The sequence below is a fragment of the Cydia pomonella genome, chromosome 8, assembly GCF_033807575.1.
Source record: "Cydia pomonella isolate Wapato2018A chromosome 8, ilCydPomo1, whole genome shotgun sequence".
NCBI lineage: Eukaryota > Metazoa > Arthropoda > Insecta > Lepidoptera > Tortricidae > Cydia > Cydia pomonella.
This window is the reverse complement of record NC_084710.1, coordinates 16515847-16587935: the sequence shown is the minus strand read 5'-3', so window position 1 is coordinate 16587935 and position 72089 is coordinate 16515847. Positions and strand designations below refer to the sequence as shown.

At 36.3% G+C, this 72089-nt stretch overlaps 1 protein-coding gene and 1 long non-coding RNA gene across 2 annotated transcripts; one reads left to right on the top strand and one right to left on the bottom strand.

The window, feature by feature from the left end:
• The first annotated feature begins 15207 nt into the window (after positions 1 to 15207).
• On the top strand, positions 15208 to 22694 carry LOC133520704 (uncharacterized). Its single transcript, XR_009799792.1, has 3 exons — positions 15208 to 15645; positions 19078 to 19142; positions 22468 to 22694. It is a non-coding gene; the product is annotated as an uncharacterized LOC133520704 (long non-coding RNA).
• Positions 22695 to 37681: 14987 nt separating this feature from the next.
• On the bottom strand, positions 37682 to 67386 carry LOC133520703 (venom allergen 5-like). Its single transcript, XM_061855316.1, has 6 exons — positions 67306 to 67386; positions 41245 to 41636; positions 40422 to 40543; positions 39550 to 39810; positions 39093 to 39288; positions 37682 to 38274 (listed from the first exon to the last, which is right to left on the bottom strand). The coding sequence occupies exons 2-6, from the start codon at positions 41321 to 41323 to the stop codon at positions 37979 to 37981; spliced, it is 954 nt and encodes a 317-aa protein (XP_061711300.1). The 5' UTR covers positions 41324 to 41636; positions 67306 to 67386; the 3' UTR covers positions 37682 to 37978.
• Positions 67387 to 72089: the final 4703 nt, after the last annotated feature.

Sequence of the window (72089 nt, the reverse complement as noted above, 5' to 3'; positions counted from 1 at the left end):
AAAAATATATATATAGTCTGAGTAAAAGAGGTAAAATACACTCGTTATCTCATTTGTAGTGGTAATTATCAGGATAAAAACAACTGATCACAGATATACTAAGTAGTTTGTTTTGTTCCATTAACAGAGGTAATTCATTGCTAAAGTGGACTTAAATATGAGTTCCAGCTATGGAGTTTTCTCACTCATCCACGTCCCACTTAACCAAGTTATATTGTACCAATAAATATTATACGCCGTATTTATTTAGGTACAAGCATGCCTATGAGTTTAAATGATGAATCATCGGTTAAGCTTTATAATGCGGGATCTAGTGTCATGTAATCAATACGCTTAGGGCAAACTGCCAATTTCAATTTTGCAGTTTTTTTGTATATATTTTGTAAGTAAAACCTATACATTGAACCAAAAAGAACCTTGGGACACCCTGGGAACTCAAATGTCAAAGTGAAATTAAAATTATATAGCAAAGACATATGGATGTTTTTATACTACAAAGTACCTGTATGAGGCTAAATAAAAAAAAAAATATCAGACACGATTTTATTAAATTTAACCCATAAAAACGTGTCATATATTTTTGCGCGCTTCATTATTTTTTATTTATTTTATTTTTTATTTTAACAACAACAAAATTACACAGCATTACAGTATATACTAATGCACTGCGAAATTTAGGACAGAAAGTATATAAATGCATACACATCAGGTACAGAATACAATCTGGGACTAAGTAGGTAGATCATTAAATTGTGTTATACATAAAAATAGAATTACAAAACACAGGAGAACCTTAATAACTAACTGAGGACGGACGGTCATCCATTGCCTCACAATGGTTTTTGCATTGCTCACAAATTTGCCTCCAATTACTGGCAAAAAGATCGCAGTCTGGAGCCGACTGGAGAAGTGCGTTGATGTAGTGCAAAGCACGAACCAGTGGTGATTGCCTGTACGCCTTCGTGCGTGCTTTAGGAGCCGCAAGTAAGTCGCGATTACGAGGCCTAAAATTGAACTTTGCGACGGACAGAGAAGGGATGAGGAGGCGTACCAGCTGTGAGACCAGCTGAGGGCAGTCTGAATCTCCACGTAATATTCTGCACGCGCCGATCATAAGTGCATAATTACGCCTCACTTCTAAGGAGTTAAAACCCAGAGTTCCAAGTAAATATTTTGTCGGGTAAAGGAAAGGATAATACCCATAGACTTTTTTAAATAAAAATCTTAGAAAAGTCTTTTGGATTTTCTCCAGAAGCAAAGCGTAAGTGACCTCATGGGGGTTTATACCATACAAAAATCATATTGGTACCTAATTTTGAATATTTTATAATTACTTTATAGGCCGGTTAAATATTGCATTCCGACAACCATAAAGACAATTTTAAATATTATATTTAAAAAAACAACACAACTTAAATATAAGGTAAAATATAAGCTGAGGTCACTAGTTTCAATAAGAGCTGAATATCTAGGACACGATTGTTATTATTATCACTAAGAACTATTTCGAGAGACAAGACTTTCGACTGAAAAGTCAGCACTTCATCTATATAAATATAAATATTTGTTGACAATCTTACATACAGATCGACCTAGTACCAAACCAATGATACAATTCGTGCTTCGAATTTGACAGGTAAACGAAATGGTGCTGTACAGCTCCTTATTACATCTGTTTTAGATGTTAAACTCAGGGGCACGTTTTTTTATTGGACTTTCTCTATTACAATCAAATCTCTTTGCCCAAACTAGGCAAAGCTTGTACTTTGGGTACTAGGTGACTCTATGCATACGTATATACATACACATCAAGATAACATCCATGACTCAGGAACTAATATCTGTATTCATCACACAAATAAACGCCCTTACCGGGATTCTAACCCGGGACCATCGGCTCCATAAATAGGGTCACTTCCCACCAGGCCAGACCGGTCGTCGACATATTTAGGAGGACAAATATATACGCAGGATCGGAACATACACTTGCTAAAGTTATAATACCTATTACCCATTTTTTTGCATCGAGGGTTAAAATAGTCCAGCCTTGTGAACGAAAAAACAAATACTTATTATAAATATTGTATTCGGACACTAACAATGTGAGAATGAGAATAAAAGTGCGTAGCTTTAATTTTAAAGTGAAAAACATAGTTTAGCTATGATAATACTATTACTTATTCTGTGGTTTAGTGAACTGTCAAAGGATTTAGTTATTTGTACATGGAAATGGAAATACGGGTAGTTTTGTTTGTAGATAAAAATAAAAGACAAAATAATGTGTTTCTTTTCATATTTTTAAGCTAGGTATATACAGAGTGAATTTTCATTTTGGGTCAGTGAGGGCAGCTACCAGTACCCCTAGTGTAAATAAATTCGATTTCGAAACGTGACGTACGTTTGCGTTTAGTCTCATTTTGTATTGGATTTAGAAAGAGCGCGCCAAGCGGGACGTTTTGAAAGCTCAAAATCCTATACAAAATGAGACTTAACGCAAACGCGTTCGTCACGTTATGATGTCGATCAAATTTACACTAGGGGTACAGATCCTGTGCTGTTTTGCGAAAACGATCTTAGAAGACCTTCCCTCGATTTCAAATTAATGAAGATTGGCGTTTACAGATTTTGGAAAAAACATACAGTGTGCGATTTTTTATGAAAATGAAAACTGTTATCTTGTAAGTATGTATGAACGCCTTGTGTTTTCCAAAGTCTGTACACGCTAATCTTCATTAATTTGAAATCGAGGGAAGGTCTTCTAAGACCATTTTCGCGTGGCAGTACGGTATCTGGTAGCTGCCCTCACTCACCCAATGAGAATGTATGTCCAGTAGGTCATTTCTGAACTTCTTTAAAATGAGCAGTAGCCAAGATGACTATCGATAAATGCCAAACCAAAAGTAAAATATATATATATGACTGAACTGTGTCGCGCAGGAACGCTCCTTTTGTTCGAGCTTTACGCAGCTTGAATTCACTCCTCGCATCAGCGCCTGAATGTGATGTGTTTGCAAGTAGATGGATGTCAGTGCGTGATGAATGTCTGAGGTTCAGCGAGATGATGGATATTCGTCCCTCCTCTGTGTTATAAGTGTCACCTGTATTCTAATTAGTATTTTTATGTTTCATGTCAACTCTTTCCAATTATACATGTCTAGATTGTCTAGGTTCAATATGTAATTTCACAGTGCTTTAGTTTTAACTGTTATACTGTGTTAATTAAAATGAATAAATAAAATAAATAAAAATAAAAAAATATATACCGGGATTAGGGTGACAGATGCTACGCAAAGTGACATAATCATTTCCATGTATTATTTAAGATTAAATTGCAATTCGGCTAGTATATGTACCTATGTAGCCTTAAAAGGCTCCTGAAACGGGTTTTAGGTATGTGGGTAAAATATCTGTTCTAAATTATTTTATTTTATGGGTAAAGTATCTGTTCTAAATTACTTTTCCAAACAGTAAAAAAATGCAACAAAATAAGAAAAGTTCAATAGTATCAATAACAAAAAAAACAATCAAACGCGAAAAGCTGTCGAAATTATGTACACTTAACCCCCTACTTGCTGAAGCGACGCACGTATTAGCAAGCTGGGAACATAAATAACGAGCAACAATTTACCTACCTACTAGTCGCTCACAGATTTCACGAGTATTTAATACAGAGTGTATATGTTTCATGAAATGTATGATGGCTTTCACCAGTTTGACACTAATATATTGCTAGCGTGAGCGTAACTTTCTTTCTATGCATCTTGTTAGGGTCCTACTGGACGTAGAAATGATAATGCGGACTGTATAAAATAGGCTGGTTTATTCCGCCTTAATCACAAAGAATCCCGGCCAAACAATTATAAAAAACTAATACGGTATTCGTCCGTTGCCGGTGGAGTATGTGAAGCCGAGTGTGTGTCGCGCGGCGCCTGCGGCTTGCCGCGATCACGTCGCGCTCTGTCCGCCGCCCGCGCGTCTCCTCCCGTGCGTATGTCCAGTACTTAACACATCTCGCTCGTACTTGCATATTAGTGTGAGCTAGATTTATAGAAAGTAGTCAATTTGACAATGCTAAGGCAGTCCTGGTTTTTGAACTACGACTGAACGATACGGTACCTTTTAGTAAGTGAGAATGCATATTATTTTACTGCAGTAAGATCGCGTTCTTCTCTCACTCTCACTGAGCGTAAGGAAGTGCGTGCTCGGGAGCGCGAATGTCATGTTTTTTAATTATTTTTTTGTGTTTTAAAAATAAAAAAGTAATCGCTTTGACGGCCTGTCTGGCCTAGTGGATAGTGACCCTGCCAATGAAGCCGATGGTTCCGGGATCAAATCCTGGTAAGGGCATTTATTTGTGTGATGAGCACGAATTTGTTCCTGAGTCATGGGTGTTAATATCTATGTATCTAAGTATTAATATATTATATATATCATTGTCTAAGTACCCACAACACAAGCCTTATAGAGCTTACTGTGAGACTTAGTCAATTTATGTAGTAATGTCCTAGAATATTTATTTATGATTTATTTATTTAATCGCTGAGTTTCCTCTAGCAAAAAATTGTAAAATTTTTAAGATAATTATTTTTAAATATTTGCTTAAAACGACGTTTTTATTCCACCGATTTTTGACTCATAATCCTACATATTAAACTCTCGTGCTTTTTCATTATATTATCCGACTGAGTTAAGAAAGTAACTGATTGCTAATAATATGCAGGGAAACGGAGCCTTCTTAATTTGATAGAGTAATAAAGTTTTTTTAACCAACTATTGAGTTTCAAATGTTAGTTGAAAGAGGTTTTATCATACCAAACATAATTTATAGATTAAATTATCTCGTAAATGACATTAATGAATAAACATAACATTTTATGGATTTAATCTCATATATTAGCTTTTAAAAAAAAAATATTGGCTGTTTGTCGATTTCGTTCGCGCCTTTGCCTTGCGCACGCATTGAAATCGTGCGTAAAAAAAAAACGCGCCAGCCATTTTCTGTATTTGTCATAAAATTGGAATAGGTTTGCACATTTTTAGTTTATATATTGACGAAAATGACATTTTCAAGCATTGAAAATGACGAACACATACAATTGATGCTGCCAGTAATAATACTAATAGAGGCAAGAGCCGAGAACAATAGACTTTTACCATAAATATCGGGTGAAAAATAATTGGCGGCATATGAAACTTTTATTCAATGGAAAATCAGCAAAAACGTCCAGTTCTCTTGGAAAACGTGTTGGTAGCTTACTTCAATGAACTGGCGAATAAGTGCCTACAAGCCCCGCACGCTTTGGTGCAATTATTCGATGTTAAAACTGTAAGCCACCAATTTGAAAATTGTACTTTTACTGATTTGACAAAAAAATCGATTTTATAAGTTTTGTTTTTCCTCGCAAGTGTGTTGAAAAACGTCGCGTGTGCATTGGTCATTACCCACATCGGCTTTCTTATTGCGCGCTCGCTTACAGCTCGCGCGCACAATATCGCCTCGTGTGTAATGACCAACTTGGCACACTTGTATCATAATGTTTAGCTTTTGTGCAAAATTTATTATAATTTTTTAAAGTGCATTTTAGACCTATTTTTGTTATTTGTTTCTATCGAGCGAAAGTCAAAAACTCAGGATTCGATATGCTGAAGTGCCTAGAGAAAGGCCTCAATATTGCTAATTAAATTTGTGACAGCCGTATTGTGATCCAAAAACGGGATACGCCTTTTTTAAAACGGTTTTCTGAATCTACTGCACCTTAAAAAAAGGATTAAAAAAAGGGTTCATCATTTAAAAACAATATTTAATCAAGTAAACGCCTTCCAGACCCAATAATTACTCTTCCGAGTAAATTGCTTTTTAAATAAGATCTTTTTAAGCATAATTGCGGCAGGATATTCACCGGTTGAATTGAAATGTGTTATAAAAAGGTCAGGGATGCAGTTTTAAGCGTTTTGTGTTAAATATTTATTAAGAATGGAAATTACTTTTTCATCACACATGCTCGAAAAAGATCTTATTTTATAAAGCTGTACTGAAAGAAAAATGCATATATTATTCCTGCTAAAGTTATGGACAGTGAAAAAAAGCTATAAGGGGGCGTCCATAAATTACGTGAGGTGTTTTTTTCAATTTTCTGACCCTCCCTCCCCCCTTGGTGAGATGTCGTGAGATTTTATTCAACCCCCTCCCCCGTCCCCCAATCTTACGTGAGATTTTTCAGAATGTGGGTTTATTACGTAAACGCGTTGGATTGTTTATTGTAAAAAGAAAAAACAATTTGGTTCGTGCTTTTATTTACGACTAGTTTAAGCATGTACATACAATTTGGATTAAATGGACCAAAATAGTATAATTTTTTTTTGTTTCAATCAGAGAATAAATTGCGTGATATTTGTCGAGACCCCCCCTCTCCCCAACGTGAGATTAGATGAGATTTGACTCGACCCCCTCCCCCCTTTAATCATCTCACGTAATTTATGGACGCCCCCTAACTAGTTATAGCTTTTTAAAAAATTATGCTACTAAATCATACAAATTAAGTAGCGTAAATTAGTTTTACTTTTAAAATACTGACGTTTATTATTATATTTTTGTTTATCTTTAAAAAATGATTAATATAATAGCCGTTTAAAATATTTTACATACTTTTCAATCGTGGCTGAATGCCGAATAAGTATGTGCCTTCCATGCCTAATCTGTCAAGAAATGACAATATGGCGGACTAATGGTTGATATGTCACCGTATTTAAGAATTATTTCGCTTACAATTTAGTTTATTTTTCGCAAATGTGATGAAAAACATCGTGTGTAACTCCGGGGGTAAGATTATTGCAAACTCGGGTCTTTAATTTTCTCCCTCATTTCCAAAATTTCACTTACTCCCCTCGTTGAACAATGTACTATAAAAACTCGGCTCAGTATTTAAAAGTCATAGTTCCTGCATAGTTTCGTACCATCTATTTTCTAGTAGTTCAACCGAGACTAGTGATCGTACACTGATACGACCAATGGGAATAACCCATAAAAACAGTATAAATATAGTTCCTTTATAAGTAATTAATTAAACGTCGAATGCATTGTAGGTACAACAAAAGATAGAACACAAAGCGAAAAAGCAAAGTGAATTGCAAAGAGAATTGCAAAGGGTGATTCGATACAAAGCAAGCGCGCGTGTGTGTTTGGCAAAGGCTAGGATCGCATTGAACGGCGATCGACTGAGCGGCGTTAGGCATAGCGGGGCGAGGGCGCGCGGGTGCGCGTGCGCAGACCGGCCGCTCGGACAATAGGTGACGTACGGAGGTGGCGTGATCTGCGGTTGCCCAAGCTCATGAGCGGTAGCGATTTTGCTCGCGTGTCAGTCCGCTACAAGTTCTCCCCCGCTGAGACCGTAACTACGGTCGATAGTAGTCGGGAAATCTGACCACTCGTCCGCTCTTCGTCTTTTTCTCTGGAGCAGGTGGGATGACGGTGTCCTGGATTGGTGCTGGAACTGCTGGAACCTCTTCCCTCATGACGTAGGCTGGCTTCAGTCTGTCGAGTGTCACCGTGACCTCTTTTCCTGACACATCTATGTCGTACGTCTTGTCGCGACGTTTTATGACCCTGTGAGGACCGGTGTAGGCAGGCTGAAGAGGACGACGTGCTGGCCCTTGACGCAAGAACACGTGGCTGCTTGTCTGGAGATCCTTGGGCAGGTAAAACAGACGGTTGGAGTGCCAAGCTGTCGGTTGAGGAGCTAGCTTGCTCATGTAGCTTCGTAATCGACCCGCGAAGTCAGTGACGTCTACCGGCTCCTTGGATGGCGTGAAGAACTGCCCAGGCAAACGGAGTGGTTCACCGTAGACAAGTTCAGCTGCTGATGCCTGTAAGTCCTCCTTCCAGGCGCTGCGGATGCCCAGAAGAACCAAGGGAAGTGCCTCGCTCCAGTGCGTGCTGGTGTGGCATGCTATTGCAGCCTTGAGCTGCCGGTGCAGCCTCTCGACCATTCCGTTCGCCGCAGGATGATAAGCTGTGGTTGTGTGATGATCAGCGCCAGTTAGTTTTGCTATGGCCTTGAAGAGCTGTGACTCAAACTGCCGGCCGCGGTCTGTGGTTATGTGCTCGGGGCAACCAAAGCGGGCTACCCAGCCTGACACGAAGGCGGCAGCGCAGGTGTCAGCGGTGATGTCCGGGAGAGGGTACGCCTCAGGCCAACGGGTGAACCGGTCGATGGCAGTGAGGCAGTACCTGTAATTATGAGACACAGGTAAGGGACCGACGAGATCAAGGTGCACGTGCCTGAATCGTGCTGATGGTAACCTGAACTCCGCCAAAGGTGTGGATGTGTGCCTATGCACCTTGTTACGCTGGCATTGCGGACACGCCTTGGCCCATCGTCGACAGTCACTTCGCACCCCAGGCCACACGAACCTTTGCGTAACCAGACGTATTGTAGGCTTGACACCGGGGTGGCTGAGGTTATGCAGAGCAGTAAAGACGGTATGACGGAAACTGGGAGTGATGAATGGCCTTGGCTCACCAGTAGAGATGTCGCAATAGACGGGAGAGTTGGCATATTGTACCTTCTCGAGCTTCAGTGACGTAGCTGACCCATCTCGTAGCATGTTCTGCAACTCTGTGTCTGTCTCCTGCTCCTGAGCTAAGAGCTGATAGTCAAGAACTGGTGGGCTGTGTACCTCTTCAATGCGGGATAATGCATCAGCGACTGTGTTGTCTTTTCCCGCAATGTACCTGACATCTGTGCTGAACTGGCTGATGTAGTCTAGGTACCTGAACTGACGAGGTGAGCAGTTGTCTCGACGCGTTGTAAAGGCGAAGGTAAGAGGCTTATGGTCCGTATATATAGTGAACGTGCGAGCCTCTACCATGTGCCTGAAATAACGTATTGCCTCATATATCGCCAGAAGCTCGCGATCGTAGGGGCTATATTTCTTTTGGGAAGGGCTTAGCTTGCGTGAAAAGAAGGCCAAAGGTTCCCACGCGCCTTCCTTCCTTTGTTGCAGCACAGCTCCTATGGCTGCGTCGGAAGCATCTGTTTCGATGGCTAGCTCGGCTTTCACGTCTGGGTGAGCCAAGAGAGTGGCTTGAGCGAGACTGGCCTTACACTTTTCGAAGTACTCCCGAAACTCTGCAGTTGGCTCAATCGGATGTGAAGCTTTTTTTTTCGGGCCGGCGAGGAGTGAGTTGAGTGGTGCTTGTAATGATGCTGCCCCAGGAATGAACCGTCGGTAGAAGTTCATCATTCCCAAGAAGCGTCTCAACTCCTTGATTGTTTTTGGCAGCGGGTACTCGTTGACGGCGGTTACCTTGGAGTCCATCGGTCGAACTCCTGCTGCAGACACTGTGTAGCCCAAAAACGAGACCTCCTGACGCCCAAAAACACACTTAGCTGTGTTGATGAGGACGCCGTACTCCTGGAGGCGTTCGAAGAGTTGCCGTAGATGCTGTTCATGCTGTGCTTCCGACTCCGAATGAACCAGAATGTCGTCGATATACCCATAGCAGAAGTCCAGGTCTCTCAACACTTCGTCGATGAAGCGCTGAAAGGTTTGTGCAGCGTTCCTCAAACCGAAGGTCATGTATGGGAACTCAAAGAGCCCGAAAGGAGTAGTTATGGCAGTCTTCGGTATAGCCTCGGGATGCACTGGAATCTGATTGTAGGCCTTCACCAGATCGATCGTACTGAAGACTATCTTACCCGCCAGCTGGTAAGCGAAGTCCTGAATATGCCTGACTGGGTACCTGTCTGGAATGGTCCTAGCATTTAGTGCTCTGTAATCTCCACACGGTCTCCAGCCGTCGTTCTTCTTACGTGCTAGATGTAGGGGAGAAGACCAGGCACTTTCTGACCTGCGTGCCGTACCATTCTGCAACATATCATCGAACTCCTTCCTGGCAATCTGTAATCTTTGCGGATCTAGGCGACGCGGACGGCTGGAAACCGGTGGGCCAGGAGTAGTTCTTATGTGGTGCACTGTCGTATGCTTAGGAGTAGTAGGCTTACCAGCTGGACGAGTTACCTCTGGATACTCTCTGAGCAGTTTGTGATAGACTGTTTCGCCAGTAGTCGTGCGGACTGACGAGATACTTTTAATCCCCTTCTGGTGTGGTACGTAGACCGTGAGTAATGTGACGCCATCAACTAGCCGATGCTCGCGACAATCGACGAGTAAGTGATAGTGACTTAAAAAATCGACGCCGATGATCGGTTTGGAAACGTCAGCTATAGTAAACTGCCATACAAAGTCTCGCCGTAATCCCAAGTCAAGATGTAGATTGAGGTGGCCATACGTGCTGATAGGTGTACCATTTGCAGCGAAGAGGAGGTACTTGGTCCTGCTGTTGGGAGGCACCCGGACGGCTGACCGCGGAAACACACACAAGTCCGAACCTGTGTCTACTAGGTATTGTACCTTTGATTTGCGGTCTGTCACGAACAGGCGGCCTTTTGACACGGGGCAGGCATTTGCGGCCACTAAATGCTGCCGTTTTAGTTTAACGACGAGTTGAAACTGCACGGAGGCTTGCAGTTCTTCGCGTTGCCCCCAAACTGGTAGTGGTACCAACAATGCGCATGTCCGTCTGGCCGTTCACGGGATCTCTGACGTGACCTTGACTTCGATCTGGAACCACGACGATGGAATTGACCTCTGCTGCGGGAACGAGAGCGAGAGTAAGTACCTTGATTTCGGAGTAAGGTTTCTACGTGCCGTGTGAGCTCTTCTACTCTGGCTTCTAAGGTAGAACTTGGCATGGCGTTGACTGCAGGGGCGGGGTTTGCGGTAGCGGCTGCGACTTGGGCGGAAGACTGCGTGACGTCATTGACTCGATCCGCCAATTCTGCAACGTCGCTTAAACTCTGGCTTGGCTGCGAAGCAACAATGGTATGCACATTAGGTGGGAGACGGCTTGCCCAAATGGTACGAATAAATTCATCAGGAATGGTGGGTCCCGCTAAATCACGTAAATGACGCAAGAATTGGGACGGTTTACGGTCGCCTAATTCCTCGTGTTGAATAAGCTGAAGCGTTTTCTTCTCTCGCGTCGCTGATATGCGCTTGATTAGCTCACTTTTAAATTTATCGTTCCTGCCTGTCTTGGGTGGATTGACCAAAATATCCTTCATCGTCCTTGCATACTCCTGGTCCAGCTGAGATGCCACGAAATTAAATTTAGTACCGTCGCTTGTGACGTTCGAAAGTTCAAATTGGAGTTCTACTTGTGCAAAACATACCTCAGGTTCCTCCGGCCAGAATGGTGGAATACGTACACCAACACGAAACAGCTCACTGGATATTCCGCTACCGCTTGAACTTGGACCACCGCCCGACATGTTTACGCCGCCAGCGCCGGTTGACGCGTCAGCAAACGTCGAATTCTCTCCACTGTTGCTGCCTTGTGCTCCCGTTCCCGGCTTTACAGATCCAGCTCCATTACCGCCAGCCATGATGTCCAAAGTCGGGTTGTCACCAGTGTAGGTACAACAAAAGATAGAACACAAAGCGAAAAAGCAAAGTGAATTGCAAAGAGAATTGCAAAGGGTGATTCGATACAAAGCAAGCGCGCGTGTGTGTTTGGCAAAGGCTAGGATCGCATTGAACGGCGATCGACTGAGCGGCGTTAGGCATAGCGGGGCGAGGGCGCGCGGGTGCGCGTGCGCAGACCGGCCGCTCGGACAATAGGTGACGTACGGAGGTGGCGTGATCTGCGGTTGCCCAAGCTCATGAGCGGTAGCGATTTTGCTCGCGTGTCAGTCCGCTACAAGTGTTATAAAAAGGTCAGGGATGCAGTTTTAAGCGTTTTGTGTTAAATATTTATTAAGAATGGAAATTACTTTTTCATCACACATGCTCGAAAAAGATCTTATTTTATAAAGCTGTACTGAAAGAAAAATGCATATATTATTCCTGCTAAAGTTATGGACAGTGAAAAAAAGCTATAAGGGGGCGTCCATAAATTACGTGAGGTGTTTTTTTCAATTTTCTGACCCTCCCTCCCCCCTTGGTGAGATGTCGTGAGATTTTATTCAACCCCCTCCCCCGTCCCCCAATCTTACGTGAGATTTTTCAGAATGTGGGTTTATTACGTAAACGCGTTGGATTGTTTATTGTAAAAAGAAAAAACAATTTGGTTCGTGCTTTTATTTACGACTAGTTTAAGCATGTACATACAATTTGGATTAAATGGACCAAAATAGTATAATTTTTTTTTGTTTCAATCAGAGAATAAATTGCGTGATATTTGTCGAGACCCCCCCTCTCCCCAACGTGAGATTAGATGAGATTTGACTCGACCCCCTCCCCCCTTTAATCATCTCACGTAATTTATGGACGCCCCCTAACTAGTTACAGCTTTTTAAAAAATTATGCTACTAAATCATACAAATTAAGTAGCGTAAATTAGTTTTACTTTTAAAATACTGACGTTTATTATTATATTTTTGTTTATCTTTAAAAAATGATTAATATAATAGCCGTTTAAAATATTTTACATACTTTTCAATCGTGGCTGAATGCCGAATAAGTATGTGCCTTCCATGCCTAATCTGTCAAGAAATGACAATATGGCGGACTAATGGTTGATATGTCACCGTATTTAAGAATTATTTCGCTTACAATTTAGTTTATTTTTCGCAAATGTGATGAAAAACATCGTGTGTAACTCCGGGGGTAAGATTATTGCAAACTCGGGTCTTTAATTTTCTCCCTCATTTCCAAAATTTCACTTACTCCCCTCGTTGAACAATGTACTATAAAAACTCGGCTCAGTATTTAAAAGTCATAGTTCCTGCATAGTTTCGTACCATCTATTTTCTAGTAGTTCAACCGAGACTAGTGATCGTACACTGATACGACCAATGGGAATAACCCATAAAAACAGTATAAATATAGTTCCTTTATAAGTAATTAATTAAACGTCGAATGCATTATGAATTAATTAGTTATTCGTTTCATTATAAGTCGATTAGGTAGACTACTGAGTCTACCTAATTATTGTGCGCACAGATTTTGTTTGTTGCCTTGCCGTAGAAAACGTTAATAACGAATAAATTACTCAGAATATTAATTTAACAACTGATATAATTGAATCAAACCCAGAAAGAAAAACAAAAAATGTCTCCCCAGTACCCGAAAGTTAAGGGTACCGGAGCCTGATTTCTGGTTCTGATTTACATCTTTCAAAATACGTCCCGACGTGGTTGTATGACTCAACTTCCACAAATACTAACTTTCACTATTAGGTTGAAAGCTCAGATGGCCGATCAGATTAAAACTGCGAATAAGATTTCCGTACGGACCCTAGGTTTAGAACCCCGGCTTAAATGTAGGCTACAAGTTATAACTGTTAATACTAAAAGTCTAAGCACACCGAATACGAAACGTGCACGTTGCACTAAAATGTAGTAGCCACGGTATGGCGTCTTTGATAAGGATCCCTATATTACAACGCTAATATAAGGGGGTAAAAACCTACTGTGAAATTGCATGGGCAAGTCTATCCCGCGGTTACTCTATGCCGAGGCGAGGTATTCTTACAGCTGTTTAGTTTGTTCAATATACCAGAGCGCGGTACGTGCCGCGAATCCGTTGCCAGCGGAACCCAGCGTGCTTTATGATGCGGTTGAATTCTCCATTGCTTGTATTACTACAAATGTTATATCCCAATTTTATAAGACTTCATTGTGCTGTTAGCTTTTGTAAGGGTTAAATGGTTTCCTTTCTTGTATCTATTTTATTTATAGAAATATGTAGGTTTATAGAAATATCAAATATATTAGAAACGGGTCACTCACGTATTTTAAGTCAAAAAATGCTTGACATGTTTCAGCCGTACCGAGAAGTGTCGTCAGGACCTTGCGTTAGCGAAACATGCGGCATGGGGCGGAGTGAAACATGTCGGGTATTTTTCGACTTAAAATTGAGTGACCCGTTTTTTATATATTTAATACGTCTGGGTCTCGCGGAAATATCTGTTATTATATGTTATTTACCTGCAATAAGATGTATTAAAAATGGCAGCATCCGAGCCTAGTCGGTAGTGAGATTAGTGACCCTGCCTACGAAGCTGGTATAATATAGTCCCCGGTACAAGTCTTTGTCACAAATATTTGTTTCCACAACACAAGCTTTCTTTGAACTTACTATGGTTTCGGTCGGTTTGTTTGGGATTATCTTATAATATTATTTATTTGTTGAAAAATTTCATATACTCCTAGTATCCCTTATCTGATAATTTGCATTTCCATCTCTAACAGGTATTCCTTATCTCTGGGTACTAAACATTGGGTCTAAGCAAACGTAGCTATTCAAATGGTTAAATACTTACAGGTAACACAGCGGTGATTAGAGAAGACCGAATGATAGTGAAACGTTGGTCAACAATATTAGTTCAGCGCTAATCACGACGCGTTGTCGTTTTGCCTCAACGAATCATTTTCGCTACATACCAAGAAACCCATGTTATCGGCTACGATGTAGCGCTACGACCGTAGCTAGGCGGTGAATGTATTAAGGTTACACAATAGATTAACAGTAATAATTTCACCAGATAAACAAATCTTACACACTGACAATCAACTACAACGTCATTGGTATGGACAAAGAGCATATAATCACTACGTTCTTTGGGTATGGAGTGTGGAATTACAACCTTCCATAGTCATTGGTCGCTAAGTGAGTTTTTTTCTTAAGCATGCCATGGAAGTACTTCACGCCATATAACTTTAGGCTATGGTATGTTTATGGTCTCATACGCGATGTCAGACGTCGGCGTCAATATTCCGATCGACCGTAGTGATTATATGCTCTTTGCGATCGACGTCTGAACGACGACGACATTTCAGTTGTTGCTCGCGACTTTCGTGAGTGGTCACGTCTTATGAAACCCTATCCATTTGCTCAGTGCCAGGAGGATACTGAGAAAAGACAATTCCAACATAGACTTAGCAGAGCTCGAAGAACTGTTGCAGGTGTATTCGGAATTTCAGCTGATGTTTTAAGAGTTTTTCATACACCAATATACATGGACCGTGGTACCATAGACTATCTAACACTCGTATTGGCGGCATATTTATCGTACAGTGCATTTTTTTCATTTAACCTATCAATAAATCGTCTTGAACTTTATTAAATTTCGACATTTTGTATGTGACGCTAGAGACGACCTCGACGCTGCAATGGTTCGAAAAACCTAAGCTAAGGGTTTGAATGCCGCATACACGTTAAGACCAAAGAGTAAATTAAAACGTCGACGTGTGAAAGAGACCAAAACATCTCTATGGTAAGCATTGTGACGCGATGATGTACGAGAGATGGTCAGACAGACGGACATGGCGAAATTATAAGGGTTAATAATTCTAACACTACAAAAAAGTAATGAAAATAATTATATTCCGAATTTAATGCCACCCATAAAAAAAATCAGATTTGTAATTCCCACTCTTTGGATGCATGTGGGGTCCATCAGGTTGCCGTTAATTAATTTTCAATATGACAGCGGAACTGTCACGTTTCCTGTCAATATAAATATAAACCATGTTATATTTGTAAAAATATGGTGTTTCGGACCAAGACTTATTACCGTATTTTTATAGCTTCCAACTTTAACGCTGGCAAATGTGTATAATATACATATTTTAGTATAAAGTAAGCCGTTATTTTAATTAAATATCATATTTCGCTAAGACCTTCGTTTCTTAGTTTGTAGAACTCTCACGGAGTCCTCCTGTTGAACATATAACTTTGACTTTTCTTGAATCTAATTTAACTGAAATGGCCGAAGTGTCTTTTCAGCAGACCCCATATAACACAAGAAGACACGGTATTTTAATATACAGTTTTTTTTTTAATATATCAGTTTATCTTTTTTTTCAGTGACATTTTTTAATATGTAGTGTGAACTAGTGACCATGACTCTGTAATAATGTTATAAATGGTGAGAAAAATAACAAAAAAAAATTGAAATGTGTTTTTTTTGTGTGAAGGAGTTCAAAAAGGAGATCGATCAATCAATCAATCAATCAATCATTTATTTCTAAGAATATGGTACAATGTTGGTGAGTAGAGGGTGTTAGGTCAGCATATTCTGCCGGCATGCATCGGCGTAGAAATATTCAGGTACCTACAATAGTCTATACAAATATACAATATAATTATAAAATTTAAAAATTCAGAAACTAAATAATAACATTTTCATGCCAGCAGCTCGAACAAGGGTTATTTGCTGCTTAAAAAATTATTATTACTTAATTATTATTTTTATTAAAGAAATCATTTAATGAATAGTAACATTCTTCGATTAACCATGTCTTAAGATTAGTATAAAATGTATGTCCAACTAAACTAGTAATAGATTTCGGCACTGTATTATAAATTTTGCTTAGCATATAATAGGAATTCTTTTTAAATAGGCTCAATTTTGCTACTGGCATGTTCAGAGGTTTTTGTGTAATTGTTCGCTTATTATTGTTGTCTTTAATCAGAAACAGATCCATGTGTTTTTTGACAAAGGTACATGCCTCCAGAATGTATAAACATGTAAGCGTTAGAATCCTGTGTTGTCTAAATATAGGTCTACATGAGTCTAAAGGTTTTAAACCGAATATCGCTCTTATGCAGCGCTTTTGAGCTATAAAAACTTTAGATATGTCAGATGAGTTGCCCCACAATACAATACCATATCTGAGAGCAGAACATACGTATCCGTAATATACTAACATGGCAATTTTATGTGATGTTACAAGTCTAATTTTTTTTATTGCAAATACAAATTTATTAATTTTGTTGCAGACTGCCTTAACCTGCTCTTTCCATTCACAGTGCTCATCTACATAAAGCCCCAAGAAATTTTGACACTCTACTTTCTCTATTGGTTTCCCATTACATTTAATATTAAGCCTTAGATCTTTTCCCTGTCTGGTACGGAAGTAAATATATTTGGTTTTATCAGTATTTATAGATAGGTTATTTCTTGTTAGCCATTCTACAGTTTCCTCTGAGACGTTATTCACCATATCATTATAATTTCCTACATTTTGGCTTTCTATGATGATGGTTGTGTCATCGGCAAACATAACTGTAGGATGTTGGACTGCACGAGGCAGATCATTAATATAAATAATAAACAATAGGGGTCCTAAAATACTGCCCTGTGGTACCCCGACTTTATTTTCTCTTTTTGAAGAAATAAACTCTTCCATTGTATTTGTTACTTTATTTAATTTAGTTATTTGTGTAACTTGTACACGGTTAGACAAGTAACACTTAATCCAATTCTCTGCAGGACCACGAACACCATAACAATTCAACTTTTTTACCAGTACATTGTGATCTACAAAATCAAATGCCTTGCTCATATCCAGAAAGAGAGCAACAGTTGGCATTTTATTATTAATATTATTTATAACTTTTTTTATTAAAGTAAAAGCGGCTAAGGCTGTAGATTTATTTGGTCTGAAACCATTCTGTTCTATTGCTAATACTTTATTCTTATCTAGAAACTTCTGTAATCGAGCATAGAAGACTTTTTCAAATATCTTGGCTATTACAGGGATCAATGTGACAGGTCTATAATTACCCATGTCCGTTTTTGTTCCTTTTTTATGAAGTGGTTTAACAACAGAGAATTTTAATTTGTTCGGAAATACGCCTTGCTCCAAAGATAAATTTATAATGTGACATAACGGTACCATCAAATGACTAGCTACACTTTTTAAAGCTTTCGTATTTACTTTATCATAGCCAACGGAACTGGTGTTGCGTAATGACATTATTATTTTTAATACCTCCTGAGGGGTCGTGGGTTCTAAAAACATGCTATTTACACTGTTAGGGATAAGGTTACATACATTCTGATTCGTCGCATTGTTACTATTTGTCATATTACTGGCATTATTTGTTAAATTTATAAAATAATTATTGAAGGCATTAGCAATGTCAGTTCCATTTCGAATTAAATTGGCATTAAATGCGATTTTATCAATTTGTGGTGAAATCTTAGAATTACCAATTTGTTTATTTACAACATTCCATGTCGCCTTACACTTGTTTTGCGCTTGGCTTATGTACTGATCGTTACAATTTTTCTGAAGTACAAATAAGCACTTTCTTAATATTTTAGAGTAATTGTTATAGGACAGTTTTTCTTCTTCAGTTTTGCTCTTATAATATTTATATCTAAGTGTTCGTTTGGTTTTACAACTTTTTTTTATTCCTCTTGTAATCCATGCCACCTTATTTCCTTTTATGTATCGTTTTACTCTATATTCAGGAAAACATTGTTCAAACAACAGTACTAATAAATCATGAAATACATTGAATGCTTCATTAGTATCATTTTCCATTAAAACTTCATTAAAACTAAGGCTATGAATGTAATTTATAAATTTGTTCATATTATCGACGCTGAAGTCACGTTTTATTATGTACCATGTTCTAACAATGAAATCCTTATTCGTATTTATAGTAACAGATTGAGCAGTATCATGATCCGACAGACTAAGTCTATGTATTTTGCCTACTGCACTTTTGAAATTACTTACTATATTATCAATACACGTATGTTGCCTTGTAGCTTCATTAATATGAGGGATTAAGTTATGAGTCGTGAATACTTCACACAATAGATTTTTTTTGTTTGAGTTAGATAAAAAGTCAACATTAAAGTCTCCAGCGATAACTAAATTGTAATTCTGGTTTTCTAAGTTATTAAGAAGTACTTCAAGCTGTTTCAGACCTGTTTGAAAATCTGAGTTAGGGGTTCTGTACAAACATATAATTCTCGTTTTTATAGATTTAATAGTAATACCGCAAATTTCAAAGTCTTTCTCCATTGCTAAATCCTTAATAATATCTAACGGTTCACATTCAACACTATCCCTGCAAAGTATACATGTTCCTCCTCTACGCGCATTTTGTCTAGAAAAATTTGCCACAAGGTTATAACCAGGAATATTGAGATAATTTTCTTCTCCTTTAATTATGAATGTTTCAGTCAGACAAATTACATCAATATGCGAGTTCATTTCCTCCATTTCCCGAATGGCTACTTCTAGTTCACTCGATCATATCACATTTCAGCAAGTACGGCCGGGAGCTAATACAAGTCTCGAGAAATATTGGGAGCGTTGAATGCGAAGGCTTACGTGAGTACCCCTCTTTTTATATATATTTTTACCCTTGTGGTATAAATAAATTTACTTCAGTTAATAGCCGTCGATGATTACAGGGGCCCTCTTTTCTGGAAACGGTATGAGACTAATATTATTATTCCACGAATGTCGTATGGATTACCATGGCAACACACTAATAAAATTAGGCTAATAATAATTCGAGGAATGGGCTCCAGGTCAACATTAGACTTATAATGGTTGCATCTTTATCAAAAGTAAGTTTTCGGAAAGGAACTTATTTTTTGAAGCCTGTCGTGTCCCACTGCTGGGCAAAGGCCTCCCCCCAAACTCTCCACTGATCTCTGTCTAGTGCTGTGTCTGGCCATTCATTCATTCATTTAGTCCAGATCATCCCGCCATCGCCGGTGAGCTCTGCCAGATCCCCGATTCGAGTTTTCGGGCTCCCACTCTGGGCTATAACCGCGAAAATCGAAGTTCGTCAATTGTGGGCATTTTTCTCTTTCACTCTAATTACGTCTTAGTGAGAGTAAAAGAGACGGATCCCCGCAATTTGCGAATTTCGATTTTCGTGGTAGGCCCCCTGTAGTGGCTTTGCCCCACAACTCAGTCGGCATTCGGCAGACGTAACCAGCCCAATCCTATTTTAGCTTGGCCGCTTTCCGAGCTACATCGACGATTTGTGTCTTGGAGCGCAGCGTGGTGTTCCGGACTCGATCCACCAATTTGACACCTAATATAGCGTAGCAAAGCATGGCTCGTTGGCAAACTCCGAGTTTGGACTTCTGAGCTTTAGTCAAAGACCAAGTCTGAGCACCGTAGGTAAGAACTGGGAGTATGCACATGTCCATGAGCTTTCGTTTATTATTCTTTATTATTTTTTACATAAAACCACTTTCCGGTTTCCGATTAAGTTGAAAATTTGCATACATATGTAAGTCGGGTGACAATGCAATATTATGGTATCATTGAGCTGATCTGATGATGGAGACAAGAGGTGGACTTAGGAACTCCGTGATAAAACAACGCAACCTAATTGTGTTTGGGGTGTTTAGAATTGGTTCGATGAGTATTATTTGCGTGTGGAAAGAAAAGTACAGTCAGTCAATTTTTGAAAAGCTATCCTGCTAATATGTATAATTTAGTTGATCTCGATTTGTATAAGAATGTCCTATTTTTTTTAATACCACGACGGTGGCAAACAAGCATACGAGCCGCCTGATGGTAGGCAGTCACTGCAGCCTATAAACACCTGCAGCTCCAGAGGTGTTACATGCGCCTTGCCCTTTAAAAACCTGCACATCTAGAGCATTTAATTTTCCCTGTATCATATAACATTTAATTGTTTATTTAACTAGAACTATGAAGAATAATGCGACTAAGATGTAAATAGTTATATCTTAATATTAACTTGTCTTGTTACATACCTAATCCTGTCTTTTTTTGTAAGTACCAAAGTTTGTTGCCTGCACGCACATCTTATTATTTTGTAGTTAGAAATGTTATTAAATGTAAATTATACCTAATGAACTGAACAATAAAATGGCGACAGGCATTACAACAATTTGTTCACTTGATTTTGTGTTATTACTGTAAAACTACACGAATAATATAATTTATTATAGCAATATTGAATTTACTTTAGTCGAACCTGGATAAATGGTATTTCAAGAACGTACAAAGTACATAAAAGTCTTAGTTTAACCGAACGGGTACGTTTAAACTAAGAGTTTTATGTACTTAGGTAATCATAATAAAATATCCAGGAGGCCAATTCAAACTTACGTTTTGATGTAAAAATGATATATAAATGATGTCATTTCGCTCGTACTTGTTCGAACATGTAAAATATAAGTTCTAGGTTGGCTTCCAAATTAAAAACATATTCTGACATAAATTTACGTAAATTAAAAATGATAATAACAGGTGGGAGCGATATACCTACATACAAAGTTAAGTTCTGAAAAATACCCCGGTATCGGAATCCTTGGCGTCGACATCCAGTTCCGCGGCCATCTAGAGGGTAAGGCTAAATTAGCCTCAAAAAAGCTCGGTGTGCTCAACAGATCGAGACAGTATTTCACACCGGCCCAACGCCTACAGCTTTATAAGGCGCAGGTGCGCCCGCACATGGAATACTGTTCTCATCTATGGGCAGGGGCACCCCAGTACCAGCTTCTTCCTCTGGACCGCATCCAACGAAGAGCGACTCGAATTGTCGACTGCCAGTGCATTTCGGATCGGCTTGACTCCTTGGCGCTGCGTAGAGATGTAGCCTCGCTCTGCATTTTCTATCGCATGTACAACGGGGAGTGCTCCGAGGAATTGTTCGGATTAATCCCTGCCGCTTCTTTTCGCCATCGCCCTACGCGACAACATTTCCATCCTCATCACTTAGACAGTTGGCAGTCCTCAATTGTGAGTTTTTCCAGGAACTTTCTGCCTCGCACTGCTAAACTGTGGAATGAACTGTCGCCTACGGTATTTCCGGACCGATACGACCTTCAAACCTTCAAGAAAAGAGCGTACTCCCATCTTAAAGGCCGGCAACGCACTTACAACCCCTCTGGTGTTGCAGGTGTCCATGGGCGGCGGTAATCGCTTACCATCAGGTGATCCGTCTGCTCGTTTGCCTCCTCTACCATAAAAAAAAATCGTTTGTCCTTTTCCGACGTATTTGTATGATGGGTTTATGAATAAGGGGGTTAAACTTTTTGACGCCGTGTCAAAAACTCAAACACAAAAGCTGTCCGGACGCCACGTCTCCGAAGTGTCAAAACTGAAATTGAACTTTATACATATGCACGTAGGTCTATGTTGCCCTGTGGTCTATGACGAATTAATCCGTCTTCATCGTTGGACCTACTGTTCGGATACATCCGTCATGACCAGTAGGTCATAGTAGTAGGGCACAGTAGTGCGACACGTCGTATACACGTCATGACGTGCTGTGTGCATTCGAGTATACCATGTTATCGAATAACATCGTAACGAAATGTTTAATAACGGCCCGATTCGAAGAATTATGAAGACACGTTTAAGATCTTGGAAAGATCTTTAAAAGATCGATAACTAACGACATGTCAAAATTTACCTTTATTTTGATTCCGCTGCGATCCCGTTAAGATTTATCTACGATATTTCTAACGTCAAAATGACATTGGTTGCCCGAATCGAGCTGCTTCTGTTAATTATACGACATACAAACGATATCTAAATGAGAACTTATCGGTATCGTATCTCATTCTTCGAATCGGGCCGGGAGTATATAAATTGGAATTCAACATGTTTCACAAATTATTAAAATATGTCCAGTCAGCCTTGTGAAAAATCATTGCAGATAACAGCAAAGCCCAAAACTACAGAGCAACGGGAAAAATAAATGAAACAACGTCATCACGAAATCGGATGGCAGTCCGAATTTAGCACGCTGCGTAGATCACCTCCCGCAAAATACAGCAAAAAATCTAGAAGTAATCATGTATTTAACATCTATGTGACGGTTAATATTTCAATAATACCAATCCAATACCAATTTCCCAAATAATTAAAAAGTTTATGTACTTCTATCCTGTCATTTGTAAATTCCCTCATTAATCTGTATACCCTTTCGTTTGAACTTTTTTTTTACTTTTAATTATAATCGTTAATTTATTGCATCCATATTACAAGATGATTTTAGTGATTATTGTAATTTTTTGTTTATAGCTTTTTGATATTTTAATGATGTTTGTCAGTTTAGTGTAATTATGTTACTTACATATTGTATTGTAGGTACTGTATTACTACCGAAGTATGTTAGTCAGCGTGATCTAGTTAAGATAAAATTTTCATTCAGGTTATTTATCAAAGACAAAAATACAGTTCTATAGAAAATATAATGAAATTGAAATAATGGCTGCTTAGTTTCACCCACAATATTTTGACTGCCATACCAGTTGCATTACAAGAGACCAAAATATATTTAAGTGAAATGTTAATAAGTGGAGTCAAATCATTCATAAATAAATATATGTAATATCAGTCGTTATCTCCTGGTTGACGGGACAGGAAAAAAACAACTAAAAAAGGTATTGTAACACCTTGCTACTAATATACTAGGATTCGAAGATGCATTAGCGTAATTAGTCCTATTAGTTTCATTACCTATCTTGTGGGAGGTGGTCTTTGCGCACATTTCATATTCCCGAGTTTATAAAAGGGAAAAGTGAGACGGATTTATGGACTGAAAATATTATATTAAGGTAGTACTATTATTATTGGTATTATTATTCGTTTTCTTTGTGGTGCAATAAAGAATATTTACTTACTTACTGTCTGATAATTCTTGTTATCTTATACTTCAGTGATTCCAGTTATAACCATATTTTGGTAAACCTTCATCAAATTCATTTAATTTAGCAAATCTAAAATAGTTTTGGTGTTAGTGGTAGTAGTAAATCTTATGGTCGTGCATTGCCTTTTGTATTTAGTCACAGTCTAGGCTTGAAATTATTCTACGAAGTTTTTACGGTACTCGAAGAAGGAAAGATAGCTGTCGTTACACGTATTAATAAAAAGCGTGTCTTAAGGTATGCGTTTTGTGACATAAAGGAATTTTCAATCACAACATCATAAATATTGTTTAAGTAACGTCCCATAAATAGAATCATTTATTAATTTTAAATTAATAAATGCTTCTATTTAAATTGCACCAAATGAATATTAAAGCAAGAAATATTACTTTGATTCGCGAAAAAATAACTTGTTAGTCAATCAGTGCTAACCCGTTATACTTACTTGAGTATTTTTACATGCAATTAATGTTCCCACCCTCCCACCGCAAATATAAAATACGTAAATAAATATAACAACCCACAACAAAAAAAAAAACAAAACTCGACACGTGTTTCGCCTCCCTCAGGAGATGCTGGAGATGTTGACGGTCTGACATGTGTAATGGGAACATTAATTGCATGTAAAAATACGCAAGTAAGTATAACGGGTTAGCACTGATTGACTAACACGTTATTTTCACGCGGATTAGCAAAGTAATATTTCTTGCTTTAATTAGCATGGATTTCCGGAAAGTAACGCCTGATTCTATTAATTGCACCAAATGAATATAGCAAAATTCCGTAAATAAACTTTAATTTATTCATACAACGTTTACACGAGGAGTGAAAAACGCAGCGTGGGTAGGCCTCCCACAGAGTGGTCCATGGATTTAGTAAAGGTTGCGGAAGGGTGGGTAAAGGTCGAATTTTGTAATAGGGTACTATTTAAACGCTAAGAAAAAAAATACCACACAGCAAAAAAAATTACACAGCAAAAATAAAACTCATCGCATAGCAGAATGCAGTTTTACTTCTTCATTATTTTCGAGGGACGATTTTTCTAGGGACTATTATTAATATATGAAATGGTTACTGTAACCAGAAATGTCTCTGTTGACAGCTGACAGATAATCGTTTCATAACCAGAAGTAACTATTTTAATAAGCCCCAAGGTGTCTGTTGAAGGTCGGCTGCAAGAGTTGAATACCTATTCTGGCCATCATTGGAGGAAACCGGCAATATCATAATTTGGACAGCTGTAGACATATGATGATTGTTACACGCTAAAGAGAAACGGTCTCCCAATTTTGAGGAATCGGATGCCTGCAGAAGGAGAGTATACACCTCGAACGGAATATCATATTCGTGAGATAAACGATTAAATTCTAAGTATATACTATAAATGTAATAAGGTAAAGGAAAGAAAATATTTCCTGCAATAAAACGTTTATTGCATCCATAAGGAATCCGAACTCGCTTGGTAACTTTATCCTTAGTTTTGACGTAGGCACTAGTTTTCACAATAGCGAGTGTTATTGTAAAGATGACTGTCGTAAGATCTTGGGAGGATGTTTCTGCAACAGTGTAACGCTTTTTGAATTTGATTACGATCTGGAGAAAAAACCGGCAGACTTTCTTTGGAATAGCCTAGATTTCGGATTTGTTTCTTTTTTTTATTAACAATCACTCCGAAAATAAACCCAGATGTGTAAACTGTAAAGGATGCACAGTCTAAGCGTCAATAGTAGTGGATGGAACTATACAGCTCTATTCACACAGTTTGTGTTCAGAACTATCTGTATCAATCGAATTGTTTTGCATAATATACAATAGAAACTCGATTATTCGAGCATCGATTATCTTAACCCTCAATTATTCAAATCGAAGGCTGAATCAATGAAAGATTGACGACTTTATAAAAAAAGCATTCGCCTGTTTTCAAGTGTTGTGTATATCAACGTTAATGTATGTAGGTACGTAAATTTTTTACAGTACAGTTTTTATGTGAAAAATTGTTGTTTTTGTTTGATCTCGTTCCAAAAAACCCAACTATCGGAACTTTTGATTATCAGAACAAGCCTCGGTCCCAATAAGTTTGGATAGTCGAGGTTTTACTATAGAGAATTTATAGTTTTGATCCGTACTCACATCCCGCATCCGCTACTATTGACGCTGACTGTACAATGTACGAGTACATAGGTGTAAACAAATTCGGGCAATACCGTTTCACGCAAGACTGGATAACCAGAGTATTCAGTGCATATACAGAGATTGCAGTTTTTTTTCTGCTGGCTCTATGTGGATATTCACTCTTGTGTTTATTAATGTAAACGGGAATATTTAGTTACCTATATTACCACTAGAGCTTACAAAATGTAAGACTAAGATTTTATCCTATTGTCTTTGTTAAGGTCACATTTATTATTAGATACACCAACCTACTACATGGTAAATTTTAGGCTTTTTTATTTGAATATCCCAGAAAAGTTAATTCCTGAATAATTAATAAGATTAATTTTGTTCTATTTTCGCGGTCAAATTATAAGTACCGAGGGCGGGATGATAGTTAATTAGCCTTAAAATACTTGTTATAAGATGTCGCTTTTTGTGGGAAGCCATCTTGTGAGGGCGAGACACCGTCTGCTGGAAATAAAATTGTATACCATTTTATAAGCCAGGCGTCCGGTAACCCCATAGATAGCCCAGTATTTAGTATTGCTTTCAACCAATAGCCTAGTTCAATAGTCTTACACTCTGATGGCAGATACTGTAAGGACTGCATCCGCTTGATGCAATCCTTACATTTCATTTTTGTTCTTCTACCTGGTGTTATCCCGGCCTATGCTAGGGTCCGCTTTCCTACTTGCTTTCCTCCACTTTGCGCGATCCTGGGCGTGAGTCCGTTTATGCTCATATCTGCTTTAACAACATCGCTTTTTTGGTGTGCCGTGGGATCAGACCGTCAAGGGCTGGGTAAAGGCATATGTTTCCTACGTAGTCAGCTGGCCTACAACAAACGTGGCCGAACCAAGGGAGGCGACATTCTTGGAGATTCTTCGCTACGTCATGGACTGCGAGGCTGCCACGGATGTACTCGTTGCGGATGCGCAGCATCTTCATCTCTGTAAGTTCTGTAACGCGAAGCTTCTGAACGTGCCTTCCAAGAACCGGCCATTTCATTCAAGTATCAAAAGGGAATCTACGTGTTGGCTTCGGCTCCGCGCACACCTCCCAAATGTCTGGAACACCATTGGTCCGAAATGGGAAAGAGATACAAATAATTAAATAAGCATGGTAAAATTGATTTGATTTTTCGCCTTACTTTCCGTGTAGCTCTAAGCACTTATTTCACTTTCTTTCCAAAGGTGAAATGCCTTTCATAAAATGACTTCTGAAAAATACTCCTCTACAGCGGGTATGACTACATCATTTGACGTGGCAAACTTCTGCCCATCGACAAAAGTTTTGAGCTTAGAAAATAGGTAGATCTGAGGGTGTGTGAACCCTTTTTGTAGCTTTTTTTGGAGTCGAACACGCAGATTCCATCTACTGCTTCTAAGCAAATACTAAAAAACAGTCATTCGAGTTTGCATACGAATAATTTTTTGACCGTGACTAAGCAATCTCGGCAGCCAACGGGCAACATCTTCATATTAAATTCCTCCCTTTAGATATATGTATTTCAGACAGCTTCAATCGTCAGTCTTCCAAAACCATGTACAGACCTTAAAGCCCATATAAATAAGGTAGTGTATACATATTTTTGGCACTTTGTCTGTATCGATATTTTCAGACGTGACTGCACTTTGGAGACAATTTTCAGGGGTCGTGATCTTCTTACTGCGCTGGTTTTACGAACTTTTATCCCTTTTAGTTTTTAAATTATGAATGAACATCGTGTTAGTTTAAATACACTCTCTCTCTATGACTGAATGCCAATAAAACTTTATATAAGTAAAAATCTCTAGAGACGAAGCCCACTTTATTTTTTCGCCTTCCAGTGTCCAAATCAAACAACAAGACGTCATCAAAGCGACCATAGTCGATAATCGTTTGCATAATAACATTTCAAATTGTCGGCGTGTTGCAAATTAGAAATTCTCATCAACTTTGATGTTCTTTACTCACCTTAGAAAATTAATCCTCGTTGGGAAATTAACACAAAAGGAATAATGACTAAGATAGAACGAATGAAAAGTTCATTTAATGCGAAAGTACGTTACTGAAAGGAGCGTTTAAATATCGTAGTTGAAGGAAATTAAGACCGGTATTGCAATGTGGTGTAGGAAAAATGAGCGAAATTAAAGAGTTTTCCTGGATTAATAATGAGAAGGTAATAAATTAATCCGATAGATAAAAGAACTGGACGCCATGGTTTATATTCAGCGGATATAAAACAATACGCCTTAGTATATTAGTAAATTATTAGTTTTGATATTGGTGAGCAATACAGATTATTTATATTGTATATTTTTGTTGCATACCTTTCACAAGTAAAACGAAGTTTTCACATATAAAACCTTCTATAAAAATTAGGGAAACTTATCCCTAAAAAGTAATCTGTTTCTGGCATCAATTTTATAGTGGAACAAAAAAAGGACTTGGGTAGTGAAGAACAAAACAATTCCATTTTTTTAATTCTTCTGGCAAATGTTTCATTTCTCATGAAAGCGATCCAAACGAGCCCACACCTTATGAGGTGGCGTTATTACCAAGTCCCTATGGCCGTCTTTGGTCTCCACATTATAAAAGCGGGATATGACCATAACATTGCATTGTCACCCAAGCTACGTAAGTTTGATGAATTTCTTCTTATTGGCATTGGCATTTTGTTCAAACTTACAAATATTGTCAGTAAATCTCGTAAAAACTGCTCCATGATGCGAGCAACCACTAAATAAAAATGGTGGTTTCTCATCTCAAATAAGGTGCTTATATAAAAATATGTTTTATTTATTTGGGCACAAACGATAAAATAATTCTTAATATATAAAACAATGAAATACTACGGAACTAGAACGGAATAATAAATATATGTACAGGACATACATTTGTCGGAAATATAAATACATTTTAAAATAAAAGAGAATAATGAAAAAAATATAAGCTTAAATATTCTCAACATTATTCAAAGAACTTAAAACCTCATACTTAAACTATCGGAATGTTAACGGAATGTAACACTTGCATACTTTATTAGTGTCTGGTTTAAAAACTCAAAATGTGCCCACAGTCTATTGTTAGGTTAGGGCTCTCCATATTTGAATTTCTGCGAAAAATAATAGTCACGAATACACGACGTCAATGAATGTAACCTACAGTATAAGCAATAAAACAGTCATCCTTAATTATGTTCATAAAATATTAGTAATGAAGGTAAGAGTAATAAATAATACATAATTCTAAAAGTGCTTAGGTCATTAGCAAGTGCGAGTTTATACATTTTTGCCTCTAAACGCAAGTAGCAAATATATAAACTCTTAATAAATTCTAATCAATGTGTAAAACAAACCCAATGTGAAGGCCAGACACACTTATCCCTTAGTCACACTTACCCGTATTGACGTTGTGTTTAGAGTCAAATCAAGATAAGTTGGCAGCTAATTTGATAGCCCAGAGGTGCAAGTGTCAAGTAAATGTTATAATTTCATAGAAGTTTGACGTTTAAAATAACCCGCGCCACGTCTAGGCTGTCAAAATCGCTGGCAACTTATCTTGGTTTGAATCTATATTCTTGATTTTATTTTACCACGGTCTCAGCGTAATGGATAATATATACCTATATCCATACCAAAATGCAGTTTTGAAGCGCTAAAGATTTTTGAGTACGGACAAACGGACATGACGAAAGTATAAGGGTTCCTAGTTGACTCCGAAACCCTAAAAGACTTAACATTTTAACTTGTTTTGACTACAGCGTCCTCTATATATAGTATCTTGAACTCCTAACGTATTGCGTATTCAAGTTGTCTACAGAAGTTTTACCGCTGGCACTTTGCGTCAAGCCTCAAAACTTTAGCGCTCAGCACATAGATGGCAGTTGCATCAAAACCCAAGATACAGCTTTTTATCTGTAGGTATTTAAGACTGCATCGGCTGCCCAGTGGCGCCTTCATTAGGGGAATTGTGCTCACTAACAAACCTGATCATTTATGTATAAATCTGTATATAAATATTGTCGTCCTACTGATTCCCCAAGTTTTGGTCTGTGTCACTTAGTTTTAATTTATTTTATTCCTTTATAGATAGTGTCATTCACGACAACGCGTGCCTTGACTCGTATTGTCAGGTTAGATTTGATAAATCTGCGCGTCAGCGTCATAGTGGATCATGGGCGCCGCCAGGATTACTTTCATGAAGGTACATAATAAATGGAATAGAAGAATCGATGCAGTCATTTATTTTTCTTGTGTTATATAGTTCCGTTAAGAGGATGGTAGACCTCGTACTGTTTGTTATTTTACAAATAAATGTCTCAATCTCAACGTAAAGGTAAAAAAAATAAAGATATCCCGTCAGTAGGATATAAATATTTACCTCTGTTTAGGGTTCCGTACCCAAAGGGTCAAACGGGACCCTATTACTGAGACTTCGCTGTCCGTCCGTCCGCCCGTCTGTCATCAGGCTGTATCTCATGAACCGTGATACCTAGACAGTTGAAATTTTCACAGATGATGTATTTTTGTTGCCGCTATAACAACAAATAAAAAATAGAATAAAATAAATATTTAAGGGGGGCTCCCATACAACAAACATATTTTTTTTTGCCGTTTTTATTAATAATGGTACGGAACCCTTCGTGCGCGAGTCCGACTCGCACTTGCCCAGTTTTTTTTCATCTTAGTAAGGTCAAGAAAGGTCCAGTATAAGATAAATTAGATATACTATAACATGGATAGAGTAAAGACTCTGCCTTGTGCAACGTAATTATCTGCTGGACGGAACAGGAAGAATTACATACATGATGATTACATACACAATTACATGTATGTAATCGCAGCGTATGCTTGACTATTAACTTTCTTTGAGTAGGTATGTACCTACAAATATATCCTTTTGAACCGAGCTACATATTTGTTATATAGTAAATTAACTACGTTAAAACTAGATTAAGGGCTTCTTTCACAATATCCAAGTAAAGTCCTGAATAAGCTACTTGTCACTTATCTGAAGAATAAAGTCATTGTTGGCGTTTCACAATCTTTAATCAAATAAGCTTAACTGGTAGATAAATACCTTTACAACTTAAGATAGTTTTATAATTATAATTTTAGCCCTTACTGAAAACAGTATTAAAACTAGACATGTGACATTTGCAGGTACATTTTAAAGCAATTTATCCAAACACATTCACCGAATATAATTGTGTACACACAAATATAAACTAAATTATGTAACTTAACAATGACGACGATCTCTTAATTTTATAATTGTAATCTTAAGAGGTTAACTTTTTACTAATTGACTAGCCTTCAGGAACATAAGGCGAACTTACCACGGCATCTTGCTTAGTGTGCTACAGTAGAAAGTGATTCTAGTTTAGTAGATACCTATTTGTCATTTACAAAATTACCCCGCCTAAAAAGTTACCCTAATGCATCTTATAATATATCCACCTACAAACAAATGAAGTCTACAATTTCTGTATAAGGTAGGTAGCTAGACCTACCTTATACAGACAATTGTAGACTTCATATCTTATTGGTGATTCATCAGGATGATACTACGGTGCTAGGTACCTGATATTCCTAACTTGTCTCTTCGTAAATAAGTAGGTGCTTAGTAATTAAATCCGCTTCACACACTTCTTGCTCCGCTAATTGGCTGAGTTGTAGGTACTTTTTTAATCTTCTAAATCAAAGAGAGGGTAAAGAACTATACAAACTCGTATGTGCTAAGTCGATAATTCTGTATTCAAATAAACCTCACCTCAAGGCTACAGTAACACCTTAGTAACAGTTACATGGTGGCTACAATGTCAATTTTATTACACTTAGCAAGTTCTTTCGCCATTATTGACGTATTGGTGATAATAAAATAAGTGTTAGTTTATATGGCCAGACACGTGCGTGTGTCTGGTGCCATAATACTATAAGTAGTTTGTCTTTTAATTAAAAAACGCTTTTTAAAAATCAGTAACTGTTACATAGGAAAGCAATAGTTATTGTTTAACCGCTTGTGCTAATATTGATACCCGAGTCAGCGAAAGATTCCAAAATTGAACCACGAGCGTAGCGAGTGGTTCGAGAAGTGGAATCTTGAGCGTTGCGAGGGTTTCAATGCACGAGGGTTAAACAAACTTTGCCTCCGAGTGAAACACAAAAATTTTCAGCACACCAACACGAGGAAACTACTAACTATGAAATACCAAAAAAATCAAATGAAATCAAATCGAAATGAACGTTACAAAAAAATAATCTTACAATAATCATTTAAAAGTCAATTCTACTAGCTAACACAAGGAAACAGCTCAAAATTTGCATCTGATTACTTTGCCCGACATGTGGATAAAATAAAACTTTCTCATTCGTTTTTGAACTATTAAGAGGGCCTTTACCAGTTGGTGTGGTGAAAAATAATGTACTTAAATGTTTGTATCTGATTTATAATTGTTTCATATTTGCTGTGACTTTTTTTTAAAGTGTTTTTCAATAAAAAAACGCATTAAAATCGCTTACCTTCTTTCTAATGATAAAAAAACTGGACTATAGTATTAGGCTTTTAATTCTAAAAGTGCTACACCTCTTATTTCAATAAAACAATGCAATACAAATACTCTTTATTGCACACTGCTATAAAAGTAAACAATACAAAAGAAAACAGAAACACAAGCAGACGTAAACAACAGGCGGTCTTATCGCTAAAAAGCGAAAAAAATATTTTTACAAGCATAATTTGAGACTCGCATGTAACTACATATACGTGTTATTTTCCATCCTTAATACATTAAAAAATGTGCCTTAATGCAAAAAGTGGTAGTTAAAGAACAGAGGAGAAGATGAGGGTGGGAACATTAATCGCATGTAAAAATGCGCAAGTAAGTAAAACGGGTTAGCACTGATTGACTAGCACGGTATTTTTTCGCGGATTGGCAAAGTAATATTTTTTACAGTACATATGGTGCTACTTTACCGCACTAGTGCGAAATTACGTTACTATGTCGAACATTTAAAGGGCCATATGTACTGTAAAACGTTGTACGATACATGTGCGAATAGCTAACTCACAACTCGTGTAGATTTAAAACACTCCCTTCGGTCGTGTTTTAATTTATCGCCACTCGTTTCGAATTTCCTATTTTTCGCACTTGTATCGTAATGTACTATTGTTTTAACTTATATAAGGCCCCGCACGTTGAAATAACATTCGAATATAAAGGTCCCCTGAATGTAATGTTGTCTCACAAAGTGAGCAAAACGCGTTTCTGCTCACTGTTTATAAGCAGCAAAGTACTCTTGTTCGTGCTGCTGAGGTAAAACAAATAATTGACAACACAATATAAATCTGCCCACGAAGCGAGAAATTTATATAATTAAAAAAATAACCGCCTTAATAACTACTTTCAGGATTTATATTTATATATAGATACAATAAAGGTTGAAAGGTAGGTTTAATTGTCGAGACAATTGTTTTCCTTTTTTTATAATTACTGTTTTTACAGAAAAACCAGTGATTAACTCATCCCATGGTAGGTAAGTGGCGATAAGTGAAGATCCTGTTGATTTCTAACTTTTCTCAGTCACACAGATATTACGAGAAATATAAACATACTAAGTACTTAGGCTTTTCCTTGGAAACTGCACCAACACAGGTATACGCTTGTTTATTTTGGATTTTTATAGTTCCGAAGCCAAAATAGCAAAACAGGTAACTTATTATAATTTTCTCCTCATGTCCGTCTCTACGTCCGTTTGTCTGTCTGTTTGTATACAATATAATATTTATTTATATAATGTCCTATAATATACACCGTGTTTTTTTTTCGTTAATTTCGAGTGTGCATCCCTGAGCTTAAATTAAGTAACTTTCTCAAAGACACCGGTATTCTAATAACTTAATTTCGGAGATATTCATTTTTATCTTATAAGGCCCTTACGAGCGTGTACACTTGCCTTAGGGCCTGTTTACATATTGATTAGTGTTTAGTGCGCGTCATACACTAGCTACTAAACGTAAGTCCTATCTCGGACGATCGATGTACGAAATGACATTGATATGACTGTGGCAGTTTTCAATTGTTTGGTTGAGTTAAATGTAATGCCCGTGTTACAACAACGCTATATGCAACATTTAATTAATTTTTATAAATATAAAAATAGGAAAAAAAAATAACAAAAAAAAATATTTTTTTCAAAATTAACTATGCCATTTAGTTTCCTTAAACGTACTTACCAATATCCCGAAGTTAACGGAATTCAATCAAAACAAGGTGTATATATTTTTTTGAATGTCTGTCACAGCCATAGTTTCAGCCATTTTTCTCAAAAAATAGTATAATTTATTACAATTTGGAACATATCATACTGTTTTTATGTGAGTGTGAACATTTTCAGAAAAATCAACATGTATTTAAAAGTAACTTTTGTCTTCGGTGGCCGCGATAGTTATTTATGAAATAAAACTATTCAAATACGTCCCGACGTTTTGAACTCTTTATTTTTTCGGGCGAAGTAAACTTAAAGATAACTCGTTATACTTTTTATGTTTACATTAGTCGTTTATAAAATGCCATAATCTTGTTGTAGGTTTAGCAGACGGACATGGCCTTGTCAACTGTGCAGAATAAACCTTAGAACAGTTAAGAGGAAAGGGGACGGTCTTTTCTCGTAGTCCCATTTTCCTCACTGGATATTGACATTATGAAAAATATTATATGTTATTTGATCTATATTAACTATAGCTATGCCCCTACGTTTGACGTTTTTCGACTTTTTGATTATTGTTAAAAATAGGAGCGAAAATATACACAACCATGTCAGATAAACGTCAGACCATATAGTAATATTGAGTATGACCATTGGCCGCGGTTTTCGAGAAGGGAAAAACTCCGGTTGGTTAAATGCTCTAAAAATAAACCAATCAATACGGAATTACATTATCGGTGATCTTTTTGAGATGTAATCATCGCAGTGACTTTTAGCTTCTAATCTTAAAATATTTGCCAAACTGGTTTATTTGCATCTTACGATTTGTGTGTCCATTTTATTAGTATTACGTAACGTACTGTCCTCAACCGTGAGACGCGATCAATGCCACATCGTGTAAAGTTATAAATCATACAAACGAGTAGGCTTTTATTTCCGACGAGATAAAGTTTACTTTTCCTCGATTTTAATGAGCGCTTTACAATGTTTGTCAATATAGACTTTATTAGTATTGATACTTTGTAATGGAGTGTTAAAAAATGGAAGTGAATTTACATAACATATTGCTATCAAATAGCAATTGATCTAATAAGTTTGACAATCAACTATAAAGTTTTTTTTGTGAAATAAAAGCCTGTGTAGTGCTACTTCACACTTTCTTTCGCATATATGTTTCATTTAAATTTAAAAGCAAAACTAATTGATATTTAATACCTATCAGTTGTGATTTATTTTGTGACAAAGGAGTATTACACGATTTTACTTCTAATAGTTAATTCACAGCAGTTTCATCTCTCTATTCTACCTACTTATATTAATACTCTAGATGTATTGTACCTACTTATATTAATACCTACTCGTAATCTAGGTACCTACTCATTTTATCCAATCTGTGGGCACGGTAGTGCCCCGCCAAGATGAGCAAAGCGGAGCCCCTTGGGCCTACTACACTACTCTACCTACCTTTTCTCAAAGCGCTTCGTCGTATTTTTGAACCCTCATAAGTTGGGTTTTAATTGTATCAGATAAACAAAATTCTCGGGATATAATGTCAATAGTGGACTTATTAAGCATAAAAAAATTCAATTACAATAGCTCTCATACTTTATATTTTATTCATATTTAAAAAACCCCGTCACTGACCCACTCACTCCCTCACTGAGGATCATCAAAACCCTTCGGGTACTTCCTGATGTCCTAAGAAGCTGAAATTCGATATGTAGGATAGTATTAGTACATAAACAAAAAAAAATCAAAACATTGAATTTTTTTGCCAACAAGGGGATGAAAAGGGGGTGGATTTTTGTATGGGGAATCAATAACCGCTGAACCGATTTCGAGGAAATTTGGTATGTAGATAGTTTTTGTTATGGAGAACGATATAGAATAGTTTTCAACCCCAAAATCACCCCGTAAGGGTGAAAAGGGGGAGGAAAAGGGCGTTAGGGGAAAAAGCGGTTGAAGTTTGTATAGGGAATCAGTAAAAAGAGCAGATCGTATAAAAGAAGCCCGTATAAATCAACCCCAACCCTTTAAATCAGGGGATGGAACATTGCCATAAGCGACTTACAAAAGGAAGTGTAATCCTATAAAAGACATTTTCACGTAAAATATAGCCAAGACGAGACCATAAGGCTCGCACTGTCTCTTGTAGAGCCAAGCTTCACACACTCTTTACTACAAGAAGTATTGTATAATAAAAAAATAATGAATAGTGAATAAATTTTTCAGCTTTACCCATGTGACGGTAGCGAAACGGCCAAGCCAAATATGTTGACTAAGGTGTAGGGCTTGAAGAATTAGAAGCTTGGCTCTACACGAGATCTGATAATTTTTGACAGTGCGAGCCTTATGATCTCGTCTTGGCTACATTTTACATGAAAATGTTTTGATGGGATATCATTTTAGAATTTTATTGATCGCTTCATGGTGTGGTTAGGTCAGGTCTGAATTTTTCATAATGTGACCAACCAATCATTTCATGATATGATTTCCACATTATAAAATGATCACTACTAAGATCTGGCCACGACAAAAGGTTCAAAAATTCTGTTTTTTCGGAAATTGTTTTTGGGTCCTACCTAAGTCACCTCTAAATTGTCTACCTCAAAATTTGAGGACCGTGACCCTTCCTATGTTTTCTCACTAATGAGCGCCAACGTTCTGCGTAGAGTTTTGTTGTTTCTGTTTTCTGTTTTGTTGTCTTGACGTAAAGTTAAACTGCTTTAATAATTGAGAAGGTGCTTGCAAGTTTATGAACATGAGTTCACTCACAAATTCGAGCCAATCGTGCAGTCTAACGCAACTAGTTGCGGCCAATCGCGCGCGTGATGCGAACCCATAACGTTGTGGCGTTAGACTGCACGATTGGCTCGAATTCGTGTGCGTGACACCGCTGTACTAGCCCCATTCTTTTTGCCCGTAAGGCCCGTCCTTAGATATATGTCAATGCCTTTGACAAAGTATTCCAATCACGGAACATGCAATTTCTGTCGTTAAGAAGATCCGTTCTGAGGTCTAGTCAAGATCAAAATCGAATAAATGATCTTTATCTCGGGCAATGTCTTTCTGTCGCACTAATATGGAAGAGTGATAGAGATACATTAGCGTTTCGTTAGCTACGGTGCAAACGATTGTCATCTTGACTGGGGGTCTAGCCAGCCAGTGGTATGCGAAAGCATTTCTACTTAACTATTGTTGAACGTAGGTTTAATTAACGTAACAGACAGAATATGAGTTGTGTATGGGCATTTTCACTTAATTGTGTACCATAACCGCCTGTAGGGCTAAGTCCCTGTCACGTTCTAACAAGTATGTAGGCGCGAAAGTGACGGGCATAGTGACAAGTGATAAAAATGGAACCATGCTGCCATTGCTGGTTAGCAATCGTCACAAAACTGACGGGATATATCTATGTTAGGGACGTGTATTTTTTTTAATAGCCAGATTATATCCGAGTAAGTACATGTAAGTAGTTAGAGATAAGCATAAAGTGCTCTCAAGTTAAAAATTATTTAATTTTTAACGTTCTTAGTAAAGCCGTTAGAAAATGATAATATATACCAGGTCAAGCCTCCAGGTGTTTATGGTAATAAGAAACGAAGTGTCACTAAATAATGACAAAGTGACGCAATCTTCGGTTAAGATTCGTCTTTATGACATCTTGATGGCCGATTTTGCGATAGTGCGGTGATGTCATCGGCCTCCGTGTCAAATTTTGCTAATCGAAGTGAATTAATTCACAGGTAGATGACGTGTCCATATAATAAATTTTGTAGTATTTCCGATACATACAAAGTCGGCTATATGACAAGATGAAACTCTATTATAAATCGACAAACATTTTAAATTCGAGAAAGAAAAAAAAACAAAGTAAATATAAAAACATATATTTCTTTTAACAACTGTCGCCTGCTCTCCGCTAATACTTAATGGTCTGTACAATATCACATATTTCATCTAGAATAATCTTCAACTTCATAACTTTTGAAGCTCAGAAACATTTCAGTATTAAAATATGCCTGCGTTTCTTTTTGTAGAACCAAAGAGAACTTTATATTAACTATCAATACCGATAATCTTAAATATAATCAGTCGAGTAACAGAAACTGTCACAATCTCATAATAATTTAAAAATACTGCTATTAGTATGTCTAAAACTTATGAAGTTTCATAGGTAAACAGTACCAAATCTGAATCCTCTTGATTTGGGTTGAGTGAATAGATTTGATGCAGACTTGAATAGGCTAATAAATGGCCTGTATGTAGAAGTCTGTGTTTCTGTTTGGTAATAGGTAGGTTGCTGGTACTGGTACTGGTATTGGTTGCTGAACTGGTTGCTGAATTGATTGCTGTACTGGTTACTGAACTGGTAGTTGAAAGCTTGAGAATTGCCAGTGCTGTCTGGGATGACGTTGACATTGTCGACCGTTTGATAACTCGAAGATGCAGTGAAACTGCTGGTTGCTGTAAACAAAATAGTAGATTTTAGTATATTTATGTCCCAATTATGTAAAAAGCCCTTATAATAGATTTTTTTTTTTTTAAATAGCCTATCTTGTGTCCCACTGCTGGGCAAAGGCCTCCCCTTTTTTCCGCCACTCATCACGGTTTGAAGTATGTTCCCGCCAGTCTCTGCAAAAAGCGTCGAGGTCATCCCGCCATCTCTTTTTTGGTCTGCCTCTGCCCCGGCTAATCTGCGGTATCCATTGGGTAGCCAATTTGGCCCACCGATCCACCGGGTGCATACGGCAGACGTGTCCTGCCCAACCCCACTTAAGCTTAGCGGCCTTAACACCCACATCTATAATACCAGTTCTGGAGCGCAGTTCGGTGTTCCTAACTCGATCGGTTCTCCGAACCCCTAGTATGCTGCGCTCCATTGCTCGCTGGCAAATCTTGAGTCGGGACTTCTGGGCTTCCGTTAATGACCAAGATTGGGCGCCGTAGGTTAGGATAGGCAGGATACACATGTCGACGAGTTTGCGCTTTAGTGTCAGTGGAAGGTTGCCCTTCATTAGTGCCTTCATGGACCAGAAGCTCTTCCAGGCATTCTTATAATATTACTCTTATTCTTATATAAAATTTAGTATACTTTAAAGTGGTTCAAGCATAAAATGTAGCTCCATTATGAACTGTGCTTGTTGGCTAATCGACAAAAAAAATCTTTGGATTTGCAACTTTAAAAGCGTGAGCGCCGGTTAAATAAATTTATATCCAAACATCAGGGGAGTTTTGTAATGTAAAATTAATATTGGTTTAGTAACAGAATATGCAAAGCTTACCGCATAGACCAGAGTATTTTCTGGAGTCCGCAAGTCCGTAGGTGCTGCAAGCGGGGTAGCCCTTCTCGTAAGGGTTGGCACCGATCACGTTCCCTCCGGGACCGTAGTTGCAGACGTACAGCTTGGTGTAGCCTCTTGCGTTGTCGTAGTAGAACGTGAATCCGCAACCCACGTGCGATGTTTCGCCCCATACCAACTATTGACAATAGAGATGGAAATTTTATAAGTCGAAGTTTCCTATAATAATATTAAATGTAACTATTGTTTTTTTGTGTTTCTTATGACTTACGATTGCAAATGCACTTTTATCGATTTTTATTCCGGACAATTTTCTAGTAATTTCGTAGTGAAGTAAAATATTGTAAAAATTAATCAATCGTACCTATTAAAAGTATTATTACTAAAATGATATTTTCCAACAAATCATGTGTAAAAAAAAATAAAAAGTAATATTTACCTGAGAGTAATGACCGGTGCCGTGGCCGCCACTGATAGGCTGAAATCCGTAGATACGGACTTCATCGAACCAGGCTTTGATCTGCCTCATGAAATCAGGCTGAGAGTCCTTGGTCTCGGTCGGGGGGCGAGTGGTCCAGGTGGCTGCGAGGTTCTGTCCGACCGGGAATCTGCCGACGTCGCGTTGCGCGGCGTGGTCGTGCGCGGGCGTGCATTGGTCAGCCCAACGTTGCGCGGTTGCTGCTAACTCTTCATCCCACACCTGGGAAAAGTAAAAAAATAATAGTTAATTTTCCGAAAACCAGCGCCGTGATATATCGATTTAATGTCCTAGTTGTGGATCCAAGTAAATATCTTAATATAAAGTCTTTTATTCACACATTGCTATAAGGGGGAAACATTTCGTCATTAAAAGTTGGGCTTAAAGTCCTTTCGTGGCGCCTTAGCCCATAAAAGTCACTGGAATTCCAATAAATCGAAAGTTACGATACCGTAAGCCCTTTCCTGATGTGCAACAGCATTTTAATGCTGTTTTAAGTATAGGGCATCGAACTTTGCAAGCTTTGTGACGCGGTAAATATTTAAATTAGGGTCGGCCGGGAAATGATTATGTATTATTCCTTAATGGCCGACAATTTATTACTGGTTACGGTTTGATACAATATTTGTTTGTCGAATGTGTAAGGGCCGAATAGTTAATAAGGTCAATTCATGAGAATTGGCTTCCGATGATACTTTTATACATTAGAGGTGTATTTTGAATCATCAAGTATTTAGCAGAAATAAGAAATTTTCCGTTCTTGTTTATTGTAACTTCGCTTGATAAAAACCCTTCAGTATTCATGTTTGTATGACATATTATGTGTAACTTACCATTTCCATCATATTAGCTGCCGGCGGCTGGCTGGAGACCTGCCCCAGGGCGATGCTCTGTCGAAGGCGGTTGTGCGCGTCCACGATGCTTTGCTTCTCGAGTGCCGTCAATCCACCCGACGCTAAACCAAGCAAAAAACATATGATCAGTAACAGGTAATAAGCTAATCCTTTTGCTTTAAAAAACAGGTATTAATGTATACCGGTGCCGATCAATTGTCCAGATCTACGTTTTTGTAATTTCAATATTTGTCACATAATAAGTCGGATTTATCTGATTTATCGTGGTCGGTGCGTGTTAACACAGGTGTCTGTCAATAAATTTTTATAACCTCGACCAATACAGGTATGCTAATGGGATCGTCTTTGGCAGAACTCGTCCGAATATTGTAGACTGGGTGGCGGCGGGCGATTTTATTACTTCTATGACTGCAAAATGACTTTGACTTTTCCATAAATATCTAATAATGAAATTTCATGATCTATATTGTTAAGGAAATAAAATATGATCGCTAAGCCATTATATTACATCATTGTTTAACACTACTTCCTATTGTTGAATTTTTAATTAAATAATCCGGTTCACGCACAATTCATGAATAATTCTGTTATATGTTATTAATCTATTTGTTTATAATAAATAACTTCACGGTTAACTTCATCAAAACAAACTATAGTTTATTTTTAACTTAAAACTATTTCAATGTCAGAATGACTGAAAGAAATCATTGCTTCATTATATATTTTGCAATTTTATTTGGAATTTTAAGAAATTTACTAATTAGTAAAAAGACAATTACAAAATAAAGGTAAAAAAACTTACTTATCATCTGCTTTCCAATGCCGCAACCCTCTGTCGTTGCAAGGAGCCCTCCCAAAACAAACAACACTAAGGACATCATATTGAAAGTTCTTTTTCACAACACTTAACTCTTTGAGATTCGTAACTAAAATTCACTGGTTATTTACGAAACGTCAAACTTGCCGTGATCCGTAGCACTACGTGCTGCGCGCTCTACGGGCTTTAGCGGTATGTGGTGATTCGGGTGCCGCGGTTGCTTAAGTACCATCGCCGGGTACCTGCCGTAGGAGACGCGCTGCGGGTGACCGTTCACTGACTTTTCACGAGCCGTACTTTTCAGGAGTATGTTTTAGTAGTCTAGTCCTAGTCGTTATAGAGGAAAGTGAAGTTTACTCTTTAGATTATCGAATTTCCTGAAACATAACAGAAAGTAATTTAATAAATTACATAGCGTATTAAGTCCTATAATTAACTTTTTTTTTGGGATTAAAAATACACACTTAAATATATTAAAATTTTATTCATGTACTGTTGTCTGCACTACATCTATATAGATATCTTTATTATTTTTTATTTTTCTAAATGGCTTCCAAGAAAATGTTAAAGCGAACCTCAAGTAAATGTCTCTTTTTAAGAAAGATAAACCTTTTATTTTTTACGTAGGCCCATTCCTAGAAGAGATAGAGAAGTCATAATAGATAGGTAATTCTAAAATCCATTCATAACTTTTTATTTTTATACCATATTTTTTGCTAAATATATGTAATATTGTAGTTTTTTCCGGCATTTGTTGTGTGGTATAAAATTGCGAAGCAGAATATTAGCAGTTTTTACTGAATTAAATGGCTCAAATATGATATTATGATTATGATAATATACTAGTAGTTCAAGTAAATAGTACATATATCGATATCAGAACACCACAAGTAGGTACTAGTACTATTCCGTGTGTACATGTACCGGCATCGGCCAAAAACTAAAGGAAAGGTTACACGGACATCGGCCAGCGAGTTTTTATCTGCAGTTAATAATTTAAAACTCATTACGTTGCACCCGCAGTTGTCAATGTAATCGAGTTCTTGTGATGTATCCGAAAATATGCCGACAGATATTGACCGCAACGGAAGTAGTGTTTAACCAAAAATTATAGGCGGCTCGGAAACAAGGAAAATAATATTATGTTGATAATCACCCGTTTTGTGTCAAAGGATACTCGATCTTTATGACCTTTTTGATTAAAGGTTAACACATTTACAAACTTGATGTGTGGTCCATTGTTAATAATAGTCAAGTCAAGGACTCGCTTATATTAGTACGGTCGCCAAGCCGCTCCGAGGCCAGATTTAATTGACTCAGCTCGGCCTTACCCACAACCGGTATCAATGTGTTCGGACAGTTCTCCTGATCACCGTACATGCGGTAGTAAAGCGGAAAAATGGTGGAGGGGATAGTAATGACGTCACAAAGATGGCGGCCGGACCTATTCTTTTTGGCGGTGTATCTCGAAAACCACTTAACCGATTTTAATCATCGAGGTGTCAACTAATAGCTTACATTATGGAGATTATTTCCTTTTCTACAAACATTTACGTGAAACCTATAGGAAAAAAAATAATCACAAAAAACAGTTTTTTTATAAAATTATTATTTTTTATTTTGTAAAAATCTCCGTAAATATTAGCATTTCGCAAATTTTGTTTAATATAAAACATATTGCTTCATTATCAAGGAATAAAATGAGCCTTAAAACATACAGATCGAGTAATAAACAATGAAGCTACACTCATTTATTTGCGCATGGGTAACGATAACTGGCTTTTACCGGTCGAAACTGTGGTGACTGTTACGATACGTATTGAATGGAATTTATAGAGTATCGGTTTTAATTACTGAAATTATAATGACAATTATAAAAACCAGACACAATAATGTTACCTTACTTCGACGTTTAGTCTCTTTTTTCGTCTTAATCATAGGTAGGTACATATTTCTTTTTACTTAAAATTTTTATACAGGGTGAACTTTTAACCACCAGTCATACTCTGCGCAGCGACTTTATAGGTCATACTTAACAACTTTTACTATGGGACTAATTCCGAAATCGCGAAAAAAATTTTGACTGTCCCATATAAAGGTGCGACCAACTTTACCAGACCAACACTTTTCCAAACTGAGCTACAGCTGTCCGATGAAGTTAAGTACTTAGGACTAACTCTCGACAAGAAACTCAATTGGAACAACCACATCAACAAACGGATAGACAAGGCGGGAGTTGTCTTCTGGCAGTGCAGAAGGATGATTGGTAAGAGGTGGGGACTCAACCCGAAAATTACCCTCTGGCTCTATAAGACGATAATCCGCCCCTTACTCTGTTACGGTGCTCTGGTTTGGTGGCCAAGAACAAACCTACGAGCAACGTACGAGACAAACTACAAAGACTTCAAAGGCTCGCATGCGCGGCCACCACTGGCTGCACGAGGTCTACCCCGACTGCAGCCATGGAGGTCATGCTAAACCTTCCACCGCTGCACCTACACATACAGCAAGAGGCCAGTCTCTCAGCGGTAAGGTTGCGAACCCTCAAGATATGGTCTAACATCACAGGAGCTCTTCACACAAAATGCCTGGAAAAGGTGTATGACGAATTTCCAGTGCTTAGGTCAGGCACGGACCGGATTCACAAACAAGCTATCTTCGATAAAAGGTACAAAATACAGTTATATGAGGACGACAATCATGAAGGACTCAATCCCCGGGAGCTGAGAATCTTCACTGATGGGTCCAAAACAGACAACGGATCGGGCTCTGGAACCTTCTCAGAAGACCTGAACATGTCGATCACCACTCCGCTAGGAGCCCATAACTCGGTATTCCAAGCTGAGTGCATGGGCATCATAAACGCGGCGGCTGCCATCACTGCAAGGAAGGTAGTAGGATCCTCCATCCGCATACTCTCCGACAGTAGAGCAGTCTTAATGGCTCTAAATAGCCATATAGTTACATCCAAACTTATACACGAATGCCACGAACGACTAATGGAGGTATGTCATAATAACAAGATCACCCTACAATGGATCAAGGGACACAGTGGATCCCGAGGTAACGATGCTGCGGACGAGCTTGCCAGGCAAGGATCGAATGCGGGGGCGATTGGTCCGGAACCGATTCTTCCGATACCATTTAGCAAGGTACGCTCAATGCTGCTGGCACGTACAGGGAAACTACACACAGAACACTGGCTGAACCAGACTGGATGCAGACAGGCAAAAGAAGCCATGCCTGGCATCAACGGAAAACTCACAAGGGCGCTCCTGCAACTAGGGAAGGTCCGACTGAGTATGGTAACCAGTGTCATAACAGGTCATGGACTATTTAACAAACATCTTTTCACAAAAGGTGTCACAGACAGTCCCCTGTGCCGAGGTTGCATGGAGACAGAAGAAACAGCCTCTCACGTGGTGCTGGAATGCAGCGGAGTGACTCCATACAGGGCTAAACATCTCGGATCTCCGAGAGACCTCCCCGAGGTCCTACTCAACATCAAAGGTTTGATAGGATTCCTCGAGGAGCTGTGCTGGCAGGACTAGCCCACCCCCAACATATCACGCAAAATAGGCGCAAGTCGTCGAGTTGCGGAAAAATCGCCCGAATACAATACAATACAATACAATACAAGGTGCGACCAGACCGCAGCTTAAAAAACGGTCACGATACGGAATCGCAGTGACGCGTCGTATGCGTACCGTTTTTGACGCATGCTCCCCACACCGCTGTTTAAAAAACGGTGACGGTACGGAATCGCAGTGACGTGCTTCACGCGAATCTTTTTTGTTCGCAAAACAGTTGCGTCTTTTACGTCACCGGTACGGTGTCTGCCATAAGATCTCCGTGTAATATTTTTTGCGATTTTTACGCAGTTCAATTTACGGTGCGTCAGCTTATTTTAAGCAGCGGTGTGGCGAGCATGCGTCATGGACCCGGGTACGTCCTTAAACTACGTCCAAAAGAGAGGTATGGGCATTGTGAATGTCATCTCGCTTTGTGTGGTAGGGCACAGCCAGTGGGTGTCATTCCAGATCCAAATTTTCTTGCGTGATTCGGCATTGGTCCCATAATAAAAGTTGTTCAGTATGACCTGTAAAGTCACTGCGCAGAGTATGGCTGGTGGTTAAAATTTCATCTTATACCTATATTCGACACAAGTAGTAAGTACTTACAGACCAACTATGATACACATTTTGCCTGTATAGTGATACATAGTGAATAAATTAATACCTGATTTAAAAAATAAAACAAAAATAACAAATAGCATGTTATTTAATTCAGTAATCACTAATCAGTCTTAAACAATGAACATCATACTTTTAGATTAGACAACAAAATGTATATTTATACTGTGTTTCGACTTGAAAGATTTTACTGCTTTAAAACATAAGACAAACCTACCAACCAAATGTATAAAAAAAAAATGTATTTTGTGATTATTATTTTCCTATAGGTTTCACGTAAATGTTTGTAAAAAGGAAATAATCTCCATAATATAAGCTATTAGTTGACACTTCGATGAATACAATCGGTTAAGTGGTTTTCGAGATACACCGCCAAAAAGAATAGGTCCGGACGCCATCTTTGTGACGTCATTACTATCCCCTCCCACCATTTTTCCGCTTTACTACCGCATGTACGGTGATCAGGAGAAACGCTCGAACACATTGATACCGGTTGTGGGTAAGGCCGAGCTGAGTCAATTAAATCTGGCCTCGGAGCGGCTTGGGGACTACTAATAGTAAAAGTTGTTCAGTATGACCTATAAAGTCGCTGCGCAGAGTATGACTGGTGGTTAAAAGTTCACCCTGTATAAAATTTTTAAGTAAAAAGAAATATGTACCTACACCTACCTATGATTAAGACGAAAAAAGAGACTAAACGTCGAAGTAAGGTAACATTATTGTGTCTGGTTTTTATAATTGTCATTATAATTTCAGTAATTAAAACCGATACTCTATAAATTCCATTCAATACGTATCGTAACAGTCACCACAGTTTCGACCGGTAAAAGCCAGTTATCGTTACCCATGCGCAAATAAATGAGTGTAGCTTCATTGTTTATTACTCGATCTGTATGTTTTAAGGCTCATTATATTCCTTGATAATGAAGCAATATGTTTTATATTAAACAAAATTTGCGAAATGCTAATATTTACGGAGATTTTTACAAAATAAAAAATAATAATTTTATAAAAAAACTGTTTTTTGTGATTATTTTTTTTCCTATAGGTTTCACGTAAATGTTTGTAGAAAAGGAAATAATCTCCATAATGTAAGCTATTATTTGACACCTCGATGATTAAAATCGGTTAAGTGGTTTTCGAGATACACCGCCAAAAAGAATAGGTCCGGCCGCCATCTTTGTGACGTCATTACTATCCCCTCCACCATTTTTCCGCTTTACTACCGCATGTACGGTGATCAGGAGAACTGTCCGAACACATTGATACCGGTTGTGGGTAAGGCCGAGCCGAGTCAATTAAATCGTGTTTCTAGAGGGCTTTTGAGATTTGGCGACCGTACTATATTGAATGAAGTTGTAACTTTGTTTATTTTACCCAATTGTTTTTCAAGTAGAGTTGTGATTAAAGTACATAATGAATTTATATAATAGTGTTTCTACTGAAATAAAAACAAATTGAAATATTTTCTGAAAATAATTTAATTTGTTCTATTAGAGAACGTTTTGAAGTTGGTAACAATTTATAAAAAAAGGTTGAGTGTAAATATCTTTAAACTATTTTTTTACTTATAGGTTCACACTAAGTTCTTAGAATAATGTATTAAAAATTTACAAAATTTATTGACCGAAGCGAAGGTCTCTGTTTTGACTCAGGCAATCTGCTTTCGTATGTCTGGATGTTCTTTTCTACAGGTTTTTTGTCGAATCGATTTATAGAAATTATTCAAAATGGGTGAATTAGCAAAAAGGACTTAAGTACCATTAGTCTTTATGGCGCTTAAGATCATTGTGAGTTCACTGTGATAATCACTTAATGAACTGAGTATCTTCACTTTTTATATTTTCTAAGCTTATCGCGAGGTCTACAGCTCACACAGCCACTGGTAATATCTTGGGGCGTAAAAACAGTAGTTATATTTTGTTCATTATATTAGACATATTCGTAATGATCGCATTTTCAAAAAATAATGGTTCGTTGTTTTTTTTTAATAATTACATTACAAGAGTATTTTGATCGATACTGTCAATGCAAATAACCGCTACAATTTCTTTAGTTTTCCTGTCGTATTGCAGTATTCTTAAGTAGTTAGGCAGGCGGTTCCGAGAATAAACAGGTCTTAATCAAAACATCTTTTTACGACACGTATTGGGACGCATGCTTTTTTACTAATTGCCTCAGAAATGTAATACTTTTGAATGTGTGTGATATAATAGTGTAAGACCCTGTAAAGCATTAAAATGGTTTTTGAGCGATTTAATGTCGACCTGTCTGGTCTAGTGGGTAGTGACCCTGCCTATGAAGCCGATGGTCCGAGGTTCAAATTATTTGTTTCTGAGTCATGGTTGTTTTAAATATTTATATATTGTATATAAGACGTCCTTGATAAAAATGTTCTAATTATTTATTTGGGTTGAAATTGTTTTTGTTATTATTAAAAATTACCATTTATAAAAATTGCATGAACTTCAATCAAAATATCATTGTAAATCAAATTTTATTTAGGAAATAAAAAGGCAAAATTAACTTATTATACATTATATATATCGTTGTCCGAGGACCCATAACATAAGCATTATTGAGCATACGGTGTGTCAATTTGTGTAGTAATGTCGTATCATATTGATTTATTAAATATTATATGACATTCTTACACAGATTGACTAAGTCCCACGGACTTTTTTTTAAATATCAGCAATAGATTTTAGCTTGAAATATTAATATGAAAATGTGCAACAACCTTGATTAGAAAGGATGGACTAGGTAGAAACAAAAAGAAAATAATGTATTGCCTGAGCCTTGTTTTGTATTAGTTTTGTAAAGCTTAGCTTTTATGTCATTTCATTTCGCTATTGTTTTATTGTAAATGTCAGAAACAACAAGTAGAAGAGCGATGATCTCTTAACTTTTTTGACAACAATGACGGATATAACCACACCGTAGGTCCAACGCCGAAGATGGATTAATCCGTCACAGACCTCAGTGCAAACAAAGATCTACGTGCATATGCACGAAGTTTTATTTCAGTTTTGATACTTCGGTGACATGGCGTCCGGAACTCCGGACACCTTTTGTGTTTGATACGGCGTCGAAAAGGTTAACACAAGTATTGGATGTACTTAAATAGATGCAATATCATGGTTTGTAAATTTGTCACTAAACATTGGCAATTGACTAAAATTATTTTTATTTATTATTACTTAAGTTGAATTTCTAGCATCATTCTAATGACATATTTCGTAATAATATAATATATTATATTGTAATGAGTACCTATACCAATTTGCATGTAGGTACTTACACATTTCATTAAAATATAAAACCATCTATATGCCGAGAAATGGCGGGAAAATAGAAGGTTAAAGAAGTGACAACAAGTCTGTTGCCAACCAATAAGCCGGTTTGCTCAACACCTGGGGTGATTCTACACTAATTTACATATTAATGACTTATGTTTGATCGAGTTTTATATCCCCGAACAGTACTGATTTAGGGTTAGCCAATAACTTTACCCATAACGAAGAGATCAAGAAACTTAACTAAGGTCAAGTTCGCCAATCGGTCGTCAAATTAAATAAATGAATGTCGTAAAACGTTTTGATTTAAGTTACAACATTATATAATAGCTGTTTTCTACGTATCTGCTGATCTCTAACTTAACTTTTAGGTATGTGGGATGGTTGTTAATGGATGAAATGATGAACATAAAATATAACCCGTTCTTCTTGATCATGACTGATTTAACTTCGTTTTTATTAATTGGAATATAACATCTTGTGCTACTTAGAATGTTAGGTTAGTATTTAATTTATTAATAACATAGTTTAATAAGTTTCTTTAAATGTTGTATGGGTGTACTACATAATACTTTATTTAACACCATGTTTTAATAAATATTACAAGTAATCATAAATATCATAATAAGTAGGTAGTTGCTGAAAAACATTAGGTACTTACATAATGTTTACTTATTTACGCAATTTATTATTGTGGTTATGCAGTCGAAGAAAAATAACAACATAACTTGAAATCACTCAATTTCCGACTCAATTTTAAAAATAACAACATTACTTGAAATTGAGTGATTTCAAGTACTTAATGTTGTTATTTTTCGTTGGTACCAAACCATTTTCACAACACTTAAGAATAATCTAGTTACTCCTTTTTTTTTGTAGTTACTGTACGTCTCTGAAAGCCAGCGTTAACAGTAGTACCTTCGTCTAAAGCCCTTTGTTAACAGTTGGCACTAATATTGTTGTTAAAGCTTAGTTATAATTCGGTCACATTTTGTTAAGGTTTAATAATAAAATAAAATAATGGCGGCAGTAATCTTGGCCACGGCGCGTATATTACGTCGGTTCCTCTTTCTGCGGCTCTGACCACCGGCAGCTTGGGCCCTACCCCGCTGCTGGCGGCACCCTAGGTCAGGTTTTTTATATTATGTTTATATTTATTTTGTAATATTTTTGTATTTTACTTATAAAAGTAAAAAAGAGCCGAGAGAGAGAGAGAGGAGAGAGTAAAAGAGTGGATATAAATCCATATTATAAAAACCTAGCCTAAGACGCTAAAGATAAATAAAATAAATTATACGAATACAATTTAATTTGGTTAATGCCTATTAACCTTTTAATTTGTAATTAAAGAGGTGTTGAAAAATGTAATACTTTAAAACATGTTGATATATTGTAATTTTTTATTCAGGACACAGTCTCTTTTTTTTTAAGCTTCACCGCGTATCTTTTTTGTATAAATCTACATATATATCAAATATATGTGCCTCAAATCTTGTAACTTAAATTTGAACCACTTCCTGGTGTCTGTTTGAGCTAAAATTTGGTATACTTCCGTATTTCCGATGACAATGCAATAATATGCTAACAAGGAGCTGATCGGATGATGCAGTCGGAAGGTAGCAAAAGGAACTATTCGATGGGAAAACGTAAACACATTGAATTTAGGCTCATTTGAAAGGTCAGAAGTACTTGATAGACATACAAAAAAGAGAAAGTCCAGTCAGCAATAAAAGTGTGTGTCAAAAATATTTTTGACGGTTACTTGTTTATAATAGATATATTTAATTATAATAAGTATATCTTTATCTTTTAAAGTCGTTGAACTTTGACGGTAGCTTTTTTTATCCGTTAGATTATACTTTCACCTATTCCATAATATATGCGAAATTAGCAAACCTGATTTAAAAAGGATTTTTTTCTTAACATTTATATCTTTAACATAACAGTTAAGTATTAATATTTTTAAGATTCGGCTTGTTAAGTATTTTGTTTAAGCACTTGCTTACCATAAAATAAAAACTATTCTAATAATTCAAAATTGGTGGAAGCATAAAGGGTTGAAGGGCTAACTGAAACAAGGCGTGTAAAATATCTGTTAGTAAAGCCTAACAAAATTATATTAAATTTGGCCCTGAGATATGTAGTGCCGCTTCAAATAACATTTCAAATAATTGTTTTATTGGAATGCTACGCAATTTTTCGTCCTTTCATTGACGTATGTAAATGTTTTATTGTATTTAAAATAACTGCAGGCAAATAACACTAGACCCTACTCATAGTGTGCTGTTGTTTTCCTGCCGGGAGTAAGGGTGCGGAGTGTTAAGGTCGGCAACGCGCATTAAGCATCTCTGGAGTTGCAGGCGTCCATAGGCTACGGAGACTGCTTACCATCAGGCGGACCATATGCTTGTTTGCCACCGACGTAGTATAAAACATATATTTTTGCACCTTTGACCTTTGTAATTTTTCTAGTAAAATCGTTTTTAATTGCGAAATCTTTTCTTACTGTTTATGCACATCGATGGTATTCAATTACTTTAAACGTCTGTTGTCAAAGAGTATAGGTACTACTGAAAATCCGCAACGCGGCTTGACGCGGTGCAGGTCAAATAAATTTTTGTCAAAGTGCCTATACTTCTACTAAAACATTAAGTAAGTCGTTTTCCTAATTCACGCCTCGATGTCTTTAATAAGATCCATTTTTATATGTTTTTGTATTATCGTATCCTCATGTAAATGAGATGAAAATATTAGATGACAATTATCGATTCTAAACAAACTACCTGTGTGGTGTTCCTTGACTTTGACTCGTCTAACCTTGACTTAACATTTACCTTGAATTCGGATTTTTGAATGTTAATACAGGAAACTAGAAAGTCTGCCTCCTAAATAATCTGTTCTAATGATGGAAGAAGCAAGTGACAGTTCGCTCTCTTTCTATTGTTTAGGATCACTGTTTCAACTTTGACCCTGTGGTAACACAGAAAGAATACTTTGCATAGTAGACGGAAAGTGAAATGGCGCCAATATGACTTTCTCTTTGATTAGCTATACAAAGTCAAGTCATTGTTTCGCTGTGACTAGTTGTAAAAGTATCAATTAACTTTTGAAGTTGTCAATGTTATAGCGTTTTTTGTAACGTAGGTGGCATCTTAATGACAATCTAATCTTAATAAACTCCCTAACACTTAGGGAGTTTCCAAATTAAACTTAAATATAAAAGCAAGGCGAAAATAAGAGGCCAATTCGAGTTTTATTTATTCGATCTGTTTCCGATATGATACTGTGTGTATGATATGATGAGTGTCAAAAATGAAATTTCTTTAACGAAAAACGTCACTTTTAACCATTGACAGATCAGTATTGTGTCGGAAACAGATCGAATAGCTAAAACTTGTTTATCCGATTAGTTTAGCTTCCTTAACAACTTGTTTATGGCACCAATTTGGTACAAACTATACACAGTATTTTTAGCATTCCGTAGCCAAATTGGCAAACACGAAAACTTTATAGTTTCGTCATGTCCGTCCGTCCACCCGCCTGTCTGTCTGTATGTCCAATGTCGCAGCCATTACAAACAAAGTGGAGTGTATGTTTATTTTGTGAGCCACTTAGTTGAGAAATAAATAGAAAAAAAATAGTGGGGGCACGATATTCTGAAACTAAAATAAGAAACTAACGTGTGGCACATCAACCACATCATACCTACATCACTCTTTAACCCTTTGAACGCCAAGAGCCACTAAAGTGGTCGTGTGCTGTCGTGCCTACTACGCCAACGACCACTAAACAGATGCTGTCAAAGCAATTTTACTGTTGACAGATAAGGTTTTGATGTTCGCGTGTATGCCACATTTTGATGCGAGAGAGAAAGCGTTCAAAAGATTAAAAAGAGGCGGTGACATAATCGGACAGACAGACGGACATGACGAATCTATAAGGGTTCCGTTTTTTGCCATTTGGCTACGGAACCCTAAAAATGACCAACTAAAGTTTTAAAGTGCGAGCGTTTTAAAAATTAGCGAATTATTTTACGAAATAATTGCTCCGAATGTCCAAATTTTGTCCCAGCACGGCTAGCACATGATTACACGCGGGATAACTCGCGCCGCGAGAAACAACAGTCGCGTGTCACAAATTTCTATCTCGACCTGTCAGTTTCTCGATTTTGGTAGCATAAGTTGGCAGATCGAGAAAAGAATTCCACGTGAGAGAGCCATCCCGCGCGCGACTTAGCCAGTGTGGCCATTTATACTTGGAACAAACTTTTCTTTCGTGGCAACACTGAATCGGTACTAACATAATCGGAAAAATAATGAATAGTCAGCTTTAGAAACGGAGCGTCCCTAGTCACGATAACTTTGTCTCCTTCTCGCAGTATTAAGATTAAAGAAATAGCAAATATTATTTTGAAGTCGGAAATGTCAATGTGTCAATCATAATTTGATTCGCTTTGTCGTTACAAGTTGGAGTACATTATTATATCTAAAGATAATTACCTACCTAATAATTAAATACCACTCCTTACGAATGATTGGTGTTTTTTTAAGATAATTGAGATTATCCGAAAGTGTTGGCTAATAAGCTACCATCTTTACGAAGAAGACTGAAGATCTCATGATAATCCCCAACATATCTTCCTTGTGGCTGGCTAGTTGCTGCACCGCTGGCTTTGAAGATAGATTGATGACATGCACAAGTCTGTCATCAAACACGGCGCCTATACCTAAGCATGCTGCTGCTGGGCGCAGCCATCCTGCCACGGAGGACATAGAAGGGCTCAAGTTGGGAACCTAGGTACTCCATACAACGACACTTTTTGCGTGTTTTGTATTTTAGCGATCTATGGATGCAGCGTTAGTTTTTTAAGTTTTCTCATATTGCAAATATACAAAAACATTAAGTTATTTTATTTACTCTGACCTCTTTTAGATATTTAGATTTAAGTACGACTACTACGACTCCCACCGAACGGGCGGAGTCGGATCGCATTTCACATTTATGTGGCCGCAAGCCGGTCGGCTGCTCGCGGACGCGGAGACGCCTCCGGACGGATTCTATCGCTTCTGCGATATATAATATATAGGCACATTAAAAATGCGCTCCGGTACGGCCTGACTCCAGCCAGTCGGTGGGAATCGTATTAGGGTGGTAACTACAGAATACTCGTATTACGGCCGTGGCCTTTTGTAAGGTGGAGGTTGAGTTGGGCTGCCAGATTCATTATTTTGCATTATTTTATTATCTGCGTATAATAAAATAATGCATATAGTAACAAAAGTGTACTTAGACACCTACTTAGGGTAAGTAATAGGTACCTAAGTACAGTAGGTGTAGGTTACCTTACCCAATCTGAAGGCTTTCTGCAAAGTTTTAAAATACATTGCGTTTTTGTACACTCGCTCAGTGACCCAAACAAGATCTTGGCCTCTGACGCAAGAGAGCGCCACTCTGCCCTATCCTGCGCCACTTCACGCCAGTTGGGTATTCCGAGGGCGAACAGGTCTTTTAGGACTTCGTCACTCCAGCGGTATCTGGAACGCCCAGACGGACGTTTTCTACCCGGGGGCCTCACATACACTCTTCTCACAGCACGATCCTCTCCCATCCTCTCTAGGTGGTGCGTTTTTGTACACATATTATAAATCATTAGTACCCGGATATACCTATAATTAAACCCCAAGACCGCGGTTTATATCCCACAATCAATTGAAGCACGTGACGAGTTTTTGTACTTAGGTGGTGGTTTATTTAACTATTTGCGTATATATTTTTTAGGTGGTAGGTTGCATGCATTGACTGTAAAAATACGCGTGTAAGTGTAACGGGTTAGCACTGATTGACTAGCACTTAATTATTTCGTGGATGAGCGAAGTAATATTTTTGTATCAATTAATACGGATTTCCACAAAGTAGTTTCTATTAATCACCCTCCAGTCAATTCTCCATCAAACTGTTTGCTTTGTTGATGTAGTGGCACAATCTTAGGCTTTTAATTTTTCTGTCTGGTTTTCATTTAACTTAAGAGAACAAACAAGTAAATGTGAAAAAATACAATCATTTTGTTATTACCGGCATGATATAGATATAGGTATCTTAATAGGTATGTTATAAAGCAATACCACGTACCTACACCTTACCTACCTAGCTAACGGACAAATCATAAAACTCAGGATTCATATTAAAATTACACAGAAAATTGCTGTAGTATGAAATAAATACAAAATATAGAAAATTAACTTTCTTTTAGGACCAAAGTCAACAAAACTTCGACAAAATATGCTTCTCGCAACCCTCTAGCCTCGAAGACAGTTTCTCTCCTTTTGACGTTGAAACGCGGGATATTTTCTCTCCCATAGTGCACTTGTGCTACGAGTTTCGAGAGTATCCCGCGTGGAACTGTCAAACGACAAAATTATGTCGTTTTGACATTTGTCCGCGAGACAGCGGGTTGTCGCGCGCGTCTTATGCTACCGATTCGCGAGAAAGCTCTATGTCGCGGCATTTTCTCGCCTGTCGACTGTCGCGCCCGTCATGTGCTAGCCGTGCTGTTCCTATTCCTCTACAATTTGGACCGGGCGTACAAGACACGAGAATAATTCAGAAAATAAAAAGTTAACGAATACTTTCCACCAACATTATTTCGATCATTATCGGTTGAGCCATTAATGAGTGTTTTCCTAAAACTTGTCTTCTTATCAAAACGACTTAAGTGCCGCGAAGTTATTATGGCCTTTTGCTTATATGACTTTTGGTATCGTATATAGTTACCTACACAGAAACTCTTCATTGCGCGCGGTCCGATACGCACTTGGCCGGGCTTTGAAGTCAAATCTTCTTTAGCGGCGCTGTGCACTTTTTGTGATGGGGAAAAAATGTTAAACTCGCGCCAGGTCACGTGACCGTCAGATTGAAAATTCGTTAGTTGAACACGTGACATCATGGTACCGTGCAAAAATAATGTCATCGAAGCCTGGTTACTTTTGAAAAATTGTATCTCATTCAAGTGTTACATTTTATTTTCTTCATAATCAAAGTGCCGTCATAACGCTTAAAGAGGTTTAATCTTTGTTAATTGTGTTGTATTGTATATTTGTGTTGTTGTGTTGGGTGTCCATGATTGTAGATACTCAAATTTTTCCTTACCAAAAAATTAAATAACAGAAAAGAAGCGTGATTGTTTTACTTAATATGATGGTGAACGATTCATTAACATTTACTGATTGTGTAGGCTGTAGTCCTGCTCACGTCTCATGAATTACTCTGTATATGTTATATATTAACACTAAAATTCGCATTTCAAAATATCTTCCACACTCAAATTTATTTACGTAGGTATAATAGAGAAATATCTCTGTTTATAAAACTGTTACTAAATTTCTCCAAAATATCAAAAATGCACAACGTAAATATTCAAGTTTTCACTTCTGCCGGCACTCTCAGAGTGCAACCCGTTGTTTTTTATTTTTTTATTTTGTCCGCTACCATAATTAAGTTTTACAACGTCGTGAAGGACCTTTTTTTTATTACATCATCTTCATTAAAATGTATATTATTTGTGTTATATTAAAATGCCATGTACTTGTATCACAGCTGTTATTTTTACTGAATTGACTGGTTTTTATATTCAAGTTTCGACAAATATGTATGTTAAATATCGCATTGAAGTTATACTAACTCATATACGAGTATAAGCAAAAAATACTTCCATATTTATTTCTATACCTACGAACAAATCTTTCATCTTTGTCATACATTGTTAAACGTGAGTTTCTCTCTTTCTCTGTATGTGAGCGGGAGCTCGTTAGCATGTGTACATATCTCGCTTACCCAGATGGGACTAAAGGCAACTTGTATAATTTGTCACAAGGTAAGCGGTTCAATTTTGGAACGCCTATCTTGAGTTATAATAAATCATTGCCATCATCATTTTACGCTAAACTTCACCAACTTATCACAGGATAATGCTGATTAGTAAAGATTTTTCCAATGAGATTCCTGAAAATCTCAATGTGTGACAATAACTATTAGCATGAGGGTTAGATATAATGAATCGTGCAAAGAATAAACGTATGCATATACCGGCAACCTAATGTGGTTTACTATGCCGTTGTAATTTTTAAGTAACTTGGAGAGATAACTGGGTCAAAATTCTTTCCTGTCCCCAAAAAATGTGACGGAGTGGAGGTTTTTGTATAAGATGAAATCTAGTTTCTATTTTTTCTCATGTAAAATATAATCTTCAGCTGGAAATACATGCGAAAGCACTCGTTTTTTTTTTCATAGAATACGTAAATACAAGCGTGACAACTATGTAAGACCACTCGGTCAGAAACAAGACAAAGAAAATAATTTTCACTCAAGTACAAAATAGACAAAAAAAGAGATAAATAGATTAGAACGTTATTCTGAGTTATAAAAAAAAACTAATATTACATATAAATTATTTATAAACGAGTTTTTTTAATAGAAAAATATTAAAAAAACTATTTTTTTTTTGTATTCAAAATAATATATTTTATCCATGCCGCAGGCCGATTTATTGTTCTCTTTGTAATTGGGTTTATTATTATCTTGTAGGTAAGTATATTTTTATATTTCCTTAGTTATTTCCTAAACTTAGTTAAGTTTAGAAAATAACTAAGTCTGGTTAGACGTGCCCGGAGTCGCGCCCGTAAGTTTTGTAAAAAAATCTTTAAATATTCAGTTAAGGATCTTCAAAAAATTAATTAAATAACAGGAGGAGCAAAATGATAAGGTATCTACTTATTTTTAATCACGTGCGCTAGCTCAAAGCGCCAATTAGTCGTCGTCATAGTTGCAATAGTCACACTTATAGCATCTCGTGCAGACAATGAGATGACGTAAAAACGTGTCTGAATTGTGAACTGAGGTTATTACCTACTGGAGAGGAAAAAAATACGAAAGATACACGTGAGTGAATTACATTAACAAATAGCTCGTAATTTTGGAAATTTAGATAAAAAGAGAATCTTATTTTATGTAATATGCATGGATATGTAATGGTTAATATAATTATTATAAAACTATCATACACTTGACATACTGCCATTTCATATATTATTACTTGTTATAATGTAATGTACGTTGATTTCGTTATGTTATGATTTAATCTAAACCTTAATTGATATAATACCTATTTTTATATAATTTTATCTAGTATATAATATAACAAAGGCCATTATATTTTAATATATCGCAATATTTTATACAATCAAATACATTATTTTTATATGGGGTTCCAGTTTTAACCTAGCCCAGCCCACTTTTCTGAGAGTTTATTTTTATTCAGCCCTACATATAATGATATAATGTCACCAGTTAGAAAAAAAATATGTTTTAGAGTTTGTTATCATTATGGCAATAAGACGAAGTTTAAATATACCCAATAATCATTATACCAAGAGTAACATTATGTATATCGTTGATTAGGTAATGTAATAGTATGCCTTTTATTACGTCATTCAAAATCACGATAAATCAAACTATAATATATTTATATGAAAGGTAATTATAAAAAATGTAGTGCACTCAATGTAAATGCAGAACCGTACCGCAAGTAGTTTAAATACAGTCATAGGCGGTGAGTTCTTCCTATCCTCGCATTTGCATGTATTTGAACTAAATATTGTTTACATTTAGAATAGGGGAGAGAACATCGTTTTTTCCAGCATGATAACAGTTATAAATGTCTCAAAATTTATGATATTTCAAAATACCTCTATTTTTACTCACCTCGGTCTACCCTGTTTAGGTGGGTAAGTATATAGTGAGTCTAGTTAGACTAATCTTAATAAGACCCAGTTCTTCTCTGTCCCTTTGGTTTAGAAGGCTAGAAGGCTAATGAAAAGTGGTGCTGCGCCAATTCTTCTTGTAACGTTATCGAGGAGACTGCGAAGACTTCCTTAGTAGGTATGCCATAGAAAGATGATAAGTACAGTCAAGGTATTAAATATCGATACGGACAAAGTGTCAAAAATATATACACACTACCTTAATGTATGGGCAATAGGGGCGTGTATACATATTTTTGGCACTTGGTCCGTACCGATTATAGCAGTTATACCTTTATTAATAATTTTTTTTATAGAGTCCGTCTAACTTAACTCTACACCGTGTTTGATAGTACATAGTTTGGAAATTGCTATGGAGTTTTGACGTTTACCACACTTCGAGCTATCAAACACGGAGCAGAGTTAGTTTAGACTCTATTATTATTTTTAAACAATTCGAGTCTAAGTAAATTCCATTTTCACGTCAGCAGCTCGAACCGGGGTAATTTGCTGCTTCAAACTCACTCACTCAGTGAGCAAAATTTTGCTCACTGAGTGAGGCAAAAAGTATGAAATATTTGGATTTTATTGTCTTTGTCCCTTTCACGTCATTAGCAAAAAGAAATTGACAAATAAAATGCATACGTAATTCAACAGTATATTGACGGCTTATAATAGACCCCCGAAATAAGTCAGACCGCATCGTTCTAAAACACCCTACGAGTCTTCATTCGTTATAATTATTTAATTAAATGAAAGTTTAGAATTTAATAAAAACACCATAATTTACGTATTTTATCATACAATCAAAACAATGAACTTTAAAAAAAAACCGCAATTGTTACGCAAAGTAAATAATTCTACTTTTAACGATCTCGACTATAGTTGACAAATAGTTGTATCCGCAATTTGGACCGTATCTTACAAAGTTTTTTTTACAAAAAAGTTGTCGATTGAACTGTCAATTGATGTTCGTTATTGCTATGGAAGGTGGAGGTAAGGAATGGAATCTCCATGTACCAAAAAGTGACATCAAAAAACCTTAAATAGGTGGCGCTACAATACCTAGAATACTTGAACAAAAAAATCGAATCATAGACAGCGCACTTCACTCCGTCAATAACGCCTAGGTTCTTAGCTACTCTAGCGCTACTCTGGAGAGATTTGGAACTATTATTCAAAGCTGACAGCTGGACACTTTTGCAACAGTTCTACCATAAGAGATTTCACTCCTTTTAATTCCACACTCCATAGTTATTGCATTCTTTCTGTAATTGTTGTATTGAAATTTCTTTCGTTTTGTTTTATTGCGGCACTTAATTAAACTTAATTGTAACATAAGAAAACATGATTGAAATGGTGATGAAGACCGATAACATTTTTTCAGGTTGTATTTTTACCTTCCAAATATGTTCTCACTGCTGTCGTGAAAAGTTTTGTGTACACGGGATCAAAGTTATTTACATCTCGTGCGCTTTTGAGTTCCTTACTACGCTCAAGATTCTCAATTAGATTCACTTGCTACGCTTGTGTAAAATAAGCACTCGAAGAAATATCAAACTTTGCTCTCTTGTTGTACAAATAACTATTTTTCGAAATCTCAGATGACCTAAAATAAATGTGTAAAATAAGCACTCGAAGAAATATCAAACTTTGCTCTCTTGTTGTACAAATAACTATTTTTCGAAATCTCAGATGACCTAAAATAAACCTTGATCAAAATTATTAAATATTTCAAATTTAATGGATAGGTTGTGTTGTAACTCAAGACATGACAAATTGGGAGTCTATTAGCTATATAATCAAAAGTAGCTTGTTTTACTGGTAGAATATGAACAAAAAATATGTTTGTTCATATCCTTAACGACAGCACTAATTAAAAAGCGAGAACTAATATGTAAACTGTCTTTCCTCGTTTTATGAAGCATTTATATAACGGTTATAGAACGTTTGAGTGATTTCAAAGAAATCTCCAAAAGAGTTACGTTACAGCTCTAAGTCATTTAGGACGAATAAAATTTATCGTCTACATTTATTAACGAATTAAATATCGCGAAGAGCTCATAGCGACACCGAGCCGATCTCAAGAGTTCGAAGCCTGTTTGTTTAACCTCTAAATAAATGGTACCATAATCAACGAATAGTCCTCCATCGACGTATTTTATATTTAAAAATTATTTGAAATTCATTGATGGACAATCACAATGAAAAAAACAACGAGGACTTGAGCCCACATCTTAGGATTGCCGATCCAAAGATGGACCGGCAATCCTAAGATGTGGGTTCGAGTCCCACGTCGGCCAGAATTCATCATCGTTGTTTTTTTTCATTGTGATTGACACCTGTATATACAATTTATAGATTGAATCAAGACCAAGACTCATTTTGGGTCATCGCGCCAGTCAAGCAAGTAAGTAAGTGCATTGATGGAAGTAGTTTTTTTTTTGGTGATGTTTTATAATATAACTCTTTATTCATCACTAATGCCTTTAAAATGACATACGTTCTATGTTTTTGATATCTCGTAAATAATAATAATTTAAAGTGCATTAAATATTAGATTTCGTTTGATTTATTACGTTGCGACATAAATTAATACAGTTGCTAAGGTGTTCAAAAATATCTGAACAAAGCTATTATCAAGACGTTATAGTGCATGTTCAGATTTTGTGAGCACCTTGGCCGCTTGTATATATCTGACGACGAATGAAATAGTTATTTTTACGTTTATATTTAACTGAAGATATTTTATCTTTATCTTTCAGATACCTATTACTAAAATATTATGATATCTAAGTGGCCATTTCGTAAAACGTTTAAGTAGGTATTATATTTTATACTCGTGGATGTGGGACTAGTCAGGTGAAGCTACTTTCTGACAAGTCGGTGTTCTTATGAATATAAATTCGGTCTCCTAGCGTGATCATATTGGTCACTATTAGTTGCTTTGATGTTATATTTGTTTAAATATTATAGTATCATATACTTTTGTAAAATTCTAAATTATTCAATAATAAAATTCCTTAATATAATAAGAAATAATAATTATTAGTTTTTAGTGTTCCATAAAAAACTTTGTTCACGGAGCACTTATTAATTTTTAATGTCAAAAATATATAAATATTTTTTGCGCGATTTAGGATACCATCGCTTAACGTGAATTTTTTTCTTTAAACAAATATTTTATGTTTATTTTGATATCAATAATAATTGCAATGTATTCTTATACGCCAGAAAAATAAGTTAAAATATTATAAGATTTTAAGTTGCAAAAAAGTTGGACGTCAAAAAAGCTTATTTTTGACACATTTATATTTTGACCTATCAGTAGGTATCGAGTTTAAGTGTAAATGTGAGATTTAAAGGAAAAAACCCGAAATATACAATACAGGTTCCTTCGGAGATATGTCTTTTTGGATTATGACAGTAGAAATGTGGTTAACCTCAGCGCCTGCGCCGGCTGCGGCAGACACAGCGTCGCTTCTCGAAGGACTTACCGGTCGGGTGATTCTTTACCTATTTTATTTAGTTTCACTCCTTTTTTTAATGCGATGTTTGAGGGACATATCTGGACAAGATTAGCTCAGAACTGGGATAAGTGGCGTATGCGAAGGCTCAGCAGGGCAACAGGCTCAAATGATTGATGAATCATGATAAAATTCGCATATCATAGTATAGCTGGCAACCCGGGCTAAATATCCCATCATGTTATACAATTTAAATGCATCAGAATCAATCACAACTTTTGAGTTTCTTTAAAAGGGTCATGCACGAATTTAAATTCCCCTCTCGGGAATCGTTAATGCATGTAAAGAGTTGTTACTGTTGTTAGAATAATCTTTTGTGAAATACTTATAATTCCCATCGCCTCTTTAAAGTCCTAAAACTTCTTTTTTTTTGGTATTTTATGCATGAAATAATATATAAAAATGTTCTTTTGCCGAATAATATCTAATCTAATAATAAATAATCTAAGGTTAGGTCATTAAGTGTAGTATTTTTACCGTTAAAAGAAATGCATGGATTTGCCCGATGAGTTGCGCATGAGTGGTCGTCCTCAATGTCAAAACAGGTGGATTCGACAGCGGGAAGTAAATATTATTCGTAATTTACGCCGTTAATACTTTATTGTTATCAATAGCAACATTATACTCATCGTGTAATAAATTCGTGTTTAGATATAAATAAATTGTTGTGGTTATAATTATATTTATGATTATTTAGGTATGGCATGGCGTTGTTTTTTGTGTCATTATGTTTACAGTTGTCGTAAATATTCGGGAAATATTTGTGCTATAGTGATATTTTTTAAAAGTAAAATTATTGTGATGATTGTATTTTGAATTGAGATTTATAAGATTATTTATAAGTAACAAAATCGGCCTCTATAACAAAAAAATAACCAGTCAAGTGAGGGCAGTAACTTCATACGATAGGTATAAAAAATAAATACAAGCAAAACTCTCGACACTTATAATAAAAAGAGATTTATTATATAAAAAAAAAAACATTAATGGTTCAATCGATGATGTCCTAAATATTTTTTATGGAAAGTAATAATTAATTGTACCTATATAATGTCGAGGTATATTGACAATATTTAGTGGCAGTTAAACCATAATTTTAAAGCCTTCTATATGAATTTATATTATTATGGCTGACTTATTAATAAGTTAATTAATAAACAATAAAATTTAAATATTTTGGTTATTAGGAAGCAGGAAATAATTATGAATTATTATATGTGTTATGTTTTATGTTCGATGGACGCTATGTGTCAATATTACTCTGCTCGACCAATGATCTATCGATATTTACTTAAGTATGTCAAGTTTGTTCTTCACCAACAAAGAACATCCTGCTAAGTCTGTAAAGAAGAATAATTTAGTAAGTTATATATACTTGTTCTTGCGATAAAACAGTATTTTTAACATTTAGGTAATTTAGTTTGTCACGCTTAAAATTAATTCCTACAAACCACAATTCTATATCAAGTTTATTTGATAACAGCGAAAATTCTGAGTTAATCCAAACACTGTAACATAAACAAAAAGACTTAAAATCGGTTTTATTTACACCTAGTTATGTTGGCGTATGCATAATAATCATCTAAAAATTAGATACACTGGTCAATTAAATACGAGAATCAAAGAAAGCATTTGTAACGAATATTAGTAAAGTACGTTTTTGCAATAAATCATAAAATACTCGTAATAAACATAAACGCAATATTTCACGGTCAAAATTGGCTTAATTAAACTTGTTTTGAGTCATAAACGCGTATAGCGACAAGTTACGTGAAATTGAGCGTAATGTTATAGTCAGTTTGTAGTCAAAATATTAAACGATGCTATTATACTACAAAAACTCAACATAAGTATAGACGACTGTGATTAATCCTCTGATTTTCAATATTTCGTTATTGATATATATATATCCCAAAATTATAAGGAAGGTTGAAGAATGCCCCGAACTTCCGTTAAAAGGTCGAATCAATTACGATCTACCTTCTCTTTTTGCTGCTGTTTTTGCCCCAGGCTCCCTGAGTCATGCTCGTTTGTTTTGAAGCCTGATTTACATAGATTACATATTTTTCTGAAATTACTTAAAGCTTATTTAAAGTTGTATTCAGTTTCTCGTTTTTGTGAAGTAAAAAGGCAAAAATAATAGGGAATATTATGCGTTATAAATATATCATTATGTATGTTTGATAAACAAACATGTACAATATGACCAAAATAGTGTAAAAAAGAGGAAACTCTTATACTAAATACTCTTAATATAACTAAGTTTTTAGCATTTTAATTAGTTATTTTTAGGGTATGTTTATTACTACAGATGTGTCACTGGTGCAATATGAGACTATTATGATAGGTAGGTACATAAAAATATCCTCAGGATGGATTTGATGTTTTTTACTGAAATACTTATTCTTTCTTGTGTAAGATATCAGATTCTAGTATTATTCTATTCTAAACAGACAAATCATAGTTATTCAATATTCAGAAAGAATGAAATTACGTTTTTTAAATAACCCAACAATTTATCATTCAAAATTAGATTAGAACATTTTCAAGACGCGAATTTATGGTTAGCGAATTATACGTAATATTTCAATGTATATGTAGCGGCGTCACGGACGCCACTCAGTCTGCAGGTTCTGGTTTGATCTATAAGCCTCTCTAGACATGACTTATTTGGTCTGTCTAATTAATTGCTCTGTAAACTCATGAATTATTTAAAGCCTAGTCCTAGATCGAAACATAAAATATTTTATGCAGGTATAATTTACGATTTACGCCCACTATACAAATATTATTATTAAATATTTGTTGCATAAGACAAGGTAAATAGGTGTGAAGGCGATATTCGGATGGCATATTCAGCTACATTACTATTACAGTTTTCAATTATTCACGGTTAGTTTCACTAGACCTTCATTGACCGGGATATAAACCGTGATTACCTTTTGTATTGTTTATGAGCTCCCGATATGTAACGATATGAAATTGCGTCTAAATATCGGGAGACCATATAAAAGGTAATCACGTTTCATATCCCGGTCGATTTAAGTCTACATTACTGTTGACGTTCGTAGCCGCATTACTGTCGAGATTAGAACGTTCAATTTGTCACTAATTTTATCAAGGAAATTGCCTGTTATGGCTCCTCTACCTACGCGATGGGAATCTAAGCCCATCTAAGAGGGGCCAGCATGTAGAGAGGGTAGTAGTATTGGATGGCTTATGACGACCGGTCTGGCCTAGCGGGTAGTGATCCTGCCTATGAAGCCGATGGTCCCGGGTTCAAATCCTGGTAAGGGCATTTATTCGTGTGATGAGCATGGATATTTGTTCCTGAGTCATGGGTGTTTTCTATGTATTTAAGTATTTATAAAATATTTATATATTATATATATCGTCGTCTAAGTACCCTCACCACAAGCCTTATTGAGCTTACTGTGGGACTTAGTCAATTTGTGTAATTATGTTCTATAATATTAATTATTTATTTATTATTATTTATTATGGCGCGGCGAGATGGCGACGGGATGGCCACGGTGTCAGTTTTTCGTCCGCAAATCATAGGTAGTGAGCCAGCGATGGTGCGTACGTACACGTGGCCCATTCCATAGTGCTCTTCCAGTGTACTCTCAACCATCACATGGCCATCTCGCTGATCCAGCGCTGGGCCATCATGAAGAGGAGCCCTAACTATCGCATGGCCATCTCGGTGATCTAGCGCTGGGCGTGTAGAGGAGCTCGCGTCAAGGTCTTAGCAGTAACATCGCAACAGTAATGCAGCTGCAGATGCTATCCGAACGAATAAAACTGTAAATAATATTAGTAGTTAATTTTGACCTTATAGTGAGTCGTCGAAACGATTCTACGAAATTATTTTCCCCTTTCTCTTGTCACTTAACATATGTACATGGAGATACACTGACAGGTAGAAAGTATATTAATAATGCCCTACCTAATATATCGTGTGTGCCTAAAACGCAATGAACCAACTGAGAATGTAAAAATGAAAATAACCATGATGACTAAGCAGTGGTATATTCATTTACCTGTTTTTAAAAGCAAGTTATAAAATAACGCGATAATACGATTTCCTTTGTACTTAAAATATTAACAATTATTTAAGAATATACTTCTTCTTAATATAAAATGATTTTTAGATTCTAAGGTACAATTTAGTAATTTAACAAACCCAGGATTAACTAAGATAACACGAGTAATAAAGGCACTATGTAGTTTATTAATTTGTGATAATTAACTATATAGGTACTAATAATTTAATGTTAACATTAACGTTTTTATAACTTCGTTGAAGTCGATATAAACAAAATGAATATTCAACTTATAATTTTACGATGAAACGTGTCTACTAAAGCAGTGAGTTTGCATTTTAAAAAGATACTCAGATATACTGTTTAATCACAGCCTATTTATGTTAAGATTAAAATGTACGTAGGAATATTGAATATTCGTAATAGCAATTTATTGCTGCAAATTCTACACTCTCTCCGTTTGTTTTTGCACAGAAAAACATGACACAAGACCGATGCAAATAAACATGTTTAACTTTCACAGAAAAGCACCATCATTTACCAATCTCTTTAAAATAGAGGTTAAAAAGCATTTTAACTTGACACGCTTAACTACTTGGCGATGCTTACTTCTATTTATCCGTATGTTTGGATCGCAAGAGAAAGTTAATGCAATCTAATCAATTACACAGCAGGAGATCTACAAATTTAAATTTTTGCTCCATATCGAAAGCGATGAGTCACATGAACAAAAGTTCTGTGCCTAAAAATAACCAATCGGCATACCGACCACACTGTACCGTTAAGCAAATGCATGTTGTAATCATAAAAAGTAATAAAAACAAAGGGGCATTGACTTAAGCCTGTGATGAGGTTGTAAAGCTCTTAATTTACGCTAATTATGAATATTTTATGGACATTTTATTCGGTGCACGATTACCTGCGTTGCATTTGTAAAAAAAATAAGAGTACACTTCGTAATACGTAATATTATAGTCATTAATCATTAGTATAGCAAAATACGACAAGTATACTTATCTGTTATTAAACACTCGGTTTTAAAATGTAGTTATCCTTTCAATTTTTATAAAATTATATGTGCATTTATGACTTAGTACTTTTTTTGAATTAGCAAGTTTTAATAACGTTGTAGTGTTTTATTCCCACGAATATATACAATAATTTAAACGAACTCTATTTGAAACACTCACTTTGTAATTGTAATGAAACCATATCTGATGCTCAGGAGTGGATAAGCAGCCTGTTCGAGCTACTTAAGGACACTATCTGACCATTTAGTCGATCAATAAAAACTAATATGTAGATGTTATGATGTAAGCATGTTCACAGTGCCAACTGCTTTGAAAGATGTCAGGTAGTTGATCTACATGATACGACGATAATTTTATTCATTTTGTTTTGTTTACAATCGTGTCTTACTGTTCGCAAGACAATTAACGCTCATTATATTATATGCATATTAATGTCAAATCTGTGGGGTAAGCGAAAAGCAATGTAACAAGAAAAAAATCTATACTGAAAGTACAGAAACTAATAAATCGTAGGACATGATCAAATATTGAAGTAAATTCATGACAAAAAATACAACGAGGATGACGTAAGTTAATAATAAAATATACATTTAAAAAAACCTCACTACATAGGTATGTTTATGAAGCAAATATAAAAAGGATTTAAACATTTTAATAAGTAAAATATTCCGAGTATATCGATATTACGTCCACCACTAAATATATGGCACATCACACTTGCAACAAAATATTAATGGCTTCTTGGCGTTAAGAGCTTGTGGCTATTAAATCTTAAGTATGTTAGTAGACGGAACCTTGACATAATTTGTATAAATGTTTTTCCTCATTTGTAACCGAGGCCCTTAGAAAATATGATATACCCTGAAAAGTGAGAAACATCTCCATTAATAATATACACTATGTATGCGTGTCCACGTCCGTCATACATTGCACTTCTGGGTGCAATAATATGCCGACATTACGAGTTAAGATTAGTATCTAAGCAAGTGTAAGATATTTATGATTTTTTACTTTTATTCGTTTATAAAAATCTATCACTTTAACAATTCGTGCATGGTTTCACATTAAAATATATACTATTGATCTCATTTTGATGAGAATCAGAAACTAGAGTAGGACAAGCATCGAAAATTTACCCGTTTACAACAAATTATATTCCAAAAATATACAATATATGTGTGTCCCTTACTGATTTTTACCTAGTTTGACATTAAGGCACTCATTCTGATTGTTATTAACTGTTATTAAAGTGGGCTGTTTATTAAAGTCATGGAACATCGGAAGTTGATATGACTTATTTAAAGCCAAGAATAACTAACACGTGTTTATTTGAACAATATAAATTTGTGAATTTAACTAACTAAACTAACTATTGTGGCGCAGTGATCCAAAGAGGGTCTTGGATCCAAAACGAGAGAACGCCACCTGTCCCGATCCTGTGCCACTTCCTGCCAGTTATCGGCTTTGAGTTGGCACAGATCCGCCTGTACACTGTCGCTCCAGCGGTATCTGGGCCGACCCACTGGACGGCGACCAGTCGGTCGTCCCAAATAAACTCTCTTAACACCTCGATCCTCACCCATCCTCAGTAAATTTGTGAATTTATTAAACTGATTTTGGTCATTAAAACGCTCATATTGATTAGGAAAATAGAACAAATGTAGAGTGTCCTGAGCAATACAAAAAGTACTTTTAGTACACGGAATTTAAAAAAAAAGGTAAACTTGTTTTTGAAAAGGTAAAGTGCAAAATCTGTTATCCTTACTCGGACATTTTTATAAATACCGGGTGGCGCCTGTAACAGGTGCAAAAATTAAACTGTAGGCTGTACTCCTATCTGAACTGACCAACATTTGTTCAGCAACTTTTAAAAATAACTTGTGTTTTGATTTTGAGTACCTATACTTTAAAGTTTATTTTAACACTCAATGTATTAGGAATTTTGTTATGTTTAAGTTACGGACAAGCAACGTCAATTACAGTTATGATGGCGTACTTTGAAGATTATATTATCTAATTTTTATGAAAAGTAATTTTAAATGTTATTGAACAAAATTGGAAAGTGAAAGTGGAATACAATCTATTTTTTTATTATTTGCTCGTGCTATAGGCTCTACCCGGTAAAAGTGAGTTTTCTTGATATTACACGGCTGACAGGCTTCAAGTGATATTAAATTTGTAGCAGGATAACCTTCTATAAAATTGCCTTGAAACACTTAGGTAACAGAAAACTTTAGTAGACTAGTTTTTCTGAAAAATTGCCAACAAAACTACGCAACTACACCACCACTCTCAAAATACAACAATTCAGCATTTATACCAAGTATGCAATATGTCAGAACAATAAAGATGGTAAGCCAAGGACGCAAAATTATTTCACTGGAGCCTTAAAATTAAAAACGGTTAAGAATGTTGGGGTCGACCGATGTGCCATAAGATTGAAACAAAAATAAATAAAAATGTCCTAAATACCGTAAAACAAGGTAAGTATGTTGAGATGGTGGCAATGATATAAAAAGTAGGAGGGAAATCGCTTATGTGTATTAAACATTATTGGTATATTGTTATGTTCTAATGAAACATGATATTGGACAGTTAAGACTGCAAAGAGTGTAAAATATGTGTATAAAATTAAATTGTTAATTTTGTAATCAATACAATGCTGAATTGGATATAAATTAAAACATTCATTTGTTTGTTATTGTATGTATAGGTCATTTCAAACAATTGTCTATTGTGCAATGTGCAATGTTTGTTTTGTTATGTGAGTTGCCTTAGCTTGTGAATGTAATTATTAATAACTTAATTCATTTTTATGGGTAGTTTTAGGTATCACTTGCTTAAAATAGACAATTTTATGGTTTTTAATTCTGAAAAATAAGATGTCTTGTTTTTTGACATTTAATGACATATAGCAGTTTTATAAGACATAAAATTGTATCTAAATAATAGTAGTTTATGTGATAGCTATATATAATGTGGGTTTATGAAACGAATGAAATGAGTTTCATAAAAGGATCACACGAGTATTTAATGCCTAGTTGTGTACAGTTACATACACTTTTTTATATTGCAAATTTTGAAAAAAAAAGGAAAACCTATAAACCTAGTTTCTCATTGTGTCAGAAACATACTAAAAATCATGAATAATGGAAATTATATACAAAGTGGAAAAACCTTTTTTCTTTTTCTATAGAATCGTCCATACGTGATATACTACCCTCTTAACAGGCGTTTACTTGTTAGACTTAACTTGTAACTTTGGTATGTTCCGAGAAATAATTTGTGGGAAAATTCAAATCAACCCAAGTTGCAAATATTTAAATATTTTATTTAAAGCGCTATAAAAGTTATTCAAATTTCTACGTTATAATTTAAAGGTTCTCCTCGTTGTCAATAAAATTGATGCTATCATTAAAATAAGTTAACTTCTATCTTTTAGTAAGAAGTGCAGGGTTTCTTAAACTTTTTAGTCTTTTGGTCCGTACTACTTTCACAATTCAAATTCACGGACTCCTATCAAACAATATTTTAGGAAAAGTATAAATATACTTATTTATACCTATTTTAATATTTAATGTTATCAATAAAACATAGGTCTCGTCAAGTTATCTACAAGATTTCCTAATAAGTATGTTTACAGTAACGGACCTGCGGACCTCACTTTACGATACCCTGAAGTAGTGGAATAAAAGAATTAACGCGTAGGTATTCTAATGTAAAATGTTAACACAAATATTCTTATCATACATTCCAAGAGTGTTCTAAAATTTGATAATTAGTTCAATCACTTGAATATTTACGCGTGCTTCTAGAAAAGTATAACCTACCGAGGATACTGCTGGGTATATTATAACTAAATGAGCTATATTTTTTTAAATATAACCTGTTATTTATAAACTCATGTTTTTAATAGATAAGTAAGTTTATTTTTATTAATATATATTCTTCTTCTTCTTCAACCTAGCGTTTTCCCGGCCTAGCGCCAGGGTCCGCTCTCCTACTTAATCTTCTCCACTTTGCCCGATCTTCGGCATCCTCAGATGTGAGATTGCTCTCCACCATGTCCGCTCTCACGACCTCCAGCCAGCGCTTCTTAATTCTTTATTAATATATATTGTAGCCTAAAAATAAATATTTTCATGATTTTTGCCTACTTATACATATTTATATTTACAAATATTGCTTGTTAATATTATGAATATTATGATGTATACAAAAAAAACATCAATAAGTACAAGATTATACTAATTCAAAATTAATATTTTCATACAGAAAGGCAAAATACTTTTTTTATTGATTAATTAATTTTGAGAGGAATGAATATAATCACTACACAATCATAAAAATTGTGTAATAAAAGGATGTGTTCTAAGAAACGATTGGGGATAATGCCTAGACATCATAAAACTTAATATTTATAGTTACATAAGATTTTTTATGTATATGAGCAATCAATTTTCTATTCATATTATGTGTTCTGGGAAATGGTTCAAGGTAAATGCTAATAAAGATATTGAATAAAACGATAGTAGACGACCGCTTCTCAATTCGTATTCTCAATAGATTTTGACGACCGGTTTGGCCTAGTGGGTAGTGACCCTGCCTACGAAGCTGATGGTCCCGGGTTCAAATCCTGATAAGGGCATTTATTCATGTGATGAGCATAGATATTTGTTCCTGAGTCATGGGTGTTTTCTATGTACGAATTTAAGTATTTATAAATATTTATATATTATTATATATATCGTTGTCTAAGTACCCTCAACACAAGCCTTATTGAGCTTACTGTGGGACTTCGTCAATTTGTGTAATAATGTCCTATAATATATATATTTTTTTAATAGATATTTGTAAGACTCTATTACTCTTTTTATAATAATTGAGAAAAATCTAACGATGGGCGACATATCTGGTTATTTTGGTAATGCTAATATCCAGAG

Bases quoted from the DNA above. Each gene is read 5' to 3' on its own strand.
- LOC133520703 (XM_061855316.1), bottom strand. From the start codon at position 41,323: ATGATGTCCTTAGTGTTGTTTGTTTTGGGAGGGCTCCTTGCAACGACA. The intron at 40,544-41,244 runs GTAAGTTTTTTT...TGCTTGGTTTAG, and splicing joins CATTGGAAAGCAGATGATAA to CGTCGGGTGGATTGACGGCA. The intron at 39,289-39,549 runs GTAAATATTACT...TATTGTCAATAG, and splicing joins GCACCGGTCATTACTCTCAG to TTGGTATGGGGCGAAACATC.